The sequence below is a fragment of the Lepisosteus platostomus genome, chromosome 5 (assembly GCF_059453375.1).
Source record: "Lepisosteus platostomus isolate fLepPlt1 chromosome 5, fLepPlt1.hap1, whole genome shotgun sequence".
NCBI lineage: Eukaryota > Metazoa > Chordata > Actinopteri > Semionotiformes > Lepisosteidae > Lepisosteus > Lepisosteus platostomus.
In genome coordinates, this window is record NC_142615.1 from 62914097 (window position 1) to 62971648 (window position 57552).

At 42.3% G+C, this 57552-nt stretch overlaps 2 protein-coding genes, 1 long non-coding RNA gene, 1 other non-coding gene and 3 pseudogenes across 4 annotated transcripts in view; 3 read left to right on the forward strand and 4 right to left on the reverse strand.

Moving 5' to 3' along the window:
- LOC148670945 (uncharacterized) overlaps positions 1-168 on the forward strand; it is a 6205-nt gene extending 6037 nt beyond the window's left edge. The window contains exon 6 of the mRNA XM_088631033.1: positions 150-168. Within this exon, the coding sequence (XP_088487159.1) occupies positions 150-168 (19 nt within the window). The remainder of the gene's footprint in view (positions 1-149) is intronic.
- A 5408-nt stretch (positions 169-5576) lies between these two features.
- Positions 5577-5685, reverse strand: LOC148670946 (5S ribosomal RNA; annotated as a pseudogene).
- A 537-nt stretch (positions 5686-6222) lies between these two features.
- On the reverse strand, positions 6223-6331 carry LOC148670947 (5S ribosomal RNA; annotated as a pseudogene).
- A 537-nt stretch (positions 6332-6868) lies between these two features.
- On the reverse strand, positions 6869-6987 carry LOC148670948 (5S ribosomal RNA; annotated as a pseudogene).
- Positions 6988-10373: 3386 nt separating this feature from the next.
- On the forward strand, positions 10374-10538 carry LOC148670949 (U1 spliceosomal RNA). Its single transcript, XR_015938526.1, has one exon. It is a non-coding gene; the product is annotated as a U1 spliceosomal RNA (small nuclear RNA).
- A 2598-nt stretch (positions 10539-13136) lies between these two features.
- LOC148670950 (uncharacterized) lies at positions 13137-21793 on the forward strand. Its single transcript, XR_015936648.1, has 3 exons — positions 13137-13447; positions 17511-17651; positions 21666-21793. It is a non-coding gene; the product is annotated as an uncharacterized LOC148670950 (long non-coding RNA).
- Positions 21794-24565: 2772 nt separating this feature from the next.
- On the reverse strand, positions 24566-35649 carry LOC148670951 (protein FAM78A-like). Its single transcript, XM_088631756.1, has 2 exons — positions 34820-35649; positions 24566-25113 (listed from the first exon to the last, which is right to left on the reverse strand). Exons 1-2 carry the CDS (start codon positions 35122-35124, stop codon positions 24588-24590), a joined length of 831 nt encoding a protein of 276 aa, XP_088487882.1. The 5' UTR covers positions 35125-35649; the 3' UTR covers positions 24566-24587.
- Between the last annotated feature and the right edge of the window lie 21903 nt (positions 35650-57552).

The window sequence follows — 57552 nt, forward strand, 5'->3', positions numbered from 1 at the left end:
CTGTCCTCAGTGTGTCTCTCTCCTCCTCTCTGTCCTGGAGTGTCCAGTCAGTGTGTCTGTATCAACCCCTCTCTCTCTCAGTGCAGTGTTCATGTACTGGAGTGTCCAGTCCGACTCTTAACGTGACTCTCCTGTCTCTGCTTCGGAAGCGCCGATGCGTCTTTTTGAAGTCCCTGAGCTGCGTGTCAGTGGAGACAGAAGATCAGGACGAGCCGATGGGGGCGGAGGAGACCCTAGCTCAGGAGAGGAAGAGCGAGGGAGAGGAGGAGCAGGCTGCCGGGAAGGACAAGAAGAGGAAGAGGAGGTGCAGGTGAGCAGACAGGGGGGCGCCGCCCGGTCGTGTCTGTGATTCAAGGAGGAGTCTCCTCTTGCTGTTTGATGTCATGGTGACGTCTGTGTCTGTGTCCCTCACACCTGCAATAACAATATTCTTTCCAGGTTCCTTTCCTGGTTCTGTGCCTGCTAAGATCTAGACTGGACTGGACTGGACTGAATTGGACTGGACCGGAGCTGAGGGACACCAGACGACTGGACTGCAGCCTAGGGACACCACACTGGACTGGACCGGAGCTGAGAGACACCAGACTGGACCGAAGCTGAGGGACCCCAGACTGTGCTGGACCCAAGCTGAGGGACCCCAGACTGGACTGGACAGGAGCTGAGGGACACCAGACTGTGCTGGACCGAAGCTGAGGGACCCCAGTCTGGACTGAAGCTGAGGGACCCCAGACTGTGCTGGACCGAAGCTGAGGGACCCCAGTCTATGCTGGACCGAAGCTGAGGGACCCCAGTCTGTGCTGGGCCGAAGCTGAGGGACACCAGACTGTGCTGGACCGAAGCTGAGGGACCCCAGACTGGACAGCACTGGAGCTGAGGGACACCAGACTGGACTGGACAGGAGCTGAGGGGCCCCAGACTGGACTAGACTGGAGCTGAGAGGCCCCAGACTGGACTGGACCAAAGCTGAGGGACCTCAGGCTGTGCTGTACCGAAGCTGAGGGACCCCAGACTGTGCTGGACCGAAGCTTAGGGACCCCAGTCTGGACCAAAGCTGAGGGACCCCAGTCTGTGCTGGACCGAAGCTGAGGGACCCCAGACTGGACCGAAGCTGAGGGACCCCAGTCTGTGCTGGACCGAAGCTGAGGGACCCCAGACTGTGCTGGACTGAAGCTGAGGGGCCCCAGACTGGACTGAAGCTGAGGGGCCCCAGACTGGTCTGGACTGAAGCTGAGGGGCCCCAGACTGGACTGATGACCTTTTGTTAAGCATCAATAAATTTTTTTAAAAAAAAATCTGTTTAGCTTTTGTTTTTTTCCCTCCCCCCCCCCCCCTAAGGTTGCTGCTGGGAGAGGTGTGAGTAGGGCCAGCAGGGGGCGCTCTCACCCTGCGGTCTGTGTGGGTCCTGATGCCCCAGTATAGTGACGGGGGACACTGGACTGTAAACAGGCGCCGTCCTTCGGATGAGACGTAAAACCGAGGTCATGACTCTCTGTGCTCATTAACAATCCCGGGGTGTTTCTGGAGAAGAGTAGGGGTGTTACCCCAGTATCCTGGCCTGATTCCCTCCCTGGTCTTGACCCATCATGGCCTCCTTATCACCCCCCTCTCTGAACTGGCTCCATCCCTCTGCTCTCCTCCCCACTGAGAGCTGCTGTGTGCTGAGCGGACTGGAGCATCATCCAGGTAGGGGCTGCACACTGGGGGGGCTGGAGGGGATCCCCCTGACCTGGGAGGAGCTCTGAGTGGAGAGTCCAGACTTATTAATTATTATTATTATTCGTGCTGCACTGGTCTTCAGTCCTGGCAGTGAGAGGGGGACTCTGTGATCAGTACAGATACTTATGACTGTCTAATAATACACGATACAAATGGAAAACAGGGTAGCGCTGTAGTCCCTTCGTAACGTTTTGAACTGCCAGAAGAAGTTTTCACAACCCGGACTTGTGAAGGTACAGGTCTTCTCCCTTCGTCCGGAGTAAGGTGAGAGGTCACCCCCTCGGGGCGCAGTATCCCCGATGCACCCCCCCACCACCACCCAGAACGACACACACTTCTGTGACGATTGGGAGACCCCGGTTCGACCAGCCCCTGCGGTGGAGGAAACGACCCGCTGGAGAGAACACGCAGACTCCACACAGAAGGGTCACTTCGGCATTTATTCTAACAGCAAAACAACACCAGAGAGAAACGGTCTCCGAAAGATAAGCGCACACCGGGAAAAACACGACGGGGTCATTACAAATGGGAATAGGAGTCCTTTTTTCTTTTCCGGACGTCAGTTGTATCGTGTCCTGGTGATTTCTCCCGTTTCGAACGGAGTTTAACGTCGCGTTTCTACTTTATTAGAGAGAGGCACTGAACTTTGGGGAACGTGACATCCACCCAGTATTACTAGTAGGTTGATAAATATAAATGTTCTTTTTCCCCCCGTATGTTACCTCGCGAAATATAACGATGGCCAACTCCTTAAGTCGAAATTTAAACCCTTCTCACGCTACAAGACAGTCCGTCAACATCGCCGCGGACCGAAGCGCGACCTTCGGTATGACGTTGGCGGAGAAGGGGGTAGGGTAAGTACGTCACAGCCGGGGGAAGCCCCTATCACGTGAGAGGGGTGCGGCGGGCGACGAGCCCCCGGGGGCGAAGAGAAGTTGATTTGCGTGGGGTGTGGAAACACTACACGACCGGGCAAGCGAGCCGTTTTTTTTTTTTTTTCCAGAACATCAGAACAACCGCAGAGATAACCATCGATCCACCTCCAGACGTTTCCTTTTTTGTCCTCTTTGGCCTCCAAAATAAAAAAAAAAGGAGTTGTTCCACACCCCTGCCACCCTCTGTGTACAGTAGAGCCCCCTGTACTGACTGGAGGAGCTCACCCAGCTGTGTCTGGAGAGAAGCCGGGGTATCGGCTTCAACCACAGGGCTGGGCGGCTTGTTCCCCACCCCCACCCCCTTCTGTGTACAGAAGAGCCTCCTGTCCTGACTCCAGTAGGAAAGGTCACCTGGAGGCAACACACCGGCTTCTTTTAACAGATCACCTCGGGAATCGGGAACAACGGAGCTGTGTGCGGCCGTCTGTACGGAGGGGTTCAGCGCGGGGGGGCTCCGGGCTCGGGTCTGGACCCGGGGGGGGGGGACTGTCTGTGTGGAGTCTGCATGTTCTCCCTGTGTTCTCCGGGTCCAAAGACAGGCTTTTGGGCTAATTGGCTTCTGGGAAAACTGGCCCTGGTGTGTGTGTGTCCTGTGATGGAGTGCTGTCCTGTCCAGGGTGTGTGAGTGTGTGTGTCCTGTGATGGACTGCTGTCCTGTCCAGGGTGTGTGAGTGAGTGTGTTTTTGTCATGTGATGGACTGGTTCCTGTCCAGGGTGTGTGAGTGTGTGTGTCTGAGTGTCCTGTGAGGGACTGGTGTCCTATCCAGGTTCTGTGTGTGTGTCCTGTGAGGGACTGGTTCCTGTTCAGGGTGTGTGAGTGTGTGTGTGTGTCCTGTGAGTGACTGGTGTCCTGTCCAGGGTGTGTGAGTGTGTGTGTGTCCTGTGATGGACTGGTGTCCTATCTAGAGTGTGTGTATGTTCTGTGATGGACTGGTGTCCTGTCCAGGGTGTGTGAGTGAGTGAGTGTGTGTCCTGTGATGGACTGGTGTCCTGTCCAGGGTGTGTGAGTGTGTGTGTCTGTGTGTCCTGTGATGGACAGATGGTACCAAGCCTGGACACCCATGAGACACTGGCTTCCTCAGAAGACTCTCACGGAGGGCACACTGTCCCTAACCCGGGTCCAGAAGAAACTACAGTGATCTATAATTCCTGCGCCTCGGAAGGGTTTATGACGTCTATGTCCGGCGCCCGCGCCCGTGGACCGGCGGTTTGGCGTCGCGCTCCGCAGCTCGAGCTTCGGTGCGAGGCAGGGCAGGAGGGAGTCGATGTGGCCTCGGCGCCATCTTTGCTGGTGAGTCAATTGTGACCGTTGCGGTACAATAAACCATCAATAAACCTTTTCCCACCCCGTCCAGTATTTCTGTCGCGGCCCACGTCCCCTTACAATCGACAAACTATAAAAAAACAGTAGCCCTATCAACATTACACGCCATTTTTTTTATTTTAAACGTCCGCTAGATACGCAGGTGGCTCGATACCTGTCTTATCCTCGCCGGCGTCTTTATACCGGCAAGTGAATTTTATTTGGGGTCCCTCAGAATTGTGACAGAAATGTCAGTGAACCACAATAAAAAACGAAACTTTTTTTTAAAGGCGGTGAATGGATTTTCTGAGTAACCGTGTAGCGACTAACGTAAGGAAAAAAAAGTTGTCTTTCCCTACGAAGATGTTTTGGTACAGGACTTTCTTTAAATATCAGTTGTGCATAGCGTTTTACAAAAAGTTGATGATGATCTTGGAGATAATTGCAAAGGAAAATTGAGATAACTACCAAAACATTACGTGTGAAACGACAGGACAGAACTTTGAACCCACAAAGAAACAAAGGTATGAAATATTGCCTCGTCATGGGGGGTTGATAATTGTAGTAAGTGTTCCTAATTTTCGTAAAGAAATGTATATTATGGGAGTCACACGTGAGATTTAGTGTATATACGTTTCATATTGTGCATATATACGGGGTTAAAAAGTGGAATGAGTATGATTATAAACTCGTGTGTCCTAAAATCTGATAATTTTTGAACAAGCTTTGATTAGACAGGTGAAAAACAACATCAGATCCTTTTTTTTAATATATTCTCACGTCTGAATATCAGCTTCTCCCCTCTGGCCAACATTTCAGGGCTCCCAGGTGTAGATCCCAAATTGAAACAAATATTAATTTGTTACCCAGTTAAACAGTTAATAGAAGTGAGTGACCAGGGTAAATAAAGGTGGGTCAATGTAAACTGTTTATTCTGGACCAGACTTCGTCATGTGTGATATGTCATGACTTCTTATATTAAGTTTTAGCTTTATATTTAGTTCTACATGTGTAATAGATGCGATGTGTGTCCATAAAAAGGTTTCTCCAGGGGAAAATCAAGTTGGTTTTAAAACCATGTTTCCTTTTTAGGGTACGTTTGCATTCCAAGTGTGGGGTTTTTGCCTTTTTATCATATTTTGGATGTGAATCCGTGGTATTTTTGCTGAGACAAGTTGCCTTTCTTATACGCGGAGGGATCTGCTCGTGAGATGTCCGCTTGGTCCATTTCTGAGCTCAGTATAAGGTGTAGAAAGCATGACTGTCATCATAACCCGCCTCTCACCCAGGTGTGGAATAATGTTGTGACTATTGCTTCAGCAATAACATGCTGATTGCATGTTTCTAGATGGGTATAACAGAGATCTCAACTACTGAGGGGCCTTATTAATAAAGTCTCCACAGCCGAAGCGCTGTGTCTCTTTTCAGCTGGCGATAAACCTTTCCTCGATCCTTTGCGGACTTGTAAAACTGTTCATGATCAGAATAAAAAACGCTCACGCTAATACACAAGCACCCGTGTCTCGCCAAAGCTGACAAATAAACAGACGGACAAGCCGCACTGCACGTGTGAACAGGGGAATGAGCGAGCGAGCGGGGGTAGGGCGCCTCCTGCGCTTAAAAGCTTACAGCACCTGGTATTCCCAGGCGGTCTCCCATCCAAGTACTAACCAGGCCCATCCCTGTTTAGCTTCCGAGATCAGGCGTGCTCAAGGGGGTGTGGCCATAAGCGAGAGCAAGTCTCGCTGGCACCCTTCTTATTGAGAGGACAGCTCTGTCACCTCTTTTACGACGCTGCTTTTTTTCCCTTGCGTTTTTCTCTTCTTCCCACGTTCTCTCTCTTCACTGCCTTCGTCCCCGCTCTATTTCACTTCAGCCTTTCACTCTTGCTTCCTTCCAATGAGGACGGAGCTGCGGGAGAAAGGGCGCTATAGAGGATCGCTGTGGAGTGCTGCTGCTGTGCTTTGACATCTGAGCTCTGTGGAAAACGATCTCAATACAATTCTGAAAAACGCGACTCTCCGAACGCCAGCCGAACAAGTCTCCACAGCCGAAGCGCTGTGTCTCTTTTCAGCTGGCGATAAACCTTTCCTCGATCCTTTGCGGACTTGTAAAACTGTTCATGATCAGAATAAAAAACGCTCACGCTAATACACAAGCACCCGTGTCTCGCCAAAGCTGACAAATAAACAGACGGACAAGCCGCACTGCACGTGTGAACAGGGGAATGAGCGAGCGAGCGGGGGTAGGGCGCCTCCTGCGCTTAAAAGCTTACAGCACCTGGTATTCCCAGGCGGTCTCCCATCCAAGTACTAACCAGGCCCATCCCTGTTTAGCTTCCGAGATCAGGCGTGCTCAAGGGGGTGTGGCCATAAGCGAGAGCAAGTCTCGCTGGCACCCTTCTTATTGAGAGGACAGCTCTGTCACCTCTTTTACGACGCTGCTTTTTTTCCCTTGCGTTTTTCTCTTCTTCCCACGTTCTCTCTCTTCACTGCCTTCGTCCCCGCTCTATTTCACTTCAGCCTTTCACTCTTGCTTCCTTCCAATGAGGACGGAGCTGCGGGAGAAAGGGCGCTATAGAGGATCGCTGTGGAGTGCTGCTGCTGTGCTTTGACATCTGAGCTCTGTGGAAAACGATCTCAATACAATTCTGAAAAACGCGACTCTCCGAACGCCAGCCGAACAAGTCTCCACAGCCGAAGCGCTGTGTCTCTTTTCAGCTGGCGATAAACCTTTCCTCGATCCTTTGCGGACTTGTAAAACTGTTCATGATCAGAATAAAAAACGCACACGCTAATACACAAGCACCCGTGTCTCGCCAAAGCTGACAAAGAAACAGACGGACAAGCCGCACTGCACGTATGAACAGGGGAATGAGCGAGCGAGCGGGGATAGGGCGCCTCCTGCGCTTAAAAGCTTACAGCACCTGGTATTCCCAGGGGGTCTCCCATCCAAGTACTAAGCAGGCCCATCCCTGTTTAGCTTCCAAGATCAGACAAGATCAGGCGTGCTCAAGGGGGTGTGGCCATAAGCAAGAGCAAGGCTCGCTGGCACCCTTCTTATTGAGAGGACAGCTCCGTCACCTCTTTTACGAGGTGACGGAGCTTTTTTTCCCTTGCGTTTTTCTCTTCTTCCCACGTTCTCTCTCTTCACTGCCTCGTCCCCACTCTATTTCACTTCAGCCTTTCACTCTTGCTTTCTTCCAATGATGATGGAGCTGCGGGAGAAAGGGCGCTATAGAGGATCGCTGTGGAGAGCTGCTGCTGTGCTTTGACATCTGAGCTCTAAATCTGGAAATCTAATAAGTAAATTGATTCTTAAAATGTAGAGAGCTTTGCAAAAAAATATATTGGGGCTTTTAGATAATATATTTCAAGGATGTAATTGCTGTGCTTAAGTACGTGCAGAATTTTAGAAAACAGTGCGTCAACAAAGTACACTGTTTAGGTTACTTTAGAAGACAATGTACCAAAACAATATATGCTGTCTGGGTCGTTAGAATTAGCTGAAACTAACTGATAAGCTTTCAATAACATATCTATTGCTTCTTCTTTCGCTTTTTGATGTAATCTGTTTTCTCTTAGGGATAGGGGAAGTTTTAGAAGGGACAAAGCGCTGAGCTTTTTTACAGCGCAACGTCTTATGAAAACCCTGTACTGCTTGTAACAAATTGAGTCTCTGGTTGCACTTTGCGAAGTGGCAGCAGGGCTCCCAATATTGCAATATTGAAATAAAGACCTTACTCAGGTGAGAACTCTCTCTTGTGGCTTCCTTGATAGTTATATTTCCATGACACCGGTTTTAATGTCTGTAGATTGTATCTTATTTTTATTTTTTGTTTTGTTTCATGTTCATATTATGTGTTTTCACCCAGTTGACTCCAGTTAATAACAGTTCACCCAGTTAATAGCCACTTTTTATGCGCGAAAAACGGGTAATCTTTCTATCTCGTGATCAGCTTAGTATCTTTCTGTAAGTTTTTTTCTTCTTAATTAAACGTTTAAAATACATGAATTTCATAAAGACAACACACGTTTCGTACAGAAAAAAATCATATTCTGTTCTCTTCCTGGTATGTATAACAGATCAGCAGGTCTTATTTTCCCAATTGCTTTTTTCCACTGTATTTATCATATTGGCTAGCCGATGTCCTCTCTTAGCTAGGTAATGTTACTTGTGGATGTGCTTCTGCGTTGCGTAGAAGAACATGTATCCATAGAAAGTGTATTATACTACTATTTGAGCTACAGTACATAAAAATAATTATATCGTTATTAATTTCTTTAGGTACGTGATTCCATATTATATTCCCTATTAATCAAATTCTAAAAGTATGCTTTTGTTTACTCCGATAACGAGCACATTCACAGAAAATGTTAATATCTTATGACTTTTCACAAAGTATATAAACTTAAGATGGTCAGAAGGAGCATGTAAAATCGTTTCCGAAACGTGGTAAAATCTTACTACATGTAAGACTTTGATGCTTAAAATGTTTAGGAAGAAAGTGGAATACTGGTGTGTATTTTTTCTTTAAACTACCAATACCAGCCATATACAGTTTACACTATATGTTTATGTTCCTAAATTTATATAGTTTATGGTGGTGTATCGTGGTTGTAGAGGTTTGATGGGTTTACTGAGACAATTATTAATTGTAGCAGTAATCACGAGGTTGTTCGTTGTGGCTTTTAGGAAATCAATCGTCAGAACAACTAACAACGCACACACACGGGTTCAATACACGAGATACATTTATTCATATAAATTGTGCACCAAACATATACTAGTCTGCCTGGATACAAGCAGCAGACCTTACTGTGAGGGTTATCAATATACAAGGTATATAATCTCGAAGAGATGCCAACACAAAGAGATACACAACAGAGAATATATGTCAATATATATCGTTCGGTTACCAAATCGCTAATCAGTGTTATTACCCACTGTTACTCTAAACTCGGAAGTAAATACATTACTCATGAATTAAATTGATAACAACTTGTGTTGAGGTACAATTGAATTCTCGAGACACAATGTAGAACATGGGGTTTACTTATCCACTGTGTATGGATTTGGAATCTCCCGGCACGAACACCAAACCAGCTGACAGGCTCTGTTGCAGCCTCTGTTCCAGCGGTTGTCCAATGGGCGTTGTCCTGGCGTTCTCTGGCTACCGGCCAACCAGTTGAGGTACAGCTCGGAGTAGGACGGGCGGAGGAATCTGACTGCGGCGCGCAGGGCAGTCGTTGCTCCGAGGAGATCTACCAGCAGTCCAGCTGGCTAGTAGAAAGTCTCTATGCACAGAGTGTGACCGCGAGTCCTCACAAGTCACTCTTTTGCCTGGGAAGAAGCTGGTTCGTTCCTGGTCCAGCGCTGCTTCTGAATAAGCTATTCAGGTTGTCGACGAGGGTCCAACTGTAGGCTGCCGTTGATCAAGCGGATCATTCACGTTGGTAGAATTCTGAGTACGTATGGGATCCTCGGCCTCGCTCTTAGAACAAAGTCCAAGTCCCTTTGCAGACAACAGCAGTTGTCACGTGATTGTCTCTGAGGATGCGCGAAAATGGCCAAGGAGAGCCCCGATCTGAGCTTGCGCTCCCTTTTTGACCAAGACATAGATGTGTGCTGATTGGTTGAGAGTTTGGCAGGCATTAGAGACCCACGTGGTATTACCACGCCCTGCCAGTCCCTGATTGGTTGGTCAAGGTGAGATATGACTCACTTACTCTTGACACTTAGGAATGCAGTCCAGATGTCCATTCGGCACTCCCTAGACAGATAGGCACCAATGGATGACCATTGATCATGATAGCCAGGCTAAGCTAAGTGCATCCCCATCTGGGAGCTGTCCATTATCAAAAGAAAACATCTTAAATCAACCTGCATGAATACTTTCTCTGTGGCTGCACCACAAAGATGGAGGGTGAGATGGGGCCTCATTTAGGACAGAATACCACTGCCTAATTCTGTCTTATTAACAAGCATTGCCGCTACAACGGCATCTCTCCTGTCAAACGTCCTCCTGACGTGTTTGACAGGATCTGGGCCGTGGTGAACAGTGGGAAAGACGCCCTGTGGAGAGTGAGGAACATGGGGCTGTTCAAAGGCATCGAGGTCCCAGTCAAGGCAGCAGGTAGCCTGGCCCTGTTCATCACCCGAGAGAACTATTACCTCAGAGATCTGTGGAGAGAAGGGAGGGAGGAAGCAGAAAATCTGTGGGAAATTGAGAGCATAGGTCAATATCTCAAGAAACTGTGAAAAACATTATCATGTTTAAGTAAAGAATGTGATTTGCACCAGAAAAAAATAAATTGTTGCTATATAACTGGTACCGTGTCAAAATGTAATGAGATGGGATTATATATACTGTTTTAAGTATGTATATTAATGTAAAGCTTTCTAATTTGTGATGTCCTGTATTTTTTTGTGAAAAGAAAATAAAGTTCTTAAAAAATCGATTCACCCAGGGCGAGGCTCGGCTATTGCACTCCGGCTGTGCTGACCCCTGCGAATTCCCCAAATGTGGGAATCTCGACTGCATAATTTCTGGTAGTGGGGGACTGCGTTCGCGCTCTCTCCTGATGTGCTTGGTCCAATATCAGATACGGGAGAGTTAGGACACCACGAGCTGCGATAGGATCCCAGTTCGAAAGGAGTCGATGCCACTGCTGGTTCCCGGTTTCTTTTAGTTAGAAGTCCGGAGAAGCATTTCAAGCTGGTTACACTACTCCTTCCGGACATTCATTCCCTTTTCAAAGTCAGTCGTTTTGCTGTTGTCTGCATTATTTAGGCTGATTATCGAGGTTAGCCTTTATTTGGTCATGGGGGCCTCGGTACTGTATGCTAATTCTCAAGACAGTTTCACCCGTTTTCTGATTGCTACGTTCTGTACCAGTGCAGACATGTCAAACAGTGAATGGCTGTACCTCTATTGTATCCGTGCTCAATGAATGAAATCAGTAATAAATGAATATATGTATAGTTATACGAAAAACAAGTGGTTTATTGACTCATCTTCATTTGCAGATTTAGAGGCAGCTTCGATATTTGGGGGAGGCGTAAAACATGGTGCTGATCTTTGGAAAGCAGGAGGCAAAACTGACACGTTCTCATACAAGGAGCTGAAACCAGGCCACCTGGGTGAAGATCAGGTATCGTAACCGCTAGACCATATGGGAGCATACAGCCATGTTGTGCGTGCGTCATGTAAGCAAACTGTAATTGCTGCCTTCATGACCTGCTTGATGGAGAAAACACAAGAGAGTTGGCACTCAGAGTGTCGAAGGGTTGATGTATACTAGGGCTCAGTTGAAATGCAGCGTCAGGACTTTTCCGACTAGTGTCACACAAAGAGAGTACATCCTTTCCTACTGGCTGTGTATGTCTCGGTAACTCGCTGTGATCGTATAGTGCTCAGAATTTGTGTTGTGGCCGCAACAACCCCGGTTCGAATCCGCATACTGGCAGAATAGGAGGAGTACTGCCTGACTGGATCGTTGATGAACGACAGAGGCCACTCCGACCTCTTCTTGGTTTTCTTCAATGACTTACTAAGGATCTTCTTCACATTCGCCCATGCAGGGGAAGCCAGTTACAACAAAGCAAACGCAGGAAAGTGCATTTCAAGCAGAGACCAGGAGGGACTTGTTTACACCGAGAGTGGTCGGAGAATGGAACAATGCACCCAGCCCTGTTGCTGGAGCCGATTCTTGATGAGATCTTGGGCTCACTAAGAGGCCCCCGCTGGATACTAATCTTTCTGTTGTTCTTGCAGGTCCTGCGCTGCTTTTGAGCCGACAGAGCTCGTCCTGGTCTGTCGGCACAGCCCAATTGCAAATGATCGGCTCCACATACAGAAGGAACGTGCGTTTGGTACAAGAGTGCACGAAGGCACCGGAAATACATTGGGAACAAATGACCGGTCGTTCAAGACCTCTGTGAAGTACAGGAGCGTGCAAAACGAGCCTGCTTCCACCCGGTCTCGAACCGGGGACCTTTCGCGTGTTAGGCGAACGTGATAGCCGCTACACTACGGAAACCTGCAGGGACCGCTGCTGGTGTCTTGCTTGCGTTTCGGGCTGAGAAAGGGACGCGTCACTTTAGGCAGGGTGCGCTGGAGAGAGGAACAAAGGGCGCGATGAAACAAAATACCAAAACCCGGGATCAAACCAGGGACCTTTAGATCTTCAGTCTAATGCTCTCCCAACTGAGCTATTTTGGCGGTGCGCAGAGCCCACAGCCACCTGCTCCAGCCTTCCTGTGTTGCGGCATGAGCGCACCAAGAGTAGCGGGAGAGTGTTGCAGGAACGTCACTCTGAAGGAAAGCCACCCAGGTGCGCCCTCTGAGCTCTGTCCAGCGCATCTTCCTCGCATGGACTCCTGCCTGCGACTGGCAGGAAACAATTAGCAAGAACAGAACGACACCCCATGGGTGTCTCATGACCACACCTTAGGTTGTGACACGTGCAGGTGTGAGGGGTTGCCGGGCTACTTTGGAGCAGAGCTTGGGCGGAGGGGGGGCAGGAAAGCAGACAAAGAGGTGACACCTCAAGGTCTGCACGATCACAGCTCTCCGCCGCCCCAGGCTTCCGCTCGATAAGCTACTTGACACACCCGCCCCTCCTCACACAGACCGTGGAAAAGCCCCCGAGTGGGAGCGCTCTCTCTTCCTCCAAGGAGCTCTTGGACACGACGCACAGACAGGGCGCGGGGAGCCGCCGCCTGCAAACACGGCTCCAGGAAGGACTCCACTCCACAGGAGCCGCAGAGCAGAGGAGATGGGGGCAGCTTAGCTCCTGTGCAGAGACCTGAGCTGTTGTTGCTGCGGGCGCTGTCTTTTCTGCACTCGGGGTAGGAGTGAATGTTGAGTTGCCCTTAGAAATGAAGCAGAGCACTTCAACGGCACGGGTGTGTGTGTGTGTGCGTTCGCCCTGGTGATTCTGGGAGACAGATCGAACCTGGGCTAAAAGAGAGGGGGCTTAGCCCTCTTCCATTTGCTAGTTCAAAGTTGTACAACCCATTTGTATCTGCTAGGCGGTGCAGTCGTCGTCCACAAAGAAGGCTTTGAAAAGCGTCAAAGGCAAGTCATTCCGAGTTGGTCGTCTGTGTTTTCCGTTCAGACGCGAAATGCTGAAATGATCTCTCGGCTCCTCGGTTGTAATTTCTGCTCCGTAAAGGAATCAGAGGACGCGTCGGCTTCCAGCACGGTGGGTCGGGACACAATGCCGGGGGTCGGAGAGAGCGATGTCTTCCACGTTAGTATAGTGGCAAGTATCCCCGCCTGTCACGCGGGAGACCGGGGTTTTCTTTCACCTCCTTAGAGAAAGGACTGCCTTTCACTTCTCTGTTTTCTTTCACAGCGTCGTGCACCTTTTCATTGCTCTCGCTTTCAGAGCCTCCGCACGGCACACGACTCGACATCTGGAAGCACATTGAAGTGAAAGCAGGAAGCGCTGCGACATGCACTGTGCAGATCCCGCCACACTAAGAGGTGAGTGGGTCTGTTCGATGCACAAAGAACGCTTTGATAAGCGTCAAAGGCAAGTCATTCCGAGTTGGTCGTCTGTGTTTTCCGATCAGACGCGAAATGCTGAAATGATCTCTCGGCTCCTCGGTTGTCATTTCTGCTCCGTAAAGGAATCACAGCACGCGTTGGCTTCCAGCACGGTGGGTCGGGACACGATGCCGGGGGTCGGAGAGAGCGATGTCTTCCTCGTTAGTATAGGACCTGTCACCTGTCCCCACCTGTCACGCGGGAGACCGGGGTACATCAGGACGCGCATTGAAGTGAAAGCAGGATGCGCTGCGACATGCACTGTGCAGATCCCGCCACACTAAGAGGTGAGTGGGTCTGTTCGATCACAACGCTAGGCGAATCCCCAATCCCCTTTTGTGCGTGGCGACAAAAGAAGGCTGTTTCCGCCCGATTTCGAACTGGGAACCTTTCGCGTGTGAGGCGAATGTGATAACCACTACACTACGGTAACGATGGTAAGACGTGCCCAGCGGCCCAGCGCTGAGCTTCGTCAATGCGATTCAGCTGCTTCCAGTGCCTTTATTGGAGTGCGCTGATTGACCGTGCTCTCTCTCCAGAGACCAGCACGCCTGTCATGGACGGAGCAGGAAAGGCGGCGCCACATTCTACAGCCTTCTCCACGCATACGACAAAATCGGGCTACTGAAGTGGAGAAAATCGTCTCTCCAGAAAGTGCAAATATCATCTTGGAGAGTATAAATCCTATTGCCGAAGGTCAGCCCTGTCTACCAGAGTAACCCTCCCTCCTCCTGCAGCGATGATCAGCTCGTCTCACATGCGAGAAGTCTTCGGTTGGAAACAAGCTCCCCCTCTTCTCGCGCGTTTTGCACATTCGAGTGGTTTTAATGCGGCTCCTTCGTATGGTGTTGATCTTTTGGAAAGCAGGAGGCAAAACTGACACATTCCCATACCGGGAGTATGGAGTTTTCAACCCGGGCCGCCTGGATGAAAACCAGGAATCCTAACCGCTAGACCATATGGGAGCACACAACCCCGCTGTTCTGGGCATCATGCAAGCAAACTACATAAATATGAGAAAACACGCAAAAGAGTTGTCACTCAGAGTGTCGAGGGGTCGATGTATACTGGGGCTCAGTTGAAATGCAACATCAGGACTTTTCCGAATTATGTCACACGAAGAGAGCACAGCCTTTTCCGCCCTGTCACGTGTGTATCGGTAACTCGCCGTGATCGTATAGGGGTCAGTACTTTGCGTTGTGGCCGTCCTGATGTACCCCGGTCTCCCGCGTGACAGGTGGGGATACTCGCCACTATACTAACGAGGAAGACATCGCTCTCTGCTTAGTGTGCAAAACACTTACTTACAGCATTGTGGGTGCTGTGGTTTAAATGCTATTGGTTTGTGAACAGAATACCCTTATCCCAGTGCATTGTGCCACATTAAATAAACGCACGAGAAAAAGAGATTCAGAACGCAAAGCTGTGTCAGTGTTCTGTGTAAAAAATCGGTTTGAACATCACGGGAGCTGTTTTTAATAAGCTGCTGAGTAAAGAATATTACAGGCATTTACAGGTTCTTTTCAGAACAAAGGACGAGTGGAGACGCGATTAACAAACAAGCGCTTTGTTATTAATACTCACACTTTATGAACACTACCATTAAAACTACCAGTTGTACTCTCACTAATGTTAAAATGAATACACTAGTAGTAGTATTAGTTGCTGCCCGTGACGTCACATACACTCTCTGTGACGAATGCGAGACACCTAGACACATACAGTGACGTGCCGGCTGTTGCCGTGGTTACCATACTTATGATTTATAAACACTGGAAAAAATGCATTTAAACTGTTACTTACATACATTTATCAACTTGGAATATAATTTTCTAGCTCTAGGATAGAGTTACCTAAATAATAATATGAATAATCATTGTTTAATTTCGGATTGAACATTATTAACACTAAACGCACTATGGTAATTGATCGATACAGTCTTTATTGACTGTTTTCTAGATATTTAAACAGGGTCAAGAAAAGAATCAGTACTCACCAATCAGTGAAGTTAATCGATTATTCTATGGTCCTTCAGTTGAATAAATTGGTTGTCGATACATAAGTGATCAATAATTCTCCTCCGTGCGCTCCTCGCGCCTTCCACGTTCTCGCTCTCTGATCCCGGCGCTCTGGCTGGTGTCTGTGACGTCACAGCGGTCTTTCTGACAAAGCAGAGCTGGAGGAGACTCCTGTCCGGAGCCCGGGGGGCTTTTCTTACAGATATAAAATCTCCCCCCCCAAAAAAAAAACACACCGGACTGTGAAGAGAAGCGAATCATCACAGTTGGAGAAGGAGAGCGACAAACCTAGGAATAAAATTCATTAAACAGAAAAAAAAAGTTTACATCGCAGATTATTGCGTTACAAAGCGTACCCGTGTGGAGCAGTAGAGGACAAGCACGAGTCCCTGAAATAAGCTCTTTTAAGAGTTTTACACGAATCTTCAGAGTAAAGAAGCCAGGAGGATCAGACTCCTGATCCTGGAGGTTAAAATGTGTATCCTGGTTTTATTTCCACCCAGCTCTCAGTTCCATTAGTGGTCTGATGATTTAAATTAACTGTAAAACTGTTACCAGACTTAATCTAAATTGTAAATTTATAAGACTGGCTACTAATAATAAATATACTGATCAAAGTGTCAATACTGGTGTTTATAAAGTAAATACTGTAGCATTTGCAGGTTCTTTTCAGAACAAAGGACGAGTGAAGACGCGATTAACAAACAAGCATTAACACAAAACCAAACGCAGGATATACACACACATGAGGAGACTGATGAACACGTATACACATTTAGGGTGGTAATTACCTAACAACACACTCTACTTTTACAGGACTACACAGGGCACTAGAATTACTAGGACATTATTTACACAGGTAGGGTCAGTCGCTGGTCATCGTGCTGAACCTCAGACTCTTCCCGGCTACCACTCCCAGCATGCCCAGCGGTACTACGAGCGCCTAGGGGCGCTTCCTCCTCACCACCAGGCGACGGCGTTACAATATATTGTTCGGTTTAAATCAAAATGCTTTACTACTACAAGAGAGAAGTATAGTATGGAGGATGCGGCAAATTTATGATTTCTTGGAAGAAAACGGCTTTTCTTTGCATTCGAAATGAATCGAAAATAGCACGACACACAAACCCTTTGTTTTTTTTTTAAGAGGTTATTTTTTTAAAATGACAAATATAGAAAACGTGTTGTTGTTTTTTCACCTAGAAATTTTGGACCAGGCCGATGTATCACTAGTAGTGGCGCTGAGGTCACTATGGTGCAATTGAGCACTGTCAGACCCGGGCCAGTGACGTAATGGATAACGCGTCTGACTTCAGGTCAGAAGAGTGTAGTTTCGACTGGGCTTGGCTCGTGTTTAAACCATTTACATTTCTGTATATTAATGAACTGCAGCTGAAAGCTCTAAAAAACACGTTGGGTAAATTGCAGTGAACTAAAATTCGCACAAGGCTGTTGACTGCTTAAATAGCTCCACAGAAGCGCGACTTTGCTCAGTGCTAGAGCGCATGTAAGAGATCCCGGTTCAATCCCCGGTATGTTTAGGTGCTTTATATCCTGTCGAGTGAGAACTCTTCGCTTGTTTTCATAGCCCAGTTTATATAGTTAAATCCCGATACTTTTGAAGTGCTATAATGTTGCTGTGCTGTTTTAACGTGTCTTTTAATGCAGGGGTGCCCAACTTTTTTTAATCTACTTCTTCATTTGCCAGTCCAGCGCGATCTACTGTACCAGTGTGAATCTGAAGCTCTAATATAGGAAAAACAGACTGTGGGCACATCGGTACAATAACGATACCCATCACTAAAATGACAGCAAATAAAAGCAAGTGACTCATGCTACAGTGAACAATTAATTTTCCCCATTTTAGAAAAAAGAATATCCTACCTTAATGTTAACATTGGCACCGAGAAGCTTACTTGAGAACACTTGTAATATTTTTTTGAACGTGTTGACACTGCTAATCATGTCGATGCCATTTTTAGTTTGTCTCTGCAGCTCAACATTCAGCTCATTCAGCAGTTCAGTCAAGTCTGTGAGGAATACTAATTCCAGAAGCCACTGGTCATCCTATAATTGGGCATATTCACCATGTTTGGACGACTTGAGGATTTCCTTGATTTCAGGTAACAGCTGTCTGAACCTCTCCAAAAATGTTTGTTTTTGAAATCTCCAAACAGCCAGTCAACAGCCTCGATAAACGCTTTTTAAATTTCTTCCTGGCTGAGTTTTTCTGTTTAGCCAGGACGTGGCTCACACGGGACGACGCGATGATTGCTTGCTTTACCTCTTGTACTAGACCTCGTGAAACCCGACTGCTGCTAGTTGAATTTGTAATTTAATTTATTTCAACTTTTCTTTTCTGTCACTGACTTTTAGCAGGAAAGTCCACATCATACGTTTTGTGTGCAATTTATAAATGTGGTTCTATATTTTCCTTTTTCGCGTAGGCGCTAGCATTGCAGATTTGAATGCGAAAGTACAAAAAATAGTCATGCTCCCATTTCTTGTGAAAACTGTAAGTTTTCGGTCTCTTTGCTTAATCCTTTTCGCTCAAACACTACAACTATCAAATAGGCAAACGTATCAAACTGTTGGCTAATTTATCACAGCCAGTCTGTTTTGCTCCACGATGCGCTGTAGCGAACGTGGGGTTCGTGAGGCAATAACCAAGAGAAAGTTCTTGGGCAGCACACACACAACAACTTATTTACGGAGCTCCTGTAGCCTTTTTTTCAGTGAGCCAGCACTCAGGGAAGATACTTTTACAACCCGTTCGACAAGGGTTAAACACACAAGGGCAGTAAAATGTATGACATCACATGCACAGATCTGAATGAATGTTTAGGCTGTTGGAAAAAAAAAGTAAATACTCAAATAGCCCATTTGTTTTTTGCCATTCTTACAAACGATCGACTGGCAAGCACTCCGCGATTGATTGGTTGGGCACCCCTGTGTTAATGCATTAAGCTTTGTTAACATTCAAATGATTTTGACTAATTTCACGTCATGTTCAGGAAAGCAAGAAAAGTTCTTCTGCATTTTCTGCAGTTTGACACGTAGAGCAACATGAGCTTGGAAAGCCGTATTCCTTCTTTTCACAGAAACGGCGAAAACGACAGGTGTTTAAACAGAGGGTGTCCCAATGTCTGGGACAACGCATTGTGATTTTGTATAAACGCAAATGGTTTCTGATTTAAGCGCAAATGTTCCTCATTTAAACGCAATGCTACCTCATTTAAAAGCCAACAACATTACTTTTTCTCCCTGGCGCTAATAAGCTACCACACATGGAGAAAAGAAAAGAAAATTCATATGTGCATAGGAAGGCAGAATAAAATCCAGAACTGTATTGGTGATATCGATAAACAGGGCTCATGTTCTCAATAAAACGTATTTGTATAAAACATTAAAATTCGTAAATATATCTTTTTTAATTATGCAAAGTGTCTGTTAAACCATTCATGAAGGATTTTTTAGACAAAAAACACACTATTATATGAGAAAATATATTTACTATATGTGCATTTAATTTCTTTTTTTAACAATTTCGATTCCAAGGTCGATAAAAATTGTTGCCCTGCTTTTTTGTCATAAATACACAAGCTTGTTATGTCTTGTGTCAGAAATAAACTGCATGAAATTCGCTAAAGCAACAAAAAGTAAGCCACAAAGAAGACAAACATTTGCGTTTATAATGCAATGTCATCTCGAGCCTTTAAAATGACTTTAAACGCAATTTGTTTTTCTCTGTGGCTCTAAGGCTTTGTCATTTAGGTGTGCTGTTTTTTACGTATTGTAAAAAAGTCGCTAAATCATACGAAACATAAAAACTCCTATTGTAAACAATTGACCATTCATATTCCTGAATTTTAAACCTATGGAGTATTTATACTTTGTCTTAGTATTTGTGAATAATACAGAGCTCCTTTTCAAAAGCTGTCAGTACGGTTTAGTGCTTAGGTCTCCTGGTTTTCACCCAGGCGGTCCGGGTTCGACGCTTAGTATAGGAGCGCGTCTGTGTTGCCTTCTGGATCTCAAATGAGCAGCTCAGTACAGATAAAAGCCCCGAAGAGCAGCATGCGGAGTGCAAAAAAAAGTATAATAACGATCGTCTTAGTGTGTTAAGAGAGATACATTGCGCGTGGTGGGGAGGTGTGACTGGCAAAGAGTGTTGACCTTCGAAAAAAGGACTCTCGGGAAAATATTTCCACATCCTGAAGAGAAGATTGTCCCCATTTCTCTAGTCGGAACTCCTCTAATGCTAGAGAGCTGTAGAATGTGGAGTCTCCTATCCTGCTCTGGGGGTAGGGTGTACTGTCGTTGCCGTAGCGCGGTGGTTATCACGTTCACCTCACACGCGAAACGTCCCTGTTTTCGCTCTTTCAAACTGCTTGTGGAGTTATTGCACGGACCCATGTTGTCCTCGTGAATAATTATTAAACTAAACAGCCAGCAGCGATATCACTCCTCTTCTTCATTTATTTCCTTAGTGAACGGCCATGTCTGTGTCCGAGCGCCTGGTGCGAATAGTGAGATAAGCCATTGTTTTCCGATATTTTCCAGTGCGGTTATTTATCATTGTTTTAATTAATTGCTTACACTTATATTATAGTGCTTTTCTGGACACTCCCCTCCACCACCACTGTGCAGCATCCACCTGGATGATGTGACAGAAGCCATAGTGCACCAGAAAGCAGAGCAATATAGCCAATTGATAGAGGGGGATTATTAGGAGGCCATAATTGGTAAAGGCCAATGGGAAATTTACACCCCTACTCTTTACTGACTGCAGAGAGTCAGGATCTCACTTTTATATCTCATCCGAAGGACAGCGCCTGTTTACAGTACAGTGTCCCCGTCACTATACTGGGGCATTAGGACCCACATGAGCCACAAGGTGAGCACGCCCCCTGCTGGCCCCACTAACACCTCTTACAATAGTTTTTTCCCCAGGAGGTCTCCCATCCAGGTACTGACCAGGCTCACACTTGCTTAGCTTCCATGGGTTGCCAGTTGTGAGTTGCAGGGTGATATGGCTGCTGGCTGGTTTGCATATTGAACGTGTTACCTGTAAAGTCAAAGTGACACTTTTACACATGAATTTTTGTATGAAAGCAAAGGTTTCACAATATTTATTTTATTAGAATACTAGTAAATCCTCTTATTCGCCATGCAATTTCTTGGCCTTCTGACAGGCATGTGTTTTTTAAAGAAACTCTACTGTATAAAAAATAGAGAGGAGCTAAGATACCAATAATGGTTGCAATAATGAGCAGTGTTTTGATCATGCAGTTTCAGACTATAATGTGGCATGATATTCACTGCGTTTATCTGTGTCCTAGTGTCCAATGAAAATACATTTAAAGCAGAGTCCTTGATTCATTTACTCAAGCAAGGAAAGAAATTTGCTTCTTGATAATCTTTAACTGGACCAAATATATGCATTCCCATTTAGTGCTAGGTACCATTAAGGTGTAAAGTGCTAGGTACCATTAAGGTAATTAGAGACCTTCTGTAAGATAATGACATACACTGCACCTAACATTGGGCTTGAACCTACGACCCTCAGATTAAGAGTCTCATGCTTTACTGACTAAGCAAGTCGGGCACAGATGCCAAATAGACCTGCTGTCGTCAATTTGAAGAGGTAGCTGGCTTATAATTATGTGGTGACCAGGAGTCCAGTGCCTATCACGGTGTGGTGTGTTGATTATTCAATGCAGAGCAAATGTCAGTAGCCATTGAAATTAATGGTTGAAATCAAAAGCACTTTATTCTTTCACACAGTAACAGATACACATATAACATAGGACGATTTTCATACCGGGGTAAAGTTAGCTTCAAGTTCGAAAATGATTTTGGCACGCCTGTAGCATTTTCACGAAACCTCCTTCACAAAACCCAAAGTAAGGCTTGGAAAGGTCAGAATGCCTGCTTAGTGTGTAAAACACTTACTTGCAGCAGTGCCACATTCAATAAAACCACAAGAAAAAGAGATACAAGTGTATCAGTTTCAGGAAAAGGTAATGCACAATGGTTCTATTGGATGCAAGTGAAACCTTTTCTGAATGGAAATCAAGACAAAGATAATACTAAACAATGAATACTAATGATTTTTCTTTTATTTCTATTAACAGGACAGGAAATGGTGTTCCAATATACCAGGATCCAGGATATAACATACTTAGATTTTACAGATTACCATGGGACAGACCTCGAAGAGTTAGTACATTAACAATGGCCAATATATACACTTAATAGGGAGGGCAGATGGTGAGTGGAGAAGGTCTGTTCACCAGGTAAAAATATGATTCAAGTGAAGCTGGAAAAACCAGGAATGCCGTACAAGTTAAATCCAGTTTGAATCCAAGTAAAGCACGACAATGTATAACATGGTGGGAATATAGACCATATCCGAAAAGATTATCATCCAATTTATCCAAACTCAGAATACACAATGAAACTTATGACAGTTGGCTAATAACCGCTCTTTATAGAAATGAAACTGGACTCATTATGTGCATCACAACATATACTAGGAGCATCCCAGGACCCAGAGTATGAATTAGTACTGATTTTAATTACATCCAGATGGACTAATTTGAAACCTTTTTTATGGACAAATGGACTCGATGGACAATATTATTCAATTAAATGTATCAATGTTATCCAGAGGAAACACTGTGAATATAAACAATGTTTCAATCCAACAGCCTGTGGCTATAAAATACTAACAATATGTCCAACATTGATGACACCACCAACAGATGGACTTCTTAGGGAAGCAATGTTGCATGTTAAAATCATTACTTTAGAGGTAACTTATGTTTTAGCTAATGTTGTATTGCAATATAAAAAATGTAATCAATTGTAGAAACAAAACCAGTACTTTACAATGGCTGCAACAAAGCATATCTGTTACAACTTGCCCAATGAGGACCTGACACACCTCTTCGCATTACAGTGCGAAATCAGTAATCAGACACACCCCTACTCTTGGGTACTTTAACCTGCTTCACTCTCATCTCCCTGCTCAGTATTTGCTTGAACTTCTCGTGATACAATTCAGAGCCTTTTGCTATCTTGATTGCTTCTTGGTTATTCTAGACTTCTAGTTTGCTGACTCGACTTCGGTTTTGGATCTTGTTTTCGGATTGGTCTTTTGGATTGACTTCCTGGTTTTTTTAACTTGATACTTTTTGACTACGGATTATGGCATCCTGGTTTTCGGCTTCTTGTTTTCTCATCTCCCGCATACGGTCCATCTTTTGTCTTTCGTTTAAACAAAGTGTAGCAATATCCACACTAATTATAGATGACCCAATTATATCAAACTTAAATTGCACCAAGAAGTGCTCGGGGAAAAAAAAAAGTTTGTTTGGAGATATTGGAGGTCTCTTTGGAAGTTCAAATTTGGCTCTAATTTCTTGGAAAATTGCAAATACAGAAGCATGTGCTAACTAGGCATATGCTCAGCAGGCATTGCAAGGTCTGGGTTTAGCAGATAATGGAGAAAATTATTTTTTGCATGCTGTAAAGCTTTAGTAGAAATAGTGAATACATTAGGTCAAGGTATAGTGAAAAATACAATTATTCATGTGAAAATTTTGCTAGAGATCTATTAAATGCAGTCAAAAGTGAATTATTGGATATCAGATTAGGAGTAGTCCTAAATACACTATTGGAAATGCTTAAAAAGTTAGGCTTACAATGGTTCACTGACAAAAATGAATTAACTTGACAGAATTACAACAAAACCCACTACATGAGGTGACACTATTACAGTTCCATTTTTCTTAGTGTTTCCACAAGTATCACATAAGCATAGATACAAGAAAGTAAGGGATTTTGAGAGTTTGCGTGATTCCATATAAAGATATATTCCATATTAGATTCCATATAAAGATCAAGTAATGACTCGTGGTAAGAGAAGATCTATAGTAAACAGAAAGCATGACACTGCTTACTACAACTGATTGCTGTACTGAAACTCACCGTTATATTATAAGCAGTTGTAATACTTTACAGCCTTTATATAACAATTCTAAATTTATTTCTAGAATTGCATCCCTGTTGGGAACCTCACAAGCAATACAAATGTCAGCCACGCAATGGTGTATCACAAGTAATAGGTTTATTCCATGCTGAAAAGAGAAGAAAGGAAGCAAATTTCAGCTGTGGAGCATTCTTCGGGTGTCACTGCTGTCAATGGTATATCATGTCTGACAAAGAAACCTATATATATGGGGATTTATTGTGACCAGAAAAGCACACTTCTGCATACAGTTAACAGATGCTTGTGCGAAGGACACAGTGTACAAACACCTGTTGTTGCAAAAAAAGAATCTGACACATACGCTGAACAAGCAGACTGTTGTGTTGCATATATGAAAGTCTGTAGCATGGATCAGCGGTTAGTCCTTAACATATTGATCATAAAATATGTGCTTCTCCAATACCATGTTAGGTACATAGAGGAGATGATTATAACGGTATAAAAGGGTGCTTTTGAACAATGGCAAGCAAATCAGATAGGATTACTCTGACAGTCTGATCTTGGGGAGGCCTCTTCATTATTAATAAACCTCTTTCAATCCTTCACTGAACTGCACTGTGCCTCTTTTCTCTACAACAGTACAGTTGGAGTTTCAGGTTCTTTTAGGTACAAAATTACTACATAGTATAAATACTCAGATCATAGTTTTTTTTTGAGCTTCTAATGTGACTACTCAATTAGGGGACTACCTTCTTTATTATTTTTTTCCTGTTTGAAAAAACAATTCTCCCACCCTTCCTATCCCAGGAAACAAGATGTGCAAATTTGTAGATACACACACACCTACTGTATATATTCTCATATAATGTTAAAAAAATGCCTTGCATAAAATAATACTAGCCATTTTTGCAACGATTTAATTTAAACTGGGCCGAGTATCACTGTGCTAAAGGTAGAATGGTTGCAGTTGTTAAGTCCAGGAGACGTTCATAGCTTTGCCACTTGGGGCATCTTGTTATATTTTTGGTCGGGGGGGGGGGGTTCCTTTCTTCAATATACTACCCTATAGTTTTGGTGGTATAACAACCACAGGCTTCCCGGTTTCTGGCCTCCACATCAGGACCTGCGCGTCGTTGGCATTGGGCTTCACCATGGCGTTGGGCGGAATGGGCTCGTTCCTGGCCAGGATCTGGGGCTGCTCCTGGGCGGTGGGCTCCAGCAGCTTGGCACGCTGGCCCAGGGGTTTGCCGGGGTCGATCTCGATCTGCAGCTGCATCCTCCACTTGATGGTCTTCAGGATGAAGTGCTCCCTGCTGGCCTGGTTGATGGCCACCAGCCAGGTGATGAAGCTCTGGTCCCTGCGGATATTGGTCAGCTGGGACTGGTTGCTGTTGCTCACGGGCACGCCCCAGGACACACTGGGGTTGAAATTGTCGTCCATGGTGACGTTGAACTCTGTGTCCTTCATGGTGGGGCTGGTGAAAATGTAGATCTCTTTCTTATTGCCATACCAGGGGTAGTTCACCCCATCAGAGTCACTTATTGCTTGAATTTTACCATCCCTTAAATCAGGGATCTCCCAGCTAGACCTAAAACAAAACACGCCAATTAATAGATCAGCACATCAACATGTAACACAGCAACAGTGCAAGTTTGACACTTTCCCCCTTTATAGTAACACACAAGTCTATGGTGGCTGGATTGATTAGCTACTATAGTGTTTCTAATTGGGTCATCATTACTTTGAGTTACTGAGATCATATTGTTGAAGATTCTGATCACTTATGGATCAAAAACTCACACAAACTGAACTGTAGGAAAAATAGTCAAAATGATTAGAGTAGTTGAAAACATTAATGGTGGCTTGTACCAATTGATGATGCTCATAACATATGGTACTTCCTGAATTTGCCTAAAATATCCAAGGCTTTTGCACAGCAAGAACTAAGGAAGAATTTTCCAGCAGGAAAATGTGTTCCCATCTAACAAGAAAATATATATATACAGTGGTGTGAAAAAGTGTTTGCCCCCTTCCTGATTTCTTATTTTTTTGCATGTTTGTCACACTGAAATGTTTCAGATCATCAAACAAATTGAAATATTAGACAAAGATAACACAAGTAAACACAAAATGCAGTTTTTAAATGAAGGTTTTTATTATTAAGGGAAAAAAAAAATCCAAACCTACATGGCCCTGTGTGCAAACGTGATTGCCCCTAAACCTAATAACTGGTTGGGCCACCCTTAACAGCAACAACTGCAATCAAGCGTTTGCGATAACTGGCAATGAGTCTTTTACAGCGCTGTGGAGGAATTTTGGCCCACTCATCTTTGCAGAATTATTGTAATTCAGCCACATTGGAGGGTTTTCGAGCCTTAACCGCTTTTTTAAGGTCATGCCACAACATCTCAATCGGATTCAGGTCAGGACTTTGACTAGGCCACTCCAAAGTCTTCATTTTGTTTTTCTTAAGCCATTCAGACGTGGATTTGCTGGTGTGTTTTGGATCATTGTCCTGCTGCAGAACCCAAGTGCGCTTCAGCTTGAGGTCATGAACAGATGGCCGGACATTCTCTTTCAGGATTTTTTGGTAGACAGCAGAATTCATGGTTCCATTTACCACAGCAAGTCTTCCAGGTCCTGAAGCAGCAAAACAGCCCCAGACCATCACACTACCACCACCATATTTTACTGTTGGTATGATGTTCCTTTTCTGAAATGCTGTGTTACTTTTACGCCAGATGTAATGGGACACACACCTTCCAAAATGTTCAACTTTTGTCTCGTCAGTCCACAGAGTATTTTCCCAAAAGTCTTGGGGATCATCAAGATGTTTTCTGGCAAAACTGAGACGAGCCTTTATGTTCTTTTTGCTCAGCAGTGGTTTTCGTCTTGGAACTCTGCCATGCAGGCCTTTTTTGTCCAGTCTCTTTCTTATGGTGGAGTCATGAACACTGACCTTAACTGAGGCAAGTGAAGCCTGCAGTTCTTTGGATGTTGTTGTGGGGTTTTTTGTGACCTCTTGGATGAGTCGTCGCTGCGCTCTTGGGGTAATTTTGGTCCGCCGGCCACTCCTGGGAAGGTTCACCACTGTTCCATGTTTTTGCCATTTGTGGATAATGGCTCTCACTGTGGTTCACTGGAGTCGCAAAGCTTTAGAAATGGCTTTATAACCTTTTCCAGACTGATAAATCTCAATTACCCTTTTTCTCATTTGTTCCTGAATTTGTTTGGATCGCAGCATGATGTCTAGCTTTTGATGATCTTTTGGTCTACTTCACTTTGTCAGGCAGGTCCTATTTAAGTGATTTCTTGATTGAGAACAGGTGTGGCAGTAATCAGGCCTGGGTGTGGCTAGAGAAATTGAACTCAGCTTTCCAAAGATGTGATAAACCACAGTTGATATATGTTTTAACGGGGGGGGGCAATCACTTTTTCACACAGGGCCATGTAGGTTTTGATTTTTTTTTCCCCTTAATAATAAAAACCTTCATTTAAAAACTGCATTTTGTGTTTACTTGCGTTATCTTTGTCTAATATTTCAATTTGTTTGATGATCTGAAACATTTCAGTGTGACAAACATGCAAAAAAATAAGAAATCAGGAAGGGGGCAAACACTTTTTCACACCACTGTATATACACCTGTTTGAACTGTATTGGCTTTAACTGACAGAAGTCATACTCATTCTTAATATCCCATGCATCTGTTTTTGTTAAAAATAAACATAGGATCGCACTGGTATCACACAAGTCCTGCATCCTCTTTGGATAACTCTGCAGTACCAGTGATTCAGATGTGGCAAGATTTGTTCAGATATGCCCATTAACTTTTTTGAAAAGTAAATCCATCATCTATCCACACATATTATAACTGCTTCATCCAATTCAGAATAGCAGGGGAGCCTATAAGCAAAATGCACAAGGCAGGATACACCTTAGATGGGACACCAGTCCCTCACACACACACACACACACACACACACGAGGGCCAATTTTCCCCAGAAGGCAACTAATCCACCAGTATGTCTTTGGACTTTGGGAAAAAACCCTCCCTATATTCATTAGAAGATACAACTCTATATACACCCTAAGAATTGAACTCAGAGATGGTGTAATGCTAACCACTGTGCCACTTAGAAGTTGTTGCACATTCTGTAATTCCCCCCCCCCAAAAAAAATAAAAATTGTCAATTATTTTCTTTTAAATCCCCCCCTCGTCCAATTTAGATTCTCCATAGTTTAACAGGCCTGCATTTACAGCAGCTCCTAAAACCAGCACAGGAAAGATATAACCCAGCAACCTTGCAGGAACCTGTGCTTGTCAGAGTTATCTGCTATTTTTCACTTCACAGGCCCCACAGATACCAATGGAGTCACCACTGCCTGGGGGACTGACACGGCTCTCACAGCTGCTGACAGATTTAAATCTGATGATCCAATGGATGTTTTTGATATGCAGGAGACTGAAGGAAATGACCAGCATCATCAGGAAAGCAAGATCATCCTCAGTACCTGGGTCAAGTGTGCAAATACTGTCTAAAAGTAACAAGAGTGCTATGGAGGCTTTTAAGGGTTGTATTGAAAAGAGGCAGATTGGCATGTAGTGGAGGTATGTTTCATACCAAAGCGGGAGAATGCCTAGGGCATAGGACAGTTTAGAACTATATCTTTGCTGAATGTGGAAGGAAAGATCTTTCTGGCAATTGTGGCAAGATGACTTACTGACTACATGCTGCTTAACAAGTACATGGATATATTAGTGCAGAAAGGAGGCAAAAAAAGGAATAGGGAACTAACAGTACTATGGCTGGACCTAGCCAATGGATATGGCTCATTACGACATAAATTAGTGCATCTGACAAGTAAGATGTAAAATGGCGAGTAAGATGGCGCTGACAGTGAAGGCTGGCGTCCTGCAAGTGTCCTGCGAGCATCCATTCGTCCTTGTTTATTTAGTTTTGTTGTTTTTTGTACTGCTAACTGCACGTACTGTTTGCTCGGTGATTAGATATGACCAACAAACACTTATGGACATAAGATCGAATACTGACAAAGTTAAATCTACACCAATAATTACTGCCGACTATGGACTGTGGTGTCTCACCTGTACTGGGAAGAAGACGGCGTCGTAGGAAGAGGGGTAAACGGGCAGGCGTTCTGGTAATACTGAGGCAGCGGAGCAATCGTGCCCAGCTCCCGAGTATACTTCTTGCTAATGTTCAGTCACAATAAGCTGGATGAACTGAAAGCAAGGCTTTCTTTCCAATGGGACATCAAGAACTGCAACGTGCTGGCTCTTACTGAAACTTGGCCTGACCCATCTGTTCCAGACTCTGCTATCCTTACGACTGACTGGCAGATCTTCCACAGAACTGCCAGAAATATCAATCTGTATGCAGACTATGTTACTGGCTGCATCAACAAATGCATTGAAGACATGGTTCCCAGGATTATTGTTCACACATACCCAAATCAAAAACCATGGGTAAATGGAAAGATACATGCCAAACTTAAAGCTAGGACAGCCACTTTCAAATCTAGCAAATTGGATAAATACAAAAAAAATCCAGATACGACCTCAAGAAAGCCATCAAAAGAGCTAAATACAACTATAGAGTTTATAAAAAGTTTATAAAAAGACCAATCCACACAAGGCTCCTGGCAATGGCCATGTTCTGAAGTCATGTGCAGACAAGTTGGCAGATGTCTTCTCAGACATACTCAATCTTTCTCTAGCTCAGTACATAGTTCCTTCTTGCTTTAAGAAAGGCACCATTGTCCCCGTTCCTAAGAAACAGAGTCAGGTGTCTAAATGACTACTGCCCCGTTGCACTTACATCAATTATCAAGTGCTTCGAGTGGTTGGTCAAAGCATTCATCACCTCCTCACTGCCTGATACACTTGACCCATTAGTATTTGCGTATCGCCAGAACAGGTCAACAGAGGATGCTATAGCCACTGCCCTCCATACTGCCCTCTCACAAGGGGATAAGAAAGGAACATATGTGAGAATGCTGTTTGTTGATTACAGCTCAGCATTCAATACCATAGTGCCCTCAAAGCTCGTCATCAAGGTCCAGGACCTGGGACTGAACATCTCCCTCTGTTACTGGATCCTGGACTTCTTGATGTCCGCAGGTGGTGAGGGTGGGCACCAACATACAGTGGTGCTAGAAAGTTTGTGAACCCTTTAGAATTTTCTGAATTTCTGCATAATTCTGACCTAAAATGTGATGAGATCTTCATCTAAGTCATAGAAATATACAAAGAGAACCCAATAAAACAAATAACACACAAAAGGATATACTTTTTCATTCATTTATTGATCAAAATGATCCAACATGAAATGTCTGTCAGAAAAAGTATGTGAACTTATGCTTTACATAAATTTACAAATGTATGTAGAAATTCAGAAAATTCTAAAGGGTTCACAAACTTTCTATGCTCTACCCAGACTCTAAAAACTGGAGCCCCCCCATGGCTGTGTGCTTAGCCCTCTCCTCTACTCCTTATTTACTCATGATTGTGTCGTCAGGCGTAACTCAACTCCATCATCAAGTTTACGGATGATACAACAGCCATCGGCCTGATCACAGATGGTGAAGGGTCTGCGTACAGGTAGGAGGTTGAAACCCTGGCAGCATGGTGCCAGGAGAACAACCTCTCTCTGAACATCAGTAAGACTAAGGAAATTATTGTGGATTATAGGAACCAATAGGGAGATCACATACCTATTTATATCAATGGGACTGCAGTGGAGAGGGTCAGCAGTTTTAAGTTCCTGGGAGTTAACATCTCAGAGGACTTTACCTGGACCCACCACACCAACATCGTGGTCAAAACAGCACGGCAGCGCCTGTTCTTTGTCCGAAGGCTAAAGATGTTCAGAATGCCATCACATATCCAGGCCAGCTTCTGCAGGTGCACTATTGAGAGTATCCTGATTGGCTGCATCACTGCCTGGTATGGAAACTGCTCCACCTGAAATCGCACTGCACCAAGTACCACAGAGGGTGGTGAAGTCAGCGCAGCTCATTACCGGCTGTAAGGTACCAGACATCCATGATATCTTCTCAGCTAGATGTCTTAAGAAGTCCAGATCCATTCTCAAGACCCCAGTCATCCTAGTATCGAAGCATTCAAGACTGCTAAATAGCCAACCTGCAGCTTCAGCAAATCACTGTAATGGCTGCATGGACATACTGTACAGTTTTCATTGTATTTCTTTGTATTTGGTGTACTGCACTACTTGGACATAATGTATTGCATACACCCTGGACACATAACAGCTCTATTTATATTGAGTTTTGTTGGAGTTCATCTTATTCATATTCTATGTTACTTAATTTAGTCATTTTTATGACCCCCCCCTCGTAGAAAAGGAATTGCATTGCCGGCATGTACTGCTGCACACTGTATTGTTGTGCATTTGAGAAACGTTGATTGAGATACTGGATGTTTACAGACAAGTCACAGGGTCACTGCTGAGCACTGAGCTGAAAATACACTGATTTGAAATTCAACAAACAAACAAACAAACCACAGACAACTGGACAAGTGTCTTTGTCCTGGTCAGTCAGATAAGTGGCTCACCCACACTGAAACTAACACTGTCCATGCTCTTGGACAAACCGTCCTATCTTTACTGGCATCAAATCACTGCAGGACTGGGTAAGTGCTGTTTTGACAATAATTTGTTCCCTGGACTTGGACATTGAATACAAGAAGCTCCTTATACAGTATACCAAGATGAGAGTGTCAGCAAATCCTATAAATGCAACGTGTAGTGTGCACAGTGTCACTAGTAGTAGTGACATTGCATATGACTATTTAGAGAAGGTTAAGCTGCAACCTGGTAATAAAAAGATTACTGTACGGCAGAACACATTTGTGTACATCTTTACAGTAAGCACTGATTGAATATGTACTGTAGCAGCATTTCCTTTTTTATTACAGGTACATAAAAACAAAAGATTAAATATGTGTCTCTTTGTATTTGCGTCTTCTTCTTTCTCATTTCTCTCAATCCCTTCCCTGTCACCCTTCATTTCAGAGACACAAAAGGGTTTCTCCAGAGGGAAATTTGAGTCCAGGCTACTGGTGCTGAATCTATTAAGAACCGTGTTAACAAGTACTCTGCTGGGAAATGTGAAATTTCTGAGAATATTCACATCTTGACTTGTGCCACTGTTTCAGGCGTTTTAATATAGACCTTGTCACTTTCTCCACAGCAATTCTCTAACCTTCATTTGGTACTAATCCAGAAACCATTGCTGAGCTCATTAGAGCAGTTTGCAAACATCTCAATATAGCTGACCATGGCGTAGGACGAATGCAATTAGTTTTGATTAAGAAACTAAACATCAAATGATACATTAATTTTTCCCCCCCTAAATAATACCAGTTTTGAACATGTTTTGATAGGTCCACTTCACAGTCATTAGAGTTCAGTTATTTTACCTTCAAATACAACCAGAACATGTTCCAGCCATGTAGCTACAGTAGTTCCTGGCTAAAGATCATGATTGAAATAAAGGCAAACATTCACAGGCAACTATGAATGGTGAAAGCAGAGCACCATTTCATAACAGCAGTTCTGAAAATAACAGCACACGTAGGATTAATATACTACCTGTTAGTGATCCCTTAGACAGTTCACTGAGGATATAAAATACCTGATAATCTCATACTCTTCAGCAAAGCAAGAGGTACTGGAAGTTACTGAGGAAAGCTTTCAAAAATAAAAACAGATACAAATAAATCCAGCCATTTTATTTCTTAAGATGTGTAAAAATATATTAGAATACAACTCTATACTTCTATTATATAAACTGTATGTATAAATATTGCATAGTATGAACATGCTAAATGCTATTTAACCTCACTTTTATTTAAGATGATCATACTGATAGTTACACTAAATCTAAAAGTGAAACCAAAAAGTTTGCTGTCTTGACACATGAAACTTTTTAATTTAGGACTCAGCAAAAGAAATGTGCACCACTTGTGAATTAGCCGATAACACAAGAACACTGCAATAACTCAAGTAGCACTGCCAGCTTGGGGTTCTAGGGGCGCTGTGCTGTGCCATGCTGGAAGTTTGGAAGAAGGTTATACAAACAGTGAAGCTGGGCTCTTCCATACTGAGCCATGTTAACATTAACCTCACAGTTAAGACTAAATACAGGGCTGCAAATACTATCCACTAGACGTAGAATTCAGGGAAGTGGGGGACACAGTGCAGAGAGTGCAAGGCAGGACACGCCCCGGACAGGACGCCAATCCATCACATCACAGACAGACACAAACACACACACCAGGGCCAATTTCCCAGAGGCCAATTTATCAACCAGCATGACTTTGGACTGTGGGAGTAAACCCATGTGAACATGGGGAGAACATACAAACTCCACGCAGACAGCACCCCAGGAACTCCACCATGCTGCCCTGGATTTGATCATTCTGCTTTATTTCTGTGTACAATTTATATTACAATTGTAAAGTAAACATTCTAAATGTGGTGCCTGGTTACTTTTCCCTTGCTACTTAACAGAACCTTCATGTACATTATACTCTTTTTCTCCCACACAGCCACCAATTAATGATCTACCTCAAAGGAGGAAAGCAGTTCTTGGATGACCAAATACGTGTAATTTTTTGTACATAGGCCTTGTTTGAAAATTTCTGCCTGCACAGGCAAATTACAAGAAGGAAAAAAGAATAATGTCTTTTGCTGTATTTCTTATAAGTTGAATAATAATAATAAATATAATAATTGCTTACACTTATATAACGCTTTTCTGGACACTCCACTCAAAGCGCTTTACAGGTAATGGGGACTCCCCTCTGCAACCACCAATGTACCGCATCCACCTGGGTGATGCGACGGCAGCCATAGTGCGCCAGAACGCTCACCACACATCAGCAATCAGTGAGGAGGAGAGCACAGTAATGAAGCCAATTCATGGATGGGGATTATTAGGAGGCCATGATTGGTAAGGGCAAATGGGAAATTTGACCAGGACACCGGGGTTACACCCCTACTCTTTTCAAGAAGCACCCTGGGATTTTTAATGACCACAGAGAGTCAGGACCTCGGTTTTACATCTCATCCGAAGGACGGCACCTGTTTACAGTACAGTGTCCCTGTCACTATACTGAGGCATTAGGACCCACATGGAGTTTCAAAAGTGGGTAAGAGGGGTTTGAAGTAAGGTAAAGCATAACTGCCTGTTTAATTCACCCCTTACTGTCTACATTCAATCAATATAAGGCACAGACTAATGTTAAGGAACAAGTAATACATTTATTACGTGCTAATAAGAATAATGGAAAAGACGGAAAACACAACGTTTCGGCTGTGAATCTCCTGTCCCAGCCTGAGGAACAGTGAGCCTGTCTCTCAATAATAATAATCCAGTGTGTGATCTCCTGTCCCAGCCTGAGGAACAGACAGTGAGCCTGTTTCTCAATAATAATAATCCAGTGTGTGATCTCCTGTCCCAGCCTGAGGAACAGACAGTGAGCCTGTCTCTCAATAATAATAATAATAATAATAATAATAATAATAATAATAATAATAATAATAATAATAATAATCCAGTGTGTGACCTCCTGTCCCAGCCTGATGAACAGACAGTGAGCCTGTCTCTCAGTAATAATAATACAGTGTGTGATCTCCTGTCACAGCCTGAGGAACAGACAGTGAGCCTTTCTCTCAATAATAATAATACAATGTGTGATCTCCTGTCACAGCCTGAGGAACAGTGAGCAGTCGTAATAGTTACAGCTTTCCTTATTTAGCTCAGCAGCTTTTATTTCGCCCGCGGCAAGAAGTGCAAGCAACTTGTGAAAACAGATTGGGTTTGCTGTGTTCAACCGGTTTGGTTTCTTCGTTTTGTAAAGCCGAAACGTTGCGTTTAATTTCTTTTTTCAGCATGGAATAAAAGTATTACTTGTCCCTTTGCACCATATGCATGCTGACGCAGCTACCCACCTGAACTATAGAATAATGTTATCAGACTTGCGTCTGTTCACCAATTTATACAGGGTGTAGGAAGTCAAAAGATTCTGAAACGTTTTTGTAGATACTGTATATTGTAGCAGGTTGTGCTGAGCATTTTCAGTTTTGTGTTTTTATGCGGTAAAGCATTTCTTAGAGGTTACACAGAAACTTGTTTTTATAGGGCTATACATATTTCTTACTGAAGTCTAGTAGATAGCCCCAATAAGCCATTGTATATACAGTATATATAATGTGAACATCAGTTCGCTTGCTAACGCGGTACTTACGTTCCTTCATCCCCGTATTCATTGTAAAACTGCATGTGGTTGCACGCTTGAATCCAGCCCACGGTCCAGGTCTCCTTAGCAGCGATGGGCGGCACCAGTACCCGGGCCGAAGCTCGGAAATACGGGGTTGTGTACCGCAGAGCAGAGAAGGATTCGTAGATGCTGGTGGGATTTGAGTCTATGATAGAATTCACTTCAAGAACGGCAATGCTTTCACGGAAACGTTTGGGAAAACTCTGGCTAGAGCCTATTGCATTGAATATCACTAGAACTCCCAAGAACGGCAACAGACGCATGAAAAACATAGTCACTGATTTTGTCTCCACTCAAGGAAATATATATATATTTTTAAAGAAGGTGTTACGGTCAGTCTTCCTAAACCGAAGGATGGATCCTATGTGGGTTCAGTAGACAGAACAATAACCAGGAACGTCCTCGGTAGTGATTTCGCAATCCGAGAGATTTGCTCAAAAACGGGAAAAAACAGACAAGTTCGAATGTTACACAAAGCCGCAATCCGAGAAACGAAATAAAAATACTAAAAGGGGTCCGAAAACAAGAAGACACTCTAAATGAACAGCCAACAGTAAGGGAAGATCAAAAGTCAAACGCAATACTAAGCGAGGAGGATGAGCGGCGCTTAAATGCATTGAGAGGAGCGGGTGTGTCAGCAAGAGAGCAAAGCGGTAGGTTAGGTGGTTATCGATGTCTCTGCCTACGTTTTGATCGGGACGTCTGGGTCTTAACCGAAGGTCTTCACGGCACATAGCCTAGCGTTATCGCGATGGTTAGATATCCTGTTGCAGTTTCAAATTTTTTACTAGTCTTGAAAAATATCCACTCCCGGCACATGTTCTGTATAAGAAACTTACTGCACGTTTTATGCCAAATCAGTATTTCTATACTGGAAAGCTAAGGAGGTCCAGCATTTGTAATAATAATAATAATAATAATAATAATAATAATAATAATAATAATAATAATATTCTAGTTATCAATAGCAGTTTTTTATAAATATACAAACAGCTTACTTTAGTTCAAGTTCGCGATCAACAGTTACACCAAGAGCTGCAGCCACGCTTTCCTTTAAACTACCGGCGGTTTAAAATAAACTAGCCATTTAAAACAAAGTAGTGATTGACAGAACTAGACTGATTTACATGCTCTGATGCATAAAATAATATCGACATCTGCAACAGCAATGCCTGATAAACGATCTTTCCGTCGAGCGCTTGAAGTTCCTACCTCCAGTTTTAGTACCCTTATATATACAGTCGTTTTTTTTTCTTACTTTTGTTATAGTTTCCTTAAAAGACGGAGGACAGGATGTGAGAGCGATTTAAGCTACGTTTGCATGTTTCTAGTTGTGAAAGAGAGCGGAATTAATATTTAGATTTCTTCATAATGTCACATTAAGACTCATCTCATGCCTCCTCAATCTAATGGTTCCTTCCTGCATCGTTTACATTCAAATTTCATAACAGGAAAAAATATATATATTTTCCCTGCTCTCCCTGTTTAGAAAACCTTAATTCGCAGGCGCTTATAAATAAAAGATACTGTAATAAATATGCCCCTGCGCATAACACGGATGTTGGCTGCCCGGGCTGAGGAAGACGGCAAGACCCCTGTTGAGTGATGGTTTGCGCCCATGTGGTAGAGAGAGGAACTGGGAGTGGCGGGGGCACAAGCCCGAGAACCCAAATTCGTTACATTGGTGTTAGGGTGGGATGGATGGACAGAGACCTACAGCACCTGTTGGACTCAGAGATGCGCCAGTTCCCCCAGCAGGTGTCCCACCCTTAAGTGCCAAGAGCTAGAATGGCTCCACCGGTGCAGCCACTGTTAGAAATTAAATCTAGGTGGACTGAGTGAGCACATTTGGTTCCTGTTATGACCCGAGGAAGACCTAAATAATCTAGACCAGGCTCCTCTTATTCTTCTGCTTGCTGTAATAAAACCAGAATCTCCATCACTCCCACTCCCTGCTCTCTAAACTGATTTCAACATAAAATCTATCCAAAACCATCTCTGCAAATTCTCCCAGTGGTTGGTCATAAGAACAAAAGAAGAGTTAGAGACCCATCTAGCCCATTTGGTAGTAATTAATGCATCAGATGATCTCATCCAGCTGTGTCTTGAAAGGAAGCAGGGTATCAGTTTTAACAACATGGCTGGGTAGCTTGTTCCACCTTTCCATCACCCTATGAGTAAAGTAGTGCCTCCAGTTTTTAGTTTTAAATCCATGTAGTTTCCACTGTTCATACTAAAGAAATCCACTGGGTTTCAGTGGATCAGTGTCTCCACTGGTGATCAATGTCCTTTGAGAATATGGAATAAAAGTATCAGTGTAAGGATCCTATGCAGACGCAGATGCATAGGATCTGTATATGATATGTACAGTTGGCTTGTGCCCAACAGAGAGGGGACTATTTCCCGTATCATTTTCAGTATCAGTTTCAGTGGGTGGCCTGGGAGAACGGCTGGTCCCAGGGGGAGATGGCAGGCCACCTTGCCATGGCCCGGGAGGGGAAGGCCTGACAGGCTTTGCTGACCAGCAATACAGCTACATGGTCAATGCTGTGTTTGAGGAGACCGGTGGGCACGTCCAGAAGGGTGCTCCCTGCTGGGCAACAGGGGCCACATCAGAGGAATCGGGTGGGGAGGAGGAGATGGCCACCGGTGTTACACCAGTAGAGCAGCGAAGACAGGTCACCTACTTACCACTGTGGACATCGCCCAGGAGGTGTTGGGCGCCAGAGCCAGAAGCTGTCGGGAAACAGGAGAAGAGCAACCTAAAGGGGGCAGGAAAACCCGGAGGAGTGCTAGACCCCGCCTGCCATTGTGGGGTTCCTTTCCTGCCTCACTGAGGGCTGGGCATCAAGACAGCTGGACCCTCAGGATGGGAGACTATCAGCCTGCGCCTGAGGACAGTGATGGGACAGTGCACAGAGGTCCTCGGCAAGGGGGTGCTGACTGACTGTGAATGTAAAGTTTGGGGCAGCCCCCTTTATCTCCTCCAAATTCATGATGACTGAATCCTGGGGGACTGGTTGGAAGGAAGGTGGCTGCCTAGACTTGGGCTGGTGGGAGTTGGTGGGGCGGGGAACAGATCCGTCTCGAACATGATTATGTTAACTCTTGTAAAACTACTTCTACTACAGACCCAAAACCGATGCAAAACTAAGATCACCAGCAATTTTTTAAAAAAGATTCTCTGAATGAAACAGGAATTAACAGAAACTCTGTTCCGGTGTTTAATAAAGCTAAACAGTAAGCAGGTGTTTAAGGACAGCCCCAGAACTACTGAACACTTGCTTGAGGAGCTTTTCTCTGGTTAGACTGAGCACAGGCAGACATAGAAGTGTAAATATTGTGTCTCTGTACTTAGTGTGTATGTTCAAATTTACTCTTCTGTTTCAGATATTTGGACGGTCGCTTGACAGCTCTTGAACCCATCAGTATTTATTACCTTGATTAATGGAAATGCAGGTTTCCCCCCAAAAAACTATCATCCTTTTATCTGACTTCAGTTTTGAAACTGGATCATTCCTCTCTTAACATGGTATAAAGTTCAGGAATGAACTCACGTTTTCTACGTTATTTAGCATGTTGATATCAGCACAAAATATAAAACTCTTCCCCTTGACTCATGAATTACTTTCTTTATTGAAGGTTGTTCCTTTCCACCTGTCCTAGAGAACCGAATCCTGTGTGCTCAAGTGCTCTGAGCAAAATCGTTCATGTCAAGGATCGCCTCAAGAAAGAGAAAGAGGAAAATCAACCCTGATATTTTTAGCACTGTCTCTGTGTGTTTCTTTTCTTACTACTTCATGTCCTTCTCCTGCCTCTTCAGTGTTCAGACAAGAATGTTGCTCAGCACCCATTTTCAACACATGAGGATATATGTCAAAACCTGATTTTCAGTTCTTTAAAGCATGTGTGCAGGCACTGTTCATTCATTATACATAAACGTAAAAAAAATGACTCTGACGTTTGGTGACATTTGAGTTTTAGATGAATACAAGAGAAAAGAACTCCAGGTAACTTTGATAGAGAACAATGCTGTGTTTGTGTTCTAACCTGTCATAGTGATGCTACTACTTTGTTTGTACTAGTTTTCATAGTCTGAGAGGGGGTAATAAAGAAGCAATCAGCCCTGGCTCATCTCTTCTTGTTACTGTTTTCTGGGCCAACGTGGCTGTCACAGTCCATGACCTTAGTCATTAAGAGAATGAGCTTGACTTCTTCACAACAAGCACTGTGTAGAAAAACAGAAAGTATGGGAATAGTAGTTTTGCTCTCACCACCCAAGAACCTCGTGTTACAATGAAGTTTCAACTTCAGAATGCCCCCAAGCTCAGATACAGCTACCCTTTCACTTTCAAAATGAGGCTGTATGTATTTATTGATATCATGGCTCTGTGGAGATAAGATAAGAGTTTTTTTAAGCAGGTCATCAAACTAAGCATATCATATCTTCAATGAGAGGCACTCTGAAAATGAACCTAACGAAATCTGCAACAATAGAAATATATTTGAACTTCCTGGGATCGTGGTCTTATTAACTACAACTGGCAAAGCAAAATATCTGTTGAGGGGCCTGTTCACACAAGCTCAGGCAGTCAGAGACTTGATGACAGATCTGGAATAGAAGGATGGCTGTGATGCCAGATTCTAGGTTATAGATCGTTGACTGAACTTTTGAAGTCACTTTTTTTAAAATTAAAATGTATGTGGCCTATTAGAGCTTCAGTACTGTCAAAGCCAAAGATAAAATCAACGTTCTGCTGTCAAACACTACAAGCTTCCTATCTATTACAACTGCACTTATAAGAAATGCCTGTGAAACTAACTGCCTATAAAGAGGCTTAAGAAATTCAGCACTCCAGTCCTTCTATGGTATTTCCTCTTGGAGCAAGTAGAGTGATAATAACCAATGTCCAGGAGTGTTCACTCAGGGTATGGATTGTTACAGTGCTGATATGAATCTGCTGGCTGTTGACCTCATGATCTGCACCAGGTAGCTTATTCCCAAGGAGCAAGGCTCAAGCTACGCTCAAGAGCCCATGGAATTTGCATGTTAGATGGTACTGTAAGATCCCCCCTTCTTGTCTGTTCCAGTCTAAACTCTGTTCCGGTGTTTAGTAAAGCTAAACAGTAAGCAGGTATTTAAGGAAATCCCTAGAACTACTGAACGCTTGCTTGAGGAGCTTTTCTCTGGTGACACTGAGCACAGGCAGACATAGAAGTGTAAATATTGTTGCTCTGTACTTAGTGTTGATGTTCAAATTTACACTTCTGTTTCAGATATCTGGACGGTTGCTTGACAGCTCTTGAACCCATCAGTATTTATTACCTTGATTAATGGAAATGCAGGTTTCCCCCAAAAAGCTATCATCCTTCTTTTATCTGATTTCAGTTTTGAAACTGGATCATTCCTCTCTTAACATGGTATAAAGTTCAGGAATGAACTCACGTTTTCTACGTTATTTAGCATGTTGATATCAGCACAAAATATAAAACTCTTCCCCTTGACTCATGAATTACTTTCTTTATTGAAGGTTGTTCCTTTCCACTTGTCCTAGAGAACCTACTCCTGTGAGCTCAAGTGCTCTGAGCAAAATTGTTCGTGTCAAGGATCGCCTCAAGAAAGAGAAAGAGGAAAATCAACTCTGATATTTTTAGCACTGACTGTGTGTGTTTCTTTTCTTACTACTTCATGTCCTTCTCCTGCCTCTTCAGTGTTCAGACAAAAAAAGGATGCTCAACACCCATTTTCAACATATGATGATATACAGTGCCTTGCGAAAGTATTCGGCCCCCATGAACTTTTCAACCTTTTGCCACATTTCAGGCTTCAAACATAAAGATATAAATTTTTTATTTTATGTGAAGAATCACCAACAAGTGGGACACAATTGTGAAGTGGAACGAAATCTATTGGATTTTTGAAACTTTTTTAACTAATAAAAAAATGAAAAGTGGGGCGTGCAAAATTATTCGGCCCCCTTGCGTTAATACTTTGTAGAGCCACCTTTTGCTGCGATTACAGCTGCAAGTCGCTTGGGGTATGTCTCTATCAGTTTTGCACATCGAGAGACTGAAATTCTTGCCCATTCTTCCTTGCAAAACAGCTCGAGCTCAGTGAGGTTGGATGGAGAGCGTTTGTGAACAGCAGTTTTCAGCTCTTTCCACAGATTCTCGATTGGATTCAGGTCTGGACTTTGACTTGGCCATTCAAACACCTGGATACGTTTATTTGTGAACCATTCCTTTGTAGATTTTGCTGTATGTTTGGGATCATTGTCTTGTTGGAAGATAAATCTCCGTCCCAGTTTCAGGTCTTTTGCAGTCTCCAACAGGTTTTCATCCAGAATGGTCCTGTATTTGTCTGCATCCATCTTCCCCTCAATTTTAACCATCTTCCCTGTCCCTGCTGAAGAAAAGCAGGCCCAAACCATGATGCTGCCACCACCATGTTTGACATTGGGGATGGTGTGTTGAGGGTGATGAGCTGTGTTGCTTTTACGCCAAACATATCGTTTTGCATTGTGGCCAAAAAGTTCGATTTTGGTTTTATCTGACCAGAGCACCTTCTTCCACATGTTTGGGGTGTCTCCCAGGTGGCTTGTGGCAAACTTTAGACGAGACTTTTTATGGATATCTTTGAGAAATGGCTTTCTTCTTGCCACTCTTCCATAACGGCCAGATTTGTGCAGTGTAAGACTGATTGCTGTCCTATGGACAGACTCTCCCACCTCAGCTGTAGTTCTCTGCAGTTCATCCAGAGTGATCATGGGCCTCTTGGCTGCATCTCTGATCAGTCTTCTCCTTGTCTGAGCTGAAAGTTTAGAGGGACGGCCAGGTCTTGGTAGATTTGCAGTGGTCTGATACTCCTTCCATTTCAAGATGATCGCTTGCACAGTGCTCCTTGCGATGTTTGAAGCTTGGGAAATCTTTTTGTATCCAAATCCGGCTTTAAACTTCTCCACAACAGTATTACGGACCTGCCTGGTGTGTTCCTTGGTCTTCATGATGCTCTCTGCGCTTTCAACAGAACCTTGAGACTATCACAGAGCAGGTGCATTTATACAGAGACTTGATTACACACAGGTGGATTCTATTTATCACCATCAGTCATTTAGGACAACATTGGATCATTCAGAGATCCTCGCTGAACTTCTGGAGTGAGTTTGCTGCACTGAAAGTAAAGGGGCCGAATAATTTTGCACGCCCCACTTTTCATTTTTTTATTAGTTAAAAAAGTTTCAAAAATCCAATAGATTTCGTTCCACTTCACAATTGTGTCCCACTTGTTGGTGATTCTTCACATAAAATAAAAAAATTATATCTTTATGTTTGAAGCCTGAAATGTGGCAAAGGTTGAAAAGTTCAAGGGGGCCGAATACTTTCGCAAGGCACTGTATGTCAAAACCTGATTTTGAGTTCTTTAAAGCATGTGTGCAGGCACTGTTCATTCATTATACATAAATTTAAAAAAATGACTCTGACATTTGGTGATATTTGAGTTTTTGATGAATACAAGAGAGGAGATCTCCAGGTGACTTTGATAGAGAGCAATGTTTTGTTTGTGTTCTAACCTGTCATAGTGAAACTACTATTTTGTTTGTACCAGTTTTCATAGTGTGAGAGGGGGTAATAAAGAAGCAATCAGCAATGGGTCATCTCTTCTCGTTACTGTTTGCTGGGCCGACTTGGCTTTCACAGCCCATGACCTTAGCCATTAAGAGAATGAACATGACCTCTTCACAACAAGCACTTTGTAGAAGAACAGAAAGTAAGGGAATAGTAGTTTTGCTCTCACCACTCAAGAACCTCGTGTTACAATGAAAAATCAACTTCGCAATGCCCCCAAACTCGGATACAGCTACCCTTTCACTTTCAAAATGAGGCTGTATATATTTATTGATATCATGGCTCTGTGGAGATAAGATAAGAGTTTTTTAAGCAGGTCATCAAACAAAGCATATCATATTTCCAATGAGTGGCATTCTAAAAATGAACCTAGCGAAGTCTGCAACAATAGAAATATATTTGCATTTCCTGGAATCGTGGTCTTATTAACTACAACTGGCAAAGCAAAATAACTGTTGAGGGGCCTGTTCACACCGACTCAGGCGGTCAGAGACTTGATGACAGATCTGAAATAGTAGGATGGCTGGGATGACAGATTCTAGATTATAGATCGTTGACTGAACTTTTGAAGATTCTTTTAAAATTAAAATGTATGTGGCCTATTAGAGCTTCAGTACTGTCAAAGCCAAAGATAAAATCAATGTTGTGCTGCTCAAACACTACAAGCTTCCTTTCTTTTATAACTGCACTATTGAGAAACACCCTTGAAACTACTTCCCATAAAGAGGCCTACGAAATTCAGCAGTCCAGTCCTTCTACGGTATTTCCTCTTGGAGCAAGTAGAGTGATACCAATGTCCAGGAGTGTTCACTCAGGGTATGGATTGTTACCCTGCTGATATGAATCTGCTTTTAACTGATTTCCAGTTTGAAACTGGATAATGTTTCTCTTAACATGGTATAAAGGTCAGGAATGAACTCGCATTTTCTATAATAATTAGTATGTTGATTTTAGCCAAAAATATATAACTTTCTTTATTGAATGTTGTTTCTGCACTCTGTCTTGATCTGTTATTTTCCATGTTTTAGTCTCATCTTGCTTTCTGGCGATCCTGCACACTTCTTCTGTTCCTGGTCCAGTTCCTGCTTACCTGGTGGTCTGTGCACTTTTGGTCATTTCCAGTCTTGTTCCTGCTTATCCTGTCCAGTCCTGCTGTGCTGCACCGTCACCTGCCTGGACCACTCCCACTGCTCATGTCCATTATTGCAGATCCTCCTCGGAATCTTCCATCATTGCTTGCCTTGGCTTCAGATGTTTCCATGAGACCTCATCCTTTCAGGTACATCAACTCTTTGCTCGTGTTAATGCCTCTTTTCAATAAACTAGTCTTTATCTCATGTATGAATTCTCTCATTACTCAATAGGCTTTAGGATTTCTTCCACTTTGCCAAAGTGTAACACTTCCCAGCTGGAAGAGTCAGTCTGAGAACAGAACTCAGACAGCTCTCTGCAGAGTACATCTTTTACCTGGAATCAGTGAGTCACTTTACTGGCTACAAATGATGGTTGCAGGCAGAGTGCACCATCTGACATTGTATAGCAGATCATCTGACACTGATACTTTTGAATGGCTAATGGATAATACACAATATATATGTATGAAAAATGTAGGGTATCTGCACACACAATAGAACACATCTTAAAAAAACCATTAGCCTACAGTATGTTTTATTCATATTGTCAAATATCTTAGTGACCTTGTGGATTAGAGAACTGCACTTTCCTCTCCAGAGAGTTTCTATACTGTGATCATACACTGTGTCCATAGAGTGTTCATGGAGACTCATTCACATAGTGTACACTGTAATAATGAGAGTATTTTTAGAGGGTGGTTGAGAGAATGATATTTGGATTGAACACCATGCAACCATATGAGGAACTTTTATCACTGATCTGGAAATAGGATCAGTTTTAACCACTGATCCAGGTGCCACATGCCTTTTTAAGGAGGAAGAAGATTTGTGGAGGAAGAAAATCGGTTCCTTCTATGGGTGACTGGTGGAGTTTCAGAAAAAAAATGTACTCTGCTGTGTCACAACACATCGTGTCATTGTGTCCACATACTTGAACACAGTACAGAAATGACCTGGTCCCCTGTTGCTGTCAACTAAGACTGGTTTGTGACGCATCTCAAGGGCACAGGGGATATTGGGAAATTGCAAGGATGAGGCACTCTGTCCTACTAACACATGGAGAACGTGTTGAATTAAGCTGGGACCACTATGTGTTTGTTTTTTTCAATTTTGAATCCAGAACTGAAACATTCTGCTCACATTTTCTGGACGCTGTGTGGAAGCAGTTAAAAAGGAAAACAAAATGTTTAGTTGTAGTGAAAATTGAATAATTAAAATTACGGGAAGTGGTATTAAAACTGTACAATGCACTAGTGAGGCCTCATTTAAATTATTGTGTACAGAAGTGATCACCATGTTATAGATGTTATAGAAATTATATTGGAATTAGTGTGGAGAAGAGCAAACTGAGCGGAAGGAAATGAACTACACTGCCAAGCTGGAGGAACTGTGTCTCTTTAGATTGAACGGAGTGTCCTACACTTACAGATTGAAGGATCTGCTGGTCATTGGGGTGAAAGACAAGCAATCTTGGTGTCTGCAATATCAAGGAGGAGGTTCAAAGTGGCATTTCAGTGGGTAACAGAAGATGATTTTGCAGTGGAGCAACAGATATTGAGAGTATATTGAATGGTGTGCTGCTCATTCTAGTGTGGAGCCAAGTGTATTGGTTGAAGCTTATACTGGTTTTGAGCCAACTGTACTGGTGCAGTTCAAGTATGTGGACACTATGACACTACATATTGTGACTTCACCGGTCACCCATAGAAGGACCCCATTTTCAAATTTTCATAAAGTCTAGAGATGATAGTGGTTTGGAGCCAGTGTACTGTGTGTCTATGTACAAAATTTACTGTATAAGAGTTTGAGGAAGAGTTTAGTAAAAGGATGGGAAGAGTAAAGTCTGAACAAAATACATTTCCTCCTTTAGAAATGTCAAAAGTAGCTCTATGTGTCATGAGCTGTGGTGTGTCACTGTGTGATGTGTCATGAGACTGTGGGTGAGTGCTGTAATCTAACCTTTGTTCTAACCTTTGTTCTAAGACTTAAAAGTACAAAGCTAGCTTGAAATAGCACCACAAAAGTGGAAGATTGCACTGTTGAGTCTATTCGTTTCCAGCATTATGGTGATTTTTGACATTGGTTATCCCAAATAGATTAAAGTTCCAAAAGGATGACACTATTACTGTTACATGTTCAATTTGGGGTACCACAGGATCAATGCTGGGACCAATATTTTTCTCTCTCTACATGTTGGTGCTAGGTAGGATAATCCGAAAACATAATATTAACTTTCATTCATATGCTGATGACACTCAAAGGTACATTTTGCTTACACTTAATGACAACTCGTCTATTATCACTTTATTTAATTGCATTAATGAAGTAAAGACTTGAATGTGTGAAACCTTTTTGTTACTTAACTCTGATAAAACTGAGGTTTTGTTGTTTGGAGGAAACAATACTGATAGGACTGCTATAACTTCAGCACTTAACTCAGAGGATTTAAAACTTTGCCTCAGAGACTCAGCACGTAACCTAGGTGTCATATTAGACACAAGGCTCTCATTTAACTCTCATGTTAAAACAGTATCTAAAACATGCTTCCTACAAGAAATATTGCAAAACTAAGGCAGTTTTTCTCCATTCAAGACACAGAGAATACATGCACTGGTATACAGCATGTTAGATAACTGCAATGGCCTACTAACAGGGAGCACCCACCACTCTTTCAACACCTTACTGTGAACTCAGAATGCAGAAGCTAGAATTGTTACTAGGAGTAGACCATATAACCCCCATACTTAGCTCTCTTCAATTGGCTTCCTGTCAGGTACAGGGTGGACTTCAAAATCCTTCTACTTACTTACAAGGCTCTCAGAGATCAGGCATCTGTCTATCTAATGGAACTTATTAATGTATACCATCCAAGTCGCCTGCTTAGATCACAGAATGCAGGTCTTCTACATATTCCATTAATAAAAAACAGTTGGCAGTAAAGCCTTTAGTTACAGGGCCCCTAGCTTATGGAATAGTCTCCCACCCCATATTTGGGATGCAGAGTCAATCTCAGTATTCAAATCATTCAAATATAATATTAGCGTGCCCAAAGGGATAGGGCAACTAGTTGGCTTTGGACCACTTGAGGTTTTTTTCTCTCCTTACTAAGGAGTTTTTGGTTCCTCTCCTCCATTGTCTTCTGTTCTGTATTGACAAAATTTATTGTCAATTGTATTGTTAAGCGCCTTGGGGCAACCTTGTTGTGAAAGGCACTATATAAAAATAAGTTGAATTGAATTGAATTATATCTAACTTGCCTCTTTGTGAAAATCTGAGAGCGTGCTGTTGCAGTTCAGTTTAACAATCACCTCATTGCAATTAACCACTTTGTAACAGAGAGAGGAACCACAGAGAACATTAAATTCCCATGGACTGAATTACTATTTCTATGATACTTAAACCTACAGTATGCCCACACTAAACCTGACACTAAAGTAGCTATCTCTGCACTCTTAAACTGCATTTCTGATATAAAAACCTTCATGACTTACAATTTCCTTTACAAACTGCCACAAGACAAGGCCCATGAACTCTGTAGAGCCAGTGCAGTAACCCTGTGGATTGTACAGTACTGGAACATTAGGGTTATATCCAATCCTTGCTTGATTTTTGGCTCTCAGGTGCAGAATATTGTAAACACATTGTTCTTCCATCTCAGATATACCACCACACTATGTTTTATTTTGCCTTTGTTGCTGAAAAGCTGGTCAACGCTTTTGTCTTCTCTCATATTGATTGCAGTAATGCCGGGGTATTTAAATCCACACTGAACAAACTTCAGTATGACCAGAATTTGGCAGCCAGAATCCTGACCCGGCCTAGTGCAAGTGATCACATTACTGTCCCTGCACTGGCTTCCTGTCACGTTTCTTGTCAACTTCTAAATCCTCATGCTTACATACAAGCAGGGCTTGGCACCTCAGTACCTGTCTGAGCTACTACCTTTGCCAGCTGTTTGGGGTCACAAGTGAGAAACCGTCCAGCGGTCAGAGAGAGTTTGTTTGGTTTCAAAGTCTCCAGTAATGGAGCCAGTTCCCCTGTTTCTGTGCAAAATTATTCATACTTGTATTTATGAAGTATATAAAGGGTTAATTGAAGAAGCTTTCAGAAGCGTGGAGTGATAAAAGAAAAACACACTGGTGTGTAACAGTATTGTGAGTTCAGTGAAGTGTAGTTGCATTGTGGGGAATTGTCCTGTTCAGTCCTGTGTGTGTTACAGAGTGTGACAGTTTTTAAACAGGACAGTGTAACATCACCTATAATGAGTGTAAAGATGTATGAGGCTGAGAGGAAGATCCGTGATACCAGCTGCAGTTACCCCTGTAATGCAAGAACCTGTGGAAACACCCCTATATTTGAACTAACTTTTTAGAAAATAATCCTTTAAAAAACATGATCTTGTGTGACTATTCTCGGCGTGCGTCTCCGACTGCAGCCAGCACAGGAAGGGACCTACGTGACGTCATCACGGCCAGGCTGTGTGGGACTTGCAGTGCAGACGCCCCCAGGAAGTCTCCCAGGGGGTTTATTGGAATTGTATTTCGTAACTAGTATCTACTGCCAGCTATGGTGAAGTGTTCAGACAGGGTTACACTAAGAGCGAACTACCTGCCTCCATGAACTTATTTAAAACAGGCGTGGTTGAAAACACCAGGCTCAAATTACTCCTGTAATACCTGTAATACCGAAATACAATATGAGGTATTAATAAATCAATATTTATGTAGCCTGGCAAAGAATAACCAGCAAAGGACACAAATATATTTTTGGGTTTCTTTATTTCCAGGTGAGTATGGTGTCTGATCTGTTTTGTTAGTTTGGAAAATAAAAAAACAAAAGAAATTACATATAACGATATTTTTACCCACACAAAATACAGTAGTGGCTCTTTCTACCATGAAGGAAAACATAAAAAACACATTTTAGTTTTACGGTTTCAACATTCCATCTGACCGTTACAAAATCGCATCTAAACTGAACAAAATATAAGTTACAGTTGAAGTTTAAACAACTCACCACGCAGCGCGTGCAGAAATAGGCCGCTCAAAGTTCTACCCTCACCGAGAAGTACATTACAACGATAATTAGTATAATACTGTAACGCAACGGGGGCCCTTGCCACATTAGGTCGGCCCCCCACCGTTGGGGGCTTGAACCCAGGACTCCCACATCTCTCTGCAGTGACCCAGCCCTGTGAGTTGAATAGAGATCTCCCCACAGCCCACTAGCTGTAGTCCTGCTATCACAGGGAAGGGCAATGACATCACCTGCTCTGGTACGCCGGCTCTTACACAGTGCCTGTCGGCCGTAAGCGTTACAATACTTACAATTGCATACACTTAACAAACGGTGCTATACCCATTTCACAGCTAAACATAAGTCTCTGTAAAGAATAAAGGAACATAAAATACAAGGAACCTGTGAAACACATTACTTACAATTCAGTAAACAGATATTCCTAACCCGAGTAGATGTCTAGAAACTGGCTACGGCCTCAGTGCACTCAGTTAAAATCTAATATCCATCTTTCTAATCTTGTCTCAATCCTATGAAATACCCCTTTATACTTGTTAATAATTTTGATTTGAGACCTTATTTACAGATGCAGCCATTCAAAATGCGCGGTAAAAACCCGCGGTACGGTAACCTACCCACAAGCCACCGCGGGGCACCGGAGCATACCGCAGGGCAAGTGATTGGCTGGCCAAAATGACCGACAGGGGCACTCGTGGTGCATTGGTTGGTAGTGCAAAGATTGAATCATTTAATGTCTTTACTGTGCACATTTTAATCCACTTAGTTTTGAATATTTATATGGATTTTACCACTAAAGGGAAATTTTAGTAGCTGAGCATAAAAAGAAGAGGAGCATAACGCATCTGAAGGTCATAAACGATATTAATTTAAAACATTACTGTATGTATGTAAACTGTACTGTGTATGGCTGGTCTTGGTAGTTTAAAGAAAAAATACACACCAGTCTTCCATTTCTCCCTAAACATTTTAAGCATGAAAGTTTTATGAAACGGTACCCAAATATGCGATTGCTGTATAGAATGAATTTTAATTAAAAAAAAATATTTAACACGAACATTAAGCTGTTTACATCTTCCGCCTGAGAACAGTCACCCGTTGCTACCCAACGCAGAATGGTGATTGGCTGACACCATCTGACACCCCTCTGATTGGAGAAAAAAGACGTGCTGGCGTGCTATACCAGGAAGAGGATTCTTTCCATTCAAAACGTGTATTTTAAAAGTTTAAGAAGTAAAAACCTTACAGCGTACACAGATTTCTAAACTGATCAGGATCGTTATCTTTGTCTTATGCATAATAATGTTCACCGCTCTGTCCAGCAAATTAATAATAAACTTTATTTTATATAGCGTTTTAAACGAATAAGTAATTAGATTGCTCATAAACCTAATCACTTGCTTTTTCTTTTTATTTAGGCTCAGATTACAACTATAGATCGAATTATTAATAACCATAATAACAACCAACCAACAAAAACAACCATATAAACATAATGGTGGTGCTGGACCTTCCAGTTTTATTTATTTATTTTTTAATCGCGTAACATAAACATATTACCGTATGCAAACTGTACTGTATACAATATGTACATGTATATTTAATGTCTTAACTGTGCCCGTTTAAGTATTGAATATTCATATCTAATTTTACCACTGAAGGGAAATCTTAACATAAACATACAGTATATGGCTGGTCTCGGTACTTTAAAGAAAAAAATACACACCGGTATTCCATTTCTCCCTAAACATTGTAAGCTTCGAAGTCTTTAACTAACGTGATACCGGAGTCAACAAGCATACTTTTAGAATTTGATTAAAAGGGAATATAATATGGAATCGCGTATCTCAAGAAATTAATAACGATATAATTATATTCATGTTGCAAAAGAACTGCAACGGACATAAAAACTCCCTTGCATGGTTTCATTACGACCAGAATCGGTCTTGAGATATTTTTAACTTGATTTACAGTATTTGAGAGGTATGTCTTAACACCGATACTACAGTGCTTAAGTACTGCTCACGTATATGTTTCTAGGTTTATATTATGCATTTCATACGGTCAAATTACTTTTGAGCAATAAGAAGCGAGAAACGGTATGCGTTTTACTTTCGTTTTGTGCTGGGACCCGTGGATTGATTAGAGATATCAAGTACATACAAGTCATTTTTTAAATGTTGTAGTTCGTCTTGAAAAAATGTTACGAGTACATCATCTATCAACAATTACACAGGTTCTGTTTCCATATTGCGGATTTTGGTTACGTAATATTATTTTCTAGATTTCACGTTGTGAATATGATGGGATGTCTGATGGGATGTTTCTAAAAATCCATCCTCTGTAAAACGTCTTCTCCAGTTGTCCTGCATATGTATTCGCTAATGAAGCTGTGTGTTCTGAGCCTAGATCTCTACATTTCTGTATGAACCAGCTTAGAGGGCTAAAGACAGCTTGTGTTTAAATTGAGTGTAAGGCAATTTATGCTTCTAAAGTCATGGTCAGCATTTATCTTTGTACTGTGTTGTAAACTTGTTCTGTGCCAAGTCACATTATTTTATAGCGTTTTTAAAGCGTTATCAAATACGGTGTTACCGTAGTTTACTGAGTCCCATGTCACATGGTCTGTGATTGAAACCTGTAAAACCGGTTTAATTCGTCACAGCCAGCACTCTTCAGGTGTGAGAGTCTTCTGCTCAGAATGAAACGCTAAAATGTTTGTGTATATTCTAATGGTAGTGGGGGCGGGGTGTGTGGGAATAAGTTTGGTTGAAACATTTTCTCTGAAAGCATTTTCTTCTTGTAACCGATCTTGTTACAGCATGTTACAGTTTACTATTATTAACCATATTAATTTTAAGTGCTTAATGTAAAATCTTGTAAAAATATATTTTCATTGTTCAAATATACATTAAGTCTGACTATCATATAATAAGTTAAATACAAAACTAAAGAAAAAATAGGGTTAAATATAATTCAAAATATTTTGCTAACAATGTTAACTGTTTATGAATAATAAAATGTATTAACTAAGGAGTAGGATGGCACAGTTGTTAGTATGTTTTTTGTTTTTTTTAACCCAATCTCCGGGAAACCATTAGTACGATGGTGAATCGGAGATTCTCAACCCTTGCTGCGTACGACTGGAAAAGAATTCGTGATCGGATCAACGAAATGCTTCGTAGGAGGAGGCAGTCTTTTCCTCTTGTCTAACAGTCTGTCCACAAACAAAACATTCCTGTTAGACAAGAGGAATTGAAAAAAAAACAATGTTGTCAATGAAAACCGGTGTGTGTGTCTCTCCCTGCTGGATGTCCCTCTCACAAACTGCTGAATGAATAAAATAATTTTATTGAAAACGAGTTTGCGATTGTCTGGTCTTTAAATTCTGTAGATACGCGATTCCATATTATATTCCCTTTTAATCAAATTCTAAAAGTATGCTTGTTGACTCCGGTATCGCGTTAGTTAAAGACTTCGATGCTTAAAATGTTTAGGGAGAAATGGAATACTGGTGTGTATGTTTTCTTTAAAGTACCGAGACCAGCCATATACTGTATGTTTAAGTTCCAAAATTAATATCGTTTATGGGCTTCACACGCGTTGCAGTATGCTCAGGCACTAAGTAAAAGGAGATGCTTCGTATTGCTTGACTAATTTTAAAAACTAAGTTATAAATATAAAAATTGCAGGCGCTGCTCTGGTGCGTCGGCTCCTACACAGTGCCTGTCTGCCGTAAGCGTTACAATATACATACAGTACCCAACACTGCTTGTACCCATCTGTCATGTAAATAAAACACCTTGAATTGAATTGAATTGAGGGGAGAAGGGGGGGATACTAAAGCCAATACTGGCTCAATGGGCTTTGACGTGCTAATGCGTTAACGGTCCGGGTGTGGCAGGCTTCCAATGTCAACTCGACTCGATTAGAAGACAATGAACGTATTTTAGCCCTAAATGAATTAATAGCAAACATGGTTTACATAAAATACATTTTTCCAAGAAAGTTTATAATAATACGATCTATAGTTGAAATCTGAGCCTACTTTAAAAATAAAGGAAAAGCATTTTCAAAGAGCAATCACGCTGTGTTTATGAAGAAAAAGTGATTAGGTTTATGAGCAATCTAATTACCTATTCGCTTAAAATGCTATATAAAATAAAGTTTATTTAGAGATGAATGATCAGTGTCGCAGTTTAAATAATGTGAGTCAGGAAACTAACACAGCGCCACCGGATTTAATAACGCAATAAAAACGCTATAAAATAATGTGACACAGTACAGCACAGTACAACAATACTGACCATGACTTTAGAAGCATAAATTACCTTACACTCAATTTAAACACAAGCTGTCTTTCTGTATGAACCTCTAAGCTGGTTCATACAGAAAATGTAGAAATGCATTAGCCTGATCATGATTAAAAAACACATAATTAAACACGCGTTTGCGATTTAAATCAGAACACGATTTAAATCAATATAAATGTTTATATTGTAACGCATACTGTCCCGCCTCCATTTCTCTATAACAATTTACTGTTGCACACACACACACAATAGAAGCAGGAACCACTGTCAGAAGGGAAGATATATTCAAAATATCGCAAATATCGATCATGTTGCGATATTTTGAAATATAAAAGTCAATTGATTGTCCATAATATCGCTTACCTATTTTTTCGAAGAAATGTTTGTTAAAATAAAAGTCCAGCACCAGCTGGATTCGAACACACAACCTACCAGTTGGAAGTCACGCACCTAGACCAGTAGGCTACAAGACAGCTCGCATGTTCAGGTAGGCGAAACAGCCTTACACAGTCCTGCCGCAGTACACGGATATAATCATACCGTTATTAAATTCTTTAGATACGCGATTCCATATTATATTCCCTTTTAATCAAATTCTAAAAGTATGCTTGTTGACTCCGGTATCACGTTAGTTAAAGACTTCGAAGCTTACAATGTTTAGGGAGAAATGGAATACCGGTGTGTATTTTTCCTTGTGATATTTTAAGCTCTAGTTGAATGATAGGTGTCGCATTTTAAATCATTTTCGTAGCTAGAAATTATGAAACGCCCTGTTAAAAGCAAGGAAGTTTTTATGCCCCGTTGAAGTAAAACAAAATGCCTGACAAAGTATGGCTTGGACAGATTCCAAGTGCTTGTACAAATGTGCTAAAGAAATTATACTTTGAGTATACAGCTTGTCCAAAGTCATCCATTATTAATACTATTAGTAATATCTTCAGTAAAGGCTTTGATGCATAAATATTTCTGATAAAGGTAGGTTGTGTACTTCTGTCCAACTGAGCAATCTTGCTTTCATAATATATACCAACATTTTAATGACTGATGATTAACATGCTGTAATACACAGTTCAAAATTAAAGGCTCAAATGCTGTACATGAGAGGTTAAGCTCCCCCTGGCGGTTTTACAAGGCGACGTCGGATAGTTAGTCACGTGACACACGTGAAATGCGTGATACCGCGTGATACTGTGACACGCCCACCGGGGTATGCCGCGAAATACCTCACCCATTTTGAATGGCTGCATCTGTAGGGTGTAAATAGGGAAACAACACAGTATTCACTGTTACAACTCTCTGCAGAAATTCAGGGTTCTTTTTAACAGTAACTCACTACTTCCTAGTCCCTTCTGCCCATGCGCAAAACGCTGAACTCAACTGACAGGAAGTAAGATACACCGCGAGCTAAGAGGCAGCACCATCTAGTGGATTTAACATAACAGACATTTCTTCGAAAAAATAGAATAGCGATATTATGGACAATCAATTGACTTTTATATTTCAAAATATCGCAACATGATCGATTCTAAGTCATTTTTGATAACAATGAATAGTCACCTTCTTCCCTTATGACAGCGGTTCCTGCTTCTATTGTGTGTGTGTGTGTGCAACAGAGTAAATTTTTATAGAGAAATGGAGGCTGGACAGTATGCGTTACAATATAAACATTTATATTGATTTAAATCGTGTTCTGATTTAACCGGTTTAATTCGTCACAGCCAGCACTCCGGCAGAGAGGGGGTTGAGTAGTGGAAGCAGGCGAGATTTCCAGCGAAAGACACCTCCCCCTCAAAAACCCAGTAAGCAGTAATGCTTTAAGTTGAAAATCGAGGTAGATTTTGAGGATGATAAAGAGGGTAAACTGGGATGGGAGGAGGGTTTGGTTTTGCATAAGGGGCAGAAGATTTCCCTTCTGCTTTGTGTAAGGATGGTATCAAAAGCAATCTTAAGTGGTGAGAAAGCTGTGCTCAATGTATTTAAGGGACTTAAAAGTAAAAGGAGATGCTTCATATTGCTTGACTAATTTTAAAAACTAAGTTATAAATGCAGACGCTCCCTCGGTGCGCTGCTCTGGTACACCGGCTCTTACACAGTGCCTGTCGGCCGTAAGCGTTACAATATACATACCCAACACTGCTTGTACCCATCTGTCATGCAAATAAAACACCTTCAATTGAATTGAATTGAGGGGAGAGGGGGGGAATACTAAAGCCAATACTGGCTCAATACCCTCAATGGGCTTTGACGTGCTAATGTGTTGGTTTAACAGTCCGGGTGTGGCAAGCTTCCAATGTCAACTCGACTCGATTGGAAGACAATGAATGTATTTTAGCCCTAAATGAATTAATAGCAAACATGGTTTACATAAAAGACATTTTTCCAAGAAAGTTTATAATAATACGATCTATAGTTGAAATCTGAGCCTACTGTAAATATAAAGGAAAAGCATTTTCAGAGAGCAATCACGCTGTGTTTATGTAGAAAAAGCGATTAGGTTTATGAGCAATCTAATTACCTATTTGCTTAAAACGCTATATAAAATAAAGTTTATTTAGAGATGAATGATCAGTGTCGCAGTTTAAATAATTTTTGTGTCTGCTTGGACAGATTCCAAGTGCATTTTTGCAATTTACGTTACATTGTCCAATGTTCTGTTGTAATACAGGCTAGAATACAGTTACAGTAGTCTAAGCTTTATCAGCCTATTTAAAATAATTTTTTTGAATCCCCGGCGGAACACACTCCATAGGAATCAGCGCTTTTATACAGTATATCGCCTTTAAACACATATATTTAAACACGTGTTTACGATTTAAATCAAAACGCGATTCAAATCAATATAAATGTATATTTTGTAACGCATAGGTGACTATTCATTGTTATTAAAAAGACTTAAATTCGATCATGTTGTGATATTTAGAAATATAAATTTGTTTGGTGCGAGTGAGGTTTTATTTAATCTCTGACCAAGGGAAACGTTTCATTTTTTCAAAGAAATGTTTGTTAAAAAATAAAGTCATAGTTCCATGGGATTCAATCACAGACCATGTGACATGGGAGTCAGGAAACTTACACACAGCGCCACCGGATTTAATAACGCAATAAAAACGCTATAAAATAATGTGACTAGGCACAGAAAAAGTTTACAGCACAGTACAATAATAAATGCTGACCATGACTTTAGAAGCATAAATTACCTTACACTCAATTTAAACACAAGCTGTCTTTCTGTATGAACCTCTAAGCTGGTTCATACAGAAAATGTAGAAATGCATTAGCCTGATTATGATTAAAAAACACATAATTAAACACGCGTTTGCGATTTAAATCAGAACACGATTTAAATCAATATAAATGTTTATATTGTAATGCATACTGTCCAGCCTCCATTTCTCTATAAAAATTTACTCTGTTGCACACACACACACACAATAGAAGCAGGAACCGCTGTCAGAAGGGAAGAAGGTGACTATTCATTGTTATCAAAAATGACTTAGAATCGATCATGTTGCGATATTTTGAAATATAAAAGTCAATTGATTGTCCATAATATCGCTATTCTATTTTTTCGAAGAAATGTTTGTTAAAAGCAAAGTCTAGCACCAGCTGGATTCAAACACACAACCTGTGCGTTGTTAGTCACGCACCTAGACCAGTAGGCTACAAGACAACTTGCATGAACAGGGAGGCGAAACAGCCCTACACAGCCCTGTCGCAGTACACGAATATAATCATACCGTTATTAAATTCTTTAGATACGCGATTCCATATTATATTCCCTATTAATCAAATTCTAAAAGTATGCTTGTTGACTCCGGTACCACGTTAGTTAAAGACTTCGAAGCTTAAAATGTTTAGGGAGAAATGGAATACTGGTGTGTATTTTTTTCTTTAAAGTACCAAGACCAGCTATATACTGTATGTTTATGTTCCAAAATTAATATCGTTTATGGCCTTCACACGCGTTACAGTATGCTCCTATTCTTTTTATTGCTCAGCTACTAAGATTTCCCTTCAGTGGTAAAATTTAATATCTACAATGGGCACAGTAAAGACGTTTACAGTAAGTCTTTCTACGACAGACCAACGGACCACGAGTGCCCCTGTCGATCAACCAATCACGTACCGCGTCATCTTGCGTCATGATACGCGAAACCGCAGCCAATTACATGCGGTACGTGTCTGTACCGCGCACTTTGAATGGCTGCATCTGTAGGAACAAATCTTAGCGCATCCCTGAGTGGGCTTGAACCACCAGCCCTTTATTTAACAGCTGTACATAGACACACTCCTGTTGCTTTTCACCATTCACACGTTTGTAGTTAAAGAAAATTAAATACTGGCGTTTTCCTGACAGCCAGCAGTATTTCTTCTGCACTGACCAAGAATAACCAAGAACTTTATTTAATCTTTCATAGGTTGTAATTTCCAGAAAAGGAAGTGAATACTTGTATTACGCTAAATCAAGCCGACGGAGATGCACTGCAGTTGTTTTTCTCCACTTTTCGTTAAAAGGAGAAAAAAAAATCACTGGCATTTTCTTGCAGTGTTTCTGATAAGCAAGACTTGTACTTTATTTTTCTGACGTTGTATG

Coding starts and splice junctions, on each gene's coding strand:
- LOC148670951 (XM_088631756.1), bottom strand. CDS start 35,124: ATGTTTTTCATGCGTCTGTTGCCGTTCTTGGGAGTTCTAGTGATATTC. Junction 25,114..34,819: donor GAATACGGGGATGAAGGAAC/GTAAGTACCGCG, acceptor GTTTTGTTTTAG/GTCTAGCTGGGAGATCCCTG.